The sequence below is a fragment of the Aricia agestis genome, chromosome 7 (genome assembly GCF_905147365.1).
Source record: "Aricia agestis chromosome 7, ilAriAges1.1, whole genome shotgun sequence".
In the NCBI taxonomy this organism is placed as follows: Eukaryota; Metazoa; Arthropoda; class Insecta; order Lepidoptera; family Lycaenidae; genus Aricia; species Aricia agestis.
Window position 1 is genome coordinate 15073332 of NC_056412.1, and position 53771 is coordinate 15127102.

Here is a 53771-nt window from a genome sequence, read left to right on the forward strand (position 1 = left end):
TAAACAGAACTCTTCTCGAACATCGAGCCTACAATGATACCTACCAAACCCACAAACTCGAAATATCATGTACATCTTATCTTTATGAAAGACATTGTGTTCCTATCAGAATTTCTCAACAGCTGATGGACAAATGGATTCCGTAGTCAGGAATACCTCACAATACTTCGTCGGCAGCTGAAATATTTGTTAGAATCTGTGGAATCCGAGCTTTGGTGCTCTCTTTTATCGAACATACTTTAGGATCCACTTCTCGTAATTCAAATATGTGTTCGAGCCTTTATATTCATACTTCATAAAATTAATTAGTAAACAGATGTTGTCTTAGAACCACAGAACAATCATGGGAACCAAACATCTTCCTACTTTCTTTTCCACGATCAACTATGTCAGTGCTAAATTCCTACTAAAATCGCTCTAATGGTTTCGGAGCCTATTCGACGCAAAAAATCCATTTCTCTTTATTAAAGTGTAGAAGTAAAGTTTTCCCAACTTAGTTAAACACCAATTGAGCTGAATAGCTTTCCTGCTGCAATGTGTAGAGCTGTTCAAAACACTTATAAGGCTTTAAAGCGTGCATTAAGTAGCTACGAGCACCAAAGAGGAAATTATAATATTAGAAGTTAAAAAGTAACTCATAAAATTTGGTTACCTGAAAAACATGAAAAATAGAATTGCTCTCTTACTTGATAAAACACATTATTTTCGTAGGATAAAATGTATATTATGTACCATCGAGGAAATTGATTCCTAGGCAGTTGACAGACCAACGTCATTTGGTCGAATCATGTCAATCAGATCTGTCAGCTGGGTTTGACGTAACGCGACCAAACTACGTGGGTCCCCCATCTGCCTAGGAATCAACTTCTCTGATAGTACTATACTATCCATATTTTAGTATGGATACATATCCATACTAATAGTTATAAATGTGAAAGTGTGTCTGTCTGCCTGTTACCTCTTCACTCCGAAACATCTGAACTGATTTTTCTGAAAGATATGGAGATACTACAAATCCCGGAAAAGGATATATGCTATTTATCTTGGAAAAATGTACAGTTCCTGCGCACTATACTAATTCGATGCAACACTGTTGTGCAACACAAAACTACGACAACAGCGACTTTTGCATTTTGTATCGTCAAGTCGCTGATTGTCTCGATTCTGTTCGCTGTGAACTGACCTTTAATGTTGTGAAATTAAACATTTACATTAGCGGACCCCCGACACACCTTGACAACAATTATGGACTAAAATATTACTTTACACTTAGGAATTATATTTTATACCTACAGTGAGTAAATATTATTTCATCACTTTTTTTGGCTTGGCTGAGTTTAAAAAAAAAAATTTGATTTCATGCTTTTTAAACTTGTGTTGGTTATAATAGTGCAGAATAATTCCTATCAACTAGATCATAATATCCCCACGAATACAATCTATGAATGTCCTTTTCGATCAAAGAATTCTATTTTCGATGACGGCCTATCGCGAACCAGATAAACTGTGATTTTCCTACATTGAGCAGGCCAATGATGATGAGCTATATAGCTAAGAACACTCTCCATCATGTCAGCCTTAAAACAATAAAAACTAGATCAAAATCGGTCCACCCGTTTGGATGCTACGATGCCATGGACAGGCACACACACAGACAGACAAACAGACAGACAGACTGACACTTCAAACTTATAACACCCCTCTTTTTTGTCGGGGGTTAAAAAATAGAAAATGAAGGGTAACAATCGAATCGTTACTAAAGTTTTGCAAACGCTCTTCACTCGAGTGAGCAATATTAAACGCGTAATCAAATTAGGCTTAGACATTTTCAATATCGAGGACTGAATTTTCCAACTTGTGTTGAACAAATTTAATTTCGATGCTTGGCTCGGAACCAAGTTTTCTTCACTTGAACAAGCACAATCTTGCAAACTATTTTGGAAAAGCAAATACTCTGAATAGGATGCCCGACTCTATTAAATGTTACGATAATATTTCCATTATATGACTATCGATATTATTATAATATGATTGGTTTGAATTAAACGTTGTCTCCCTTACAGACAAAAATAGTAAGATAGAAGTTCTATATATTAAATGTATACAATATAGATACTCAGATGAAAATAGTTAGGGATTTGTACAATTTCCTTGTCTTTCGAGCGTCCTTTTCAAATTAACAGACAAGAACAAAACATTGTACAATGTATTTATTATTAAGGGATCAAAAGTAAAGACTTTTACAATATGTTTTATACAATTTTATAAAAATGGTTCGATATAATTAATTTGTCTACACGAAGTGCTACGAATTTCGTAGCTTGCTACGAGATTTCCACAATGTATATTACTTTATTAATTTGTTTTCACTCGAATAAAATTCGATTCATCACTGGTTTATGAAGTTTTTTTCAAGAGCTTATCTCATGCCTCTTGGTTAATGATCAAACATCTAACCAAGCAACAATTACACTGTTAAATTCCTGTTAAAAACCTTGTAAACCATGAAACATAAGGGTGTAAAACTAAACTAGAAACTACTGCTACCACAACTCTAACAAGAGTAACTTGTTTGTTTTCGTAAACGACGAACCACAATCTTGGTTGCTGCAAGAAACGCATGAAGCATCTGCAGTGGCTCGTCTTAATTTAAAGCAGCTGATTTAAATTTTATGCTCGCCTTAGGTCTTAATGAAGCGGATTCAGGGCGCTACATCTCTTGCAATTTGCTCACGAGTTCGCTAACGAACTGTACGAGATTTCAATATAGAAGCAGTTTAGATTCATTCTAAATTTAAAGTGGAATAAATATTTTTATTAAGAAGTAATATTTATAAATAATTCTATCTGGGTGCACGGGAGTGCCCCCGCCAAGATGAGCCAAGCGAAGCGCGCAAGGGCACTACCTACCTTTTCTCGAAACGTTTCGTCGTATTTTTGCACCTTACATTTATTTTAAAATAATTATTACTAATAGAGTAAGTCAAAAATTGCATCGTGAACATTAATCTAAAATGAAGACATATATATTTTATAACTTATTTCAGTTATCTAGCATATTTTTATAAATTACTAGCTGTCCCGGCAAACGTTGTTTTTCCATATAAAATATTTCGCCCATAATATTATTTTATTCAAATGACTAAATAAGTATGGCACCATTTCAACGTCCATCGCTATCCCGTCGCACAAACAATGGTCGCCGTCAGTCTCAAGTTGTAATAATTTACTATTATTTATTCAACAAATGCACTTATCAATATAAAATGTAGCCAGTAGCCGATTCTCAGACCCACTGAATATGCATATAAAATTTGGTAAATATCAGTAAAGCCGTTTCGGAGGAGAACGGTAACTAATATTGTGACACGAGAATTATAAGAGATGTCATTTTCATTTTCTAGAGTTCCATACCCAAAGGGTAAAAACGGGATCCTATTACTAATACTGCGATGTCTGTCCGTCTGTCCTTCTGTCTGTCCGTCTTCAGGCTGGATCTCAAAAACCGGTATAGCCGCTCCTGAAATTTTCACAGATTATGTGAAATACATAATTTGTGAAAATTTCAGGAGCCATTTGTTGCCGCTATAACAACAAATATGAATATTTAGGGGGCTCCTATAGAACAAACGCGATTTTTTGGCCCTCTTTGCTATCAATAATGGCAATAGGTAGGCACTTGAAATTGTCACAAAATCCTTAATTATAATATATTTACTTTAATCATTAATTAGTAAAATTAAAATAAAGTAAACATTTCAGGGGAGCTCTCATACAAAAAACACAATTTTTGGCCATTTTTGCTCTATAACGAAAAGGCATCCTTAGTGCGCGAGTCCGATTCGTACTTGGCCGATTTTTTCCCTAGTAATTTGAACAAAGCTTCTAACTTACCTATTTCATCAACTATCTGATATATTATTTGATTATTCCAATATCAAATATCAAGTTCATAATATCAAATAGTTTTATTCATAATGTTCATACAAATTGTGTTGGAATTCTATTAACAACTCAGACGTAAATAAAAGGATACGAAATAAAATTGTTTAATAAATTATTGTTGAGAGGAAAGACAGTTTAAGAAGCCGGAGTTATTAAAAAATAACTTATTTGTATATACGAACAGTTTCCGATAGAGTTAACCACATTTAACCGGAAAGGACATAATATTATACTTTTTATGCCGAGAAATGTACGGTTCCCGAGTGATAAACTAATTTTGGCGCAACGGAGTTGTGGGCATCATCTAGTCATCATCTTAAAAGTTAAGTCTTTTGCGTGTTTTTATATTTATAAAAGAAAATAACGAGCCAAAGGAAAAGTTATAGTATTAATGTCGAGGAGATCAATTTTCTTTGAGAAGTAATTTCAAGTTGAAATTATTGGACGGTGTGACCGAGTTTTGGAACGAATAACTTCGCTGCGTTGATAATATTGGACTCATATTGCTCACGAGTCTCGTTCGGTTGAGCTCCCCGAACATTGTGACGGGGCGAAGCGGGGCGGGCCGCATTTTCCTTACAGATTTTATGACCCTTCGCATACCAGCAGGCTTAGCGTGGCCACCATAGAAAGGTTTATTCTTTTTACAGTAAGGTAGACAAAGAAATGGAATAACAAAGGAAATATGTCAGTTTGTCAGCCAAATCTGTCAGCGTTTCTATTCTTTCGCATTTCTACTGTTATGCCATGCTAAGCCTGCTATGCCATGAGGGTTGTTAATGAGGTTGTTAAGTTCGCGACATATGACAGACAGACATGTCAATGTAATAATAATAAAAGATGGTGACAACGCAGCACGTCATTTAATAGCTATGTATGTTCCGAAATATAAACCAGTAAATATTCTTGCCCTTTTAGTTATTATTAATTTTACTAATTTTCCAACACTGCACTCGACAAAAAGGAAAAATAATGTTGATTGTTCCGATAACCGCCATGACGATCAAGACTCGGAACGCACAGATAAGGCTAAGTCTAATTTGTTTGTCCGAAACTTTTTTACTCATTTTTCTTTCTCCGAATTTTTCTTTCTAGCACCATAGAGTTTTGTTCATTAAAAAAGTTCGAAAACAAATCTGCTGTTTAATTACACAGATAATTGCCAGGGAAGAGAAATGCGAAAAATTCCGAGATTAACAAAATTTTTTGTCGTTATCGTGTTCTTTATTCGAATTCCAGATTCTTGTAATGAAACGAGTTTTGACATATTTTCTCCCGTGTTTAGGGCTCTTTGTTCATTATTACAAGACGTTTACAATTACTTATGATCCTTCACTCGACAGACTCTCGACTTTTAAGAGAAGGGCATAATTATTCCATCGCTATATTTTATGTAATTTTCGATATTGCACTGTTTGCGAAATCATATTAAAATTAAAAAGGTTTAAGTATGGGTTATTTCACATTGGAACATCGCAAAGCAATAAGATACTTACGTCTGGCTGCCAGTTTCAAATTAGTTTGGAACTGGCAGTCCGACACCCGCTAGCGGCAAGTCTTTCAATTCATGTGTATCGTCTCGTGTTACGGTAAAAGCTTAATTTGATGGGACGTTTAAAATGCAACTCATAACATCGACGTCTCAGGTTATAATACACTAAAATAAATAGCTGTCCCGGCAAATGTTGTTTTGCCATAAAATGATTTTCCCTGTTTTCTTGCTTTTCTTTTGAAGATTTTTCTGTATATTTTTTTCTATAGATCTCTGCACGGAGCCCGAGATCTTTCCAACGAATGCAAAACCGTGGAAATCGGTTCGTGCGTTCTGGAGTTATAGCGTCAGGAAGGAAAATCCGACTTATTTTTATATGTTAGAGTTCGTACCTAGGTCAGGAAAATAAGAAATATCTCATATGATCTGAGGCTTTCTTATTTGCTGCCCATGGTGCGTATATTAGTTTCTCCTCGACGGAGGCGGAAAACGGCAACATCGGTAAGCGCAGCGGGACGAAAGTTGACGTTTTCCGCCCGGAGGTGAGAAAAAGTAATATACCTATTTAATACGATTGTTACTAACATTGGTCTAAATGACATTTGTTACCATTAGTTGTTACGTTAGTAAAATTAGTAGTTACAGTTGATATAATATATAATTATGTAATGCGTTACCAATCCGACCGATAAGTAACCAGAAAAATATACCAGATAAAATATTTCCGAGGAAGAAAAAGTACATAAATAACATTTATTCACAACTGGGATAAAGAAAACAGAAAAATTACAAGTTTCTCGCATGTTGAAATGTACCCTAATTCTATTATTATAGTATACAACTGTTATGTAATGCAGCTTCATTCCTTATTTAAATCAGCCTGTACTGTCTATTTAACTTTAAAAAACAGGCCAATTGACTTAATCGAAAAAGGCACGATGCGGGCTGCAGCACAGTTTTGTAGAATTGAGGTATTACTTTTTCTTGAAGCTAAAGAGAAATAACACTTGGTTTCTTATTCAAAGTCACGTCTTTCTTCATTACTGTGAAATGGTCAGCGGGTAACGATAAAGAATAAAATGCCATTTCTGCGCTACTGCTAACAGAATTACATTTTTACTTTGATCAGAGCCATATTGCATTGCGTCGTTGCAGCTTAAACGCTGCATAGTTTTGCACGTATTTTATTTCTAGATGACTCCTACAAATTCGTTATGCCAAATTTCTTTAATCGCGTGGTAGCAGTACATTTTTTCAGGATAAAGTGTATCCTATGCCCTTTTCCGGGACTCAAAGAATTTTCTGACAAAATTTCAGAGTCAACATACAGATAGGTACGCTTTCGCATTTATAATGTAATTAAGTATAGTTTTCACAGAGCCAGTACTGGCTGCCAATAAGACTGGCAGCCATGTATTGGCTTGGTATATGCCGCGTGTGAACAGTTTTTCAAGCCAGGCCAAACTGTTCACACGCGGCATATACCGAGCCAATACTGGCTGCCAGTCTTATTGGCAGCCAGTACTGCCTCTGTGAAAACTATACTTTATGGATATTCTGGTCTTGTAACTAGTAACATCGGTTATGAGTTGTGACGTTTCAGCGGACACACGGAGAAAAAACAAAGTGGGAAAGACAGATGCGATACCGTTGTACACAGCCAATGGTTTGAAAAATTTTAACACCAACATGAAATGTTTGTTATATCGTCGTCACAGCGTCGACGCAACGCAGATGCGGAATACAATACGTTACTCCGCTTCGACGAAATCACGTAGCCTACCTTTCAGTTTCTTACATTAAAGTTTCATTAGTCTGGTTTTGACTCTGTTGCAAAAAGTTTTAGTAGTTAATAATAAATATAGTTAATAATAAATAAATAGATAAAATATGTTTATTTCAGGCTTCAACCCATAAAAATATTATATGTGTAAGTAACAATCCATGACTTAACCTATGTTAGTATTGTTAGTATTTAAGAGTAGAACAATATAATGTTTATTTTAGGCCCAGTGCTACCTCCAGCTAGTGCCTTTAAATAGGGCAATCTGGTTTACTTGCAATCATTTTTAGGATGCTGTTCCGAGAGTTGCGAATACGTTGCAGGAGAGAGACGGCTTTTTTGCGCATGATAGCGTGAAAGCCATCAGTACGGGCCTCGGCAAACATCCCTGATCCCACCCCACGGCAGTCGCAACAGCATCCCAAAAGCGTTGTTATACTGCACGTTGTCTATACGTGGGAGAGCCATGCTGCGGCACGAATGGGCCGGCTCGACCGGAGAAATACCACGTTCTCAAAGAAAACCGGCGTGAAACAGCGCTTGCGCTGTGTTTCGCCGAGTGAGTGAGTTTACCGGAGGCCCAATCCCCTACCCTATTCCCTTCCCTACCCTCCCCTATTACCCTATTCCCTCTTAAAAGGCCGGCAACGCACTTGCAGCTCTTCTGATGCTGCGAGTGTCCATGGGCGACGGAAGTTGCTTTCCATCAGGTGACCCGTTTGCTCGTTTGCCCTCTTATTACATTTAAAAAAAAACGCGCAGAACGTCGCGTTGTAGGCTCGAGTCGTGTATGACACCCACAGTACAGGCCGCTCGTATAAAAAGACTGACAGAACACCATGGAGCGAGCAAACCTGCGGGCGAGCATGTTACTTCTCACTGCTAACTGTCTGCGCTCCTGCGATTAAAACTATAGTCTATCCGACTACCTCTAGACAACGCCCGTAACTCCTTTGCGCTAAAATTAGTAGATACACTCTCGCATTTATAATATTATTATTAGTATGGATTTGTTTGGTCTTTAGATGTATAATTTTATGTTCGTTACATTAATTTGTTTCAAATCTCCAGTTTATCAAAACGAAATAACAAACATACAATTTTTATATTTGTTTAATGTAAAATGTGTGTGTTTTCTTGATGCACATAAAATATGTCGAGCAAGCCAACAACTACGTTTTAACGTTTTGAACGTTCTGAACTTTGCCCGTACAAAATACTTGAGAGATTATTCAAATTGTAAGGTATTTGCTCCTATAATACTTCACGAACAAGATATGTTTATACCTATACTTTATTTAAAAACAATTCTACGCGTAAATATCAAAAGAATTAGTACTTAGGTAAGTTTCTTGACCTTTAGAAGCGATTATGGAGGTATAGAGGTTATATAATATTCGTCCATGATTATCCATCATAACAGACGGCAATTGACAGCTTCGTAATCATTGTAATGATCAGTACTCAGTATCGGTATTACTCGTTAGTTTTACTCCAAATCGAGTAAAAATTATCGTGTGTGCCGCAAAACTCATAACTCGAAGGCTCGCATTAGCATTCAGCATAAGACATTAGACAACTGACACGCTCAGTCTGGCATCAGTTCAGTTCATCAATCTGAGACTGATTTGGCATAAAAGTACATAATAAAAATATCAGTCCGTCAAACCATCATCATTCTCCCGTCATTCTGACCAAACTTATGGACTGAACTGCTATACTGACCGTGTAACCGTTGCCTGACAATCATGGTAATTCATCCAGACCCAAGGTTAAGATAGACCTTAAATATTATATCAGGTATTCCCAGCTATCACGCAACAACCAATAAAGACTTAATATGTAATTTTTAGCACATAACCACTTTGTAGTCTGGCTGTTTTTTATAGAGTCAATTTTTTTAACTGTATATAATACTCCCCACACCGGTTTCGGTGACGGTGGCCGGTTTCATTGAAACCAGGCCAGGTACGCAGGAGTAATTTTATAGTGCCCAAGTGTGTGCGCAGTACACAAGAGCACTCTCTATTCCTTTTTACTCTCATAACCCAGTGGGACGGAAGACCGACACGACTGGCGAGAGATCAGGCGCAGGACCGACTTTTTACATGCCCATCCGACGCATGGATCATCTTACTTGTCAGACAATCAGGTGATCAGCCTGCATTGTCCTAACCAAACTTGGAAATAACATGTTTCCAACGCGGGATTCGAACCCACGACCACCGGAGTCGAGAGCGACGCTCTAACCACTAGACCACGGAGGCTTTTTTTTTAACTGTATAATATACTTGTAGAATGTCAAATTTTAGCATCTATTTTTGTATATTATATTTTTTCTCACTCAGTTTTCATTTCTCGAATCTATCTTAAAAATCTAACATAATAATTCATTATCATTAAATACCATGTTCGTAGCATTAGTCTCTATAATGATAATTTCGCCAACAGTAACAAAGCATTTCGTTTCCCGCAGAAAGTTTTACAAACGCTGGAGTTCAGAGCATTGATATTCCATTATTTGGGGACATCGCAATTACACACGGCGTATGAAAATTTCTTATACAGGGTGCAATTTAACCTTCCTGCCAAATTTGGATATATTGATCCTAGATAAAAATAAAAATACACGTATTTCTTCTTTTATAATCACTCAGTACTAAAATTTTGAGAAATAGCCTCCGAAAGTTATCCTACCATACACCACAAAATATGGACACATGCGCGGCCCGGCCCCGCCCCACCCTTCCATTGACATTCTTGCAGTGACGGATTAAGACTACTTGATGCCCTAAGTAATCCATGCCTGTGGGCCCTCCTATCCGTATCTCAACTAGAATCGGTTTTTGAACCTTTACTCTTCTGGTGCCTCCTCAGACGTGATGCCCTAGGCAATTGCTTAATTTGATTAAGGGCTAATCCGTCACTGCATTCTTGTTATTATCATAAGTTGCAAATTTTCCCTTCATACTTTGACGGACTTAGGACCGTCAAATGTAAAGGACGTAGACAGGTATGTTTAGAATAAAATTAATTGATACACATCAAAAGAATGGAAAATTACTTTTTAATTACGAAAAATAAGCACTTTAGATAATACCTAAATCTTAACCACATCCTTTGACCTAAGCCCCAAAAAAAATTTGGGAGGTAGGTTCAATTGCACCCTGTATTATGCTGCGTAAGATTTATAAGCTGATGCTGATTTTATGTAATAGACTTTAATATAACGCATTAAGAATCAAGATGGTAAGTTATCTTAACTTAAAAGTTACATCGTATTCGGCTTAGTAACTTAACCTAAAAAACTTTGAAATAACAACGATCTTTTACTTACGCGGTCACCTTATAATTGTTCGGGTCCAACTCAGGAGTTTTAGAAATCAAAGACTCTGCTTCACTGGCTATCTTGCATCTTGGTCTTAAGATTAGGTGGAATGAGCAGCTAAAACTCTGAAAAGGTTTGAAGTGTCCATCAGCGTTGTGGTCTGAACTGTAAAGTTTATATCTTGGGACTTTTCCTCCGATTAGGCGAAATTAATATTTCCATGTTATAATAAAACGGTAAACCTACCACCACCTTTTAGCCATCCAAGCTACTACATTCGATTAGTGCGGTATCCTTTATTTATTTTTATTTTATTTATTTATTTATTTATAACGTCATAAGGACGTTCTTATATGAGACCCAATTCTCAGGATGTGAACTTTTTTCCTCGTAAAATTATTTCATGAACTATTCATGTCTACTGGCTACTTCGAATGATCCTTAAAACTCATATTCTGGGGCACCAATAGAACAATTATTACCAATCGAATTTTGTAACCATTTTGAAATTTATGCCCAACGCAAAATAATGTTAAGTCGTCGTGAAAGTCGTAAATTTTTCCACTTTTAAATCGTTAATTTTAATGAATGTTATTTTTTCACCCTAAAAAAATTTTGTTGCGGCCCGCGACACCAAGACCAAAACATGTTTGTAGCCCGTATGAAAAAAAGGTTGAGGACCACTAGTCTAATTCAACGAAATTATAAATAGTTTCTTTTAAACACATTAACTTATACATATCGCAAAACATACACAATGTACGCAAGCGGACATATTGAATTTTTGTTCATCATATTTTATTTATTTGACAACTACCTTTGCTACATATCCATCACTAGGAAGGAGTTATGAATGCTGTCTTATTCTAATATCTCTATATCTTAAATGATCTAAAGAACAAGTCAGCATTCATAACTCAATATGTATTTTTATTTGGGATGATATACAAAATATGCCTAGCAGAGTCCATTTATATGGTATGTCAATTATGGTCCACAATGATAAATTCGTTTGAGTTGAGAATGTTGAGTTGATAGTGCCATCAATCAGCTCTCGTGACGGCTCCCAACAACTGACCGATATTAGCCCGGCTCTACCACGAAGATTAAACGACAGTTAGATCAGGGTTAATCAGTACCCAGTATTTTAATGCAACATTAGATGCCGTGTGAGTGAGTATTACTAAAATACTCAATTTTGTACAAAATTGAAATTCCACGAATATTTCAGGACTAAAATAAGCCTAATCGGTTTAGCCAATCTCGAGTTAAAGAGAGGCAAAATTAAAATAATTTTATATTTACATAGGTGCTAAAACTTATATGAAATTATATGCCTCGTTATTTTAATAACATTATAATGTTAATAGTGTAAAAGTATAATATATGTAATGGATTCGGTACATTTGTTCATGAAGCGTGTTATACTACGTGTTAGAAGAACTATCAAAATATTTCTTCTTCTTCTTCTTTAGAAATGACCTCTTATAAGGAATAACCAGTGTCAGTACTAATTTGATGAGGTATAAAGACTCTGTTGCCAGTGGTAATAACTTTGCTCTAGAGTTGGCCTTTGTGAAAATATAAGTGTGAAAAAAATCCAAATAAAAAAAAGAATCGTATGGAGCGGGTTCAAGTTTAAACTCGATAAAGGATTCCCTCCCTTGAGTCTGACACTTCATGGTAAAGGCCCTTCCCGTAAGTGTATGATTGATGTACCAGGTATTTCCATTAACACACAATATAAACAGTTAAGACAACTCAACGTCCACGTTACATTTGAATTAAATAGTCCTCTAAACTGTTTTTTTTTTTTTATGAAATAAGGGGGCAAACGAGCAAACGGGTCACCTGATGGAAAGCAACTTCCGTCGCCCATGGACACTCGCAGCATCAGAAGAGCTGCAAGTGCGTTGCCGGCCTTTTAAGAGGGAATAGGGTAATAGGGGAGGGTAGGGAAGGGAAGGGAATAGTTGAGGGTAGGGAAGGGAATAGGGTAGGGGTAAGGGGATTGGGCCTCCGGTGAAATACTTTATGCGCAGTAAATAAAGATCATATATAGTTTTAAGGGGCTCATTTAATGCATTTCCTGGTTACGTTGCCACGTGCACAGATTCATAGCACATAAACAATCATTATTTTTCTACTTTCAACATGGATAGGAATAATGTGATGAATTGATAAAGAATGTATGAATATCCATACCGATATTAGAACAGAGAAAGTCTGTCTGTCTGTTCGTCTTTACGCCGAAACCGCTGAACTGATTTGGCTGAAATTTGGTAAGGGGATATATTTGAATCTCGGGAAAGGACAAAGTATACTTTTCAAGCCGGAAAAATGTACGGTTCCCTGGCGATAAACGAATTTTGGCGCGACATAATTGCGGGCGTCATTTTGTAAAATATCTATTTTAAATCTATTCTGAATTTCCTGACGTTTTGCAATCACTTTTAATATGGTGAAAATGTTCACGTATTTATGAAATTTCAAAAAAAATAGATTGGTACATCGACACGAGATCCCCTTTGTCGAGGGCCTGTGATACGGGGGATATTAATATACGTAGGCCTTGATCGTTTAATCTCATCGATTAGACTTTATTGGGAAAATATATTAAAGAAATATCCTACATCGCAGCGCCTCGCTCTGGTGTATTATCAGGGAAGTACCATCGAGGAAATTCATTCCTAGATAGCAGACGGACCTACGTCATGTGGTCGGCTTATGTCAATTCAATGTTAGCTGTGATCGGTTAAATAGGTCGGATGGGTTTGACTTAACGCGACCAAATTACTTAGGCTAAGGTCCGCCATCTGCCTAGAAATCAACTTTTCTGATAGTAAATTGGCTGGATTATGAAAAGCCCATTTGAAACATCCTGGCAAACATTTATTTACATGACCCGACCAATTAGTAATGCATGTCTGAGAACTAGAGCAAGAGGTAATAGACAGGCAGACAGACAGACAGACCGACAGATAGACAGATAGACAGACACACTTTCACATTTATAATATTAGTATGGATTTACTTCTATGCCAATCGATTATGATGACGTATGACCAAAAATTGCAGAAGTCCCACAAATATCAATGAGGCCTCGATAATCCAATCTTTTGTCCCATTGTGAGGGTACAATACAATTTATAGTTTGTGTCAGGGGAAGTCAGCCAATCGTGAGCTGATACACGGATTTGCGGCTTCCAATTGCTAAGCGACAAAGAACGGACCTGATAAGGTTTGACCTTCAGAGGCTTACAATACCATTCCAGATTTGATACCGATATGTCATCATCAGTAGCCTCGCTGAAAATTGAGAAAAGTTTGGTATGAAATCTTTTAATTAAATTTACTTTGTGATCCATCATACACAGCCGAACATATGACCTCCTTCTTTTTGAAAATCGGTTACTAAAAACCCACAAAGAGCTACTACAACTTCGGTAGCAGTATTTTAAGCGTTATTTATTATGTGGGAAAGTGATTTAACAAACAAGCACAACATTATATAAATAACTTAAACGTTTATACACACACAGTAGAACTTTTTATTACTAAGGGAGGTTATATTTTTTACTTCATGTATGTACGGTTTGTACATACCTAACTTAATACGTTGACGCGCCGTGTCGTCATTGTGGTGTCAAATTATTTTATTATATTCCAGTTTAGCAGTGCACTTAGCAACGCGTACTTGTTAACACGCAAACATTTGTGAACTTACATAATAAAGGTGCTCAAACAACATACTCTTTTCGAACTCTACAAAACTTCCCCTTGGACCCCTACAATGTACAAAAGTAGGAAAGTATAATTTACATAACTCATTAGGTATCAGTGTGGGCGATACTCCGACTAAATGTCACCCGAACGAGTTTACAAACGTGATTTATTAGCGTTATTTTTGTGATGTCAAAAGCTATTACACTCTGCGAATCCAATAAAGCGTTTGTAGGCTGCGAGTAAAATGTAAGGTGCTGGCCCTCCGTGTTTCTCTTACAAATTGATTTTTGATCGAGTTTATTGAGAAACAAGGCTTCGTGTCGATTCGGATCTCTTCGTAGAAATACAAATATGTTGATTCAGAACGTGTGTGTATTACGATTCTCATTAAATAATAATAATAATTGGTACTCCTGTAGAAGTAAAACGAAAGAGCCGACCAGGTATTCGTCAAAAATTAGAAGCGAGTATTTTAATATTCGTGATGGCTCTATTGTAGTTTTTATGACAACATATTATTGTATCTGTACTACATGACATCTGGCTAGAAAATAAGATATCAACTTTACTTTCGTGAAACGTTGAATTTCGTAATACCTAATCTTACTGGAGTGTTGCCTAATCTTGTCCAGAGCACGTGTTTTTCGTTGTCGCTCCCTTTCAAAAATCGTAAAAAGTATAAAATCCTTAACCGATTTTCAGAAGTAAGGTGAAGTAACCAATCGACCGTCTTGCTGCCGTCCACATGCGATATTTTTTTTTTAAATTAAATAAGGGGGCAAACGAGCAAACGGGTCACCTGATGGTAAGCAACTACCGTCGCCCATGGACACTCGCAACATCAGAAGAGCTGCAGGTGCGTTGCCGGCCTTTTAAGAGGGTATACGCTCTTTTCTTGAAGGTTTGTATCATATCATATTTTATCTATAACGATTAGTTAACATTTCAAACGTAAAAGGTGATTTAAATGGTTCATTTATAAATTTATCGCAGATTTATAAATAAACCATTCATAATTCTCACATAATCAAACAGCGCGAGCAGCGTCAAGTCAATGTAAATCACATTGACTTGACTTCTTGTGTAGTAAATGAATGGGTCTATTAAAAATGTATCGCATCGCCCAATACCGTCCCAAATTGATCAGATCCTTATTTTTATGGAACCTAATATATTATGTTCCTTAACTTTATTAAGACACGAGCTTTTGCCCGCGGCTTCGCTCGCGTTAAGAAGTATTATTATAAACAAAATTTTATCCCCTATTTTAACCCCTTGGAGGTGGAATTCATCAAAATCCTTCCTTAGCGGATGCCTACGTTATAATATCTACCTGCATGCCAAATTTCAGCCCGATCGGTCCGGTGGTTTGGGCTGTGCGTTGATAGATCACCATGTCAGTCAGTCACCTTTGAGTTTTATATATATATATTTTATAAGTATAGATATAGATTTTTCAACTTTCCTACGATTCAAGTACTGAAAGCTAGATATAAATTGAGGACAATTAATGGAGAGTTCACTTGAAGATTTTTCTCCATTAACGGCGAAGCGACAGATTTTCTCAAGTGGTCACTTCGAACCTCTTGCAACGGTCAATATTTGCCGAGAGTGGGCACTAGTATTCTCGCTTCGCTTTAAGCTGAAAAAGAAATAAGATATTCTTGTACTTCGCCGCTAAAAAAGAAATGAGATATGCGTCTGGTAATGACGTTTCTTCGCTAATGGATTTTAATGCAAAGATTTTGAGTACCGTAGTCCGCCATTATGTATTTTGCGACTGGATTTTGTAACTAAATATCTTACCAAACTGAACATTCTGTTTTTAATTAGTTAATAAAATGGAAAAAAGGAATTTTGTCATACTCCTTTTTAGACTTAAATAATAGAAAAAAACGTACAAAACATTCAATAATTTATTTAAGTTTTTAAAGTACATTGACACAACGTATCTTTCTATACAAGCAAATTATATGTCACAAAATGCTCTGTACATACAACTTTAATACAAAATAAATTAACGAATTCATCTGTAAACATTCTGGTATATGATATATTTTATGTACATTTTATATACACTTCTTTTTTTTTCATATACATCACAATATATCTATGATAATATGAAGATTCTGAATCATAATATTCTCTGTCACACCCTTCTATTATTTTCTTCTCTATCACACTAACATTAACACACACCGGGGCTATTCGATAGTTTGATCTAAATAATTTTATAGTAATCAACGAAACGGGACTTGGAGAGTTAGAAGACAGCTTACATTTTCAAACTTCAGTAAGTACTTACCGCTTTATGTTCGATCCTGATCGTTATATCTATCAAACAGCAAAATTCTTACATGTAAGGCTTCGTCCATATTTGTATCATTTGCGCGATCAGATCTCCGTCGCGTATCATCGAAGCGTATCAAAATGATACGCGTATCATGATACGCCCCGATCGCTATTAACCGCGTATCTGATACGTGTCGTATCATATACACGCGTGATCGGCAGAATGATCTAATAGCCGTCCACACTATGATACGCATACTTGATACGGCGCGATGATCGCGACGGAGATCTGATCGGAGATCTGATCGCGCAAATGATACAAATGTGGACGCACCTTTATGTGAAACGAACGTCAATTAACTGGCTTTTGAAATTCAATAAAAACTGATGAGAACGCATTTGACGCTGGTATAGAAAACTGACTGGACCGAACAAGGAAGGACATTGCATGTTGCAAAGAACTGAGCTTTACAACGTAGATAAATTTTTTCATAGATCGCAAGTACGCAAGTAAGATTCACTATAAGGGCTCCGGACTCCCACACATAACTGAGAATTAGCATCGCATCGCAGATATCTACTAAAATGACATTGCAAAACTCATACTAAAATGACATTTCGTTGCGATGCGATGCGAATTCGCAGTTTTGCGTGGGAGCCCAAAATAAACGAACTCTTAAGACATAGAGGCAAAATTCACTACAGAAAAGTTCTTAGTACGTCATAGGGAATGGAGGCTCGCGTCGGTGTCGCTTTCAGCGCCGCCCAGCAGCAGGCTCGTCTCGCAAGGTAGCTTGGGGCCTCCAGGTTCCTTTTCCATTAGTCACAGCTCGATAGCAGCTGAGCCCTTCCATGTGACACCCGCCCGGAGTAGGTGGTAGAGCCGCAGCACGCAGTATATACATAAACACTGTAAAAAAAATCAAAATTAAATACAATTATGTACACAACTAATAATATGCTGCAACAGTATAAAGAAAACAGGTTATATCGTTATATATAAAATTCTCGTGTCACAGTGTTAGGCCGCGTACTCCTCCGAAACGGCTTTACTGATTTTAACCAAATTTTTATATGCATATTCAGTGGGTCTGAGAATCGGCTACTGTGTACTTTTATATTGATAAGTGCATTTGTTGAATAAATAATAGTAAATTATTACAACTCGAGACTGACGGCCACCATTGTTTGTGCGACGGGATAGCGATGGACGTTGCCATGGTGACATACTTATTTAGTCACTTCAATAAAATAATACGGGCGAAATAATTTATAATATCAAATATGGCAAAGAAACGTTTGCCGGGACAGCTAGTCGTTATCTAACAACATGGTACATTAAACTTGTGTCATGGCAATAGACAACGGTGCACACTGAACTATTTTATTATATGCAACTACATATTGTTGTAGAGAATAGAGATACATCAGAAATAATAATATATTATTCGGATCTTTGCATCTTAGCGAGGCGTTAGAGTTTAGGTGCATATTTTTATTTTAGACATCTATTTTGCTGTACGAAACGAAAAGAATAAATATGCATTAATTTCATGAACTATGCAAAAAATTTCTTATAATTTGGGAATTTTGCCCGTCTTTGCCTGTAATTAATGATGCTGACGAGGCAAAACGATTTGCCTTAAAGCATTTCGTTTTTTAAATATATAAGTATCGAGATAATCTTTATGAATTGTTTACAAAATTAAAAGTACTTACAATTATAATAAGCTTTGTCCGCACTGTGCCTTTTTCTGTTCGTCAAGGGCATGCGTTATAGCGCAGTCAACAGCGAACGTGAGGCATGCCCCCGACGCATTCAAAACTTCAAAAATGACAATATTGGCGTTGCGTTCCTTGACGCATTCAATTGTTGAATGCGCCAATACGAAAGTTGATGACGAAAATTGAAGATGAAAGTGCACAGTGTGGACATAGCTATTTATAAATACTCACATTCATAATTATCCTTGGTATTAAAAATGATATTTCCGCTTTGCACATCGCGTCAAATTCCTGAAAATAAAAAAATAGGTTAAAATTTAAGTTTAAGAAACCAATTAAAGGGAGAGATTTCTAATAGATAAATGCTCTCAAGTTTTCTACGTCCGTTTGAATCTGTTTTAATTTAAATATAAACAAACATTAATACTACCAAAATAACGTGTCATCACATTTCTTTATTTTAATGCGTGATATTTGCTGCTGCTTTTCGAAAAGTCAAAATATGAGTATTTTCGAACAGTTACAATGACTGAAACTTTTCATTATTATAATAATTTAACAACGCCTCCGTGGTCTAGTGGTATAGAGCGCGGCTCTTGACTCGGAGGTCGTGGGTTCGATTCCCGCGTTGGAAACATGTTATTTCCAAGTTTAGTTAGGACAATGCAGGCTGATCACCTGATTGTCTGACAAGTAAGATGATCCATGCGTCGGATGGGCATGTAAAAAGTCGGTCCTGCGCCTGATCTCTCGCCAGTCGTGTCGGTCGTCCGTCCCACTGGGTTATGAGAGTAAAGGAATAGAGAGTGCTCTTGTGTACTGCGCACATACTTGGGCACTATAAAATTACTCCTGCGTAGCTGGCCTGGTTTCAATGAAACCGGCCACCGTCACCGAAACCGGTGTGGGAGCTATTATTATTATTATTATTAATTTAACAAGAAGAAGTTAGTTTTTTGTAGTTCTCAGACGCAAAGTAACGACAAAATGATATTTCGTGTCGCAGACAACACAGGCTGTTCACAGCTGTGTCACATAGTTATCCACAAACAAAAAGCGGTCCGTTACTAAGTTTTAAGACTCAAGAAACTTCCAACTATGTTAATATTGGGGCAAAATAATAAGTGAGTTGTATGTTGTGACGGTAGACAAATGTTTCTGTGAACTTCTTTTCGAGTTGGGCCAAACTAACTAGACAGACATTCCGAGCAGCTGCGCACGCTTAAATAATTTCGCGGGTCTATTCGACGTCAGTGGCAAATTACATAACAATCGATCCATATATTTCGTAAGATTAGTGCGTTCAATACAGACAAACAAACTCATATATTATTACTATCAGTTTAGAGTTTGCTTAGTTTTAATAAGTTAGAAGTATACATAAGTTATAAGTATACAGGCTACACTTCTAACTGCTCAACACTACAAGTATCACAATCATTTATGATTGACAATAATAAACTGTGGCTAATCCACCATATTCTTAATCGTGTAATATTCCATTCTGCTTTTTTTAAAATGGTTAACAAATGTGTAACCCAATATACAATATACTCAATTATACTATATCAACCCAATATACTATATCATAATATTATTAGGACAACCGACTTTAAGAGTTTGGACGAATGAACACGCGTTTGACTTTAGTTTAACATTTTAATATCATATTTTTATAATTTAATAGGCGCAGACTGAACTAAACAATGCAAGCTGCATCAATGTGACACGGTTTACATGAAATAGTGGAATCGATATTCCTTTACAACAAATAATATAAAACTAATCTTCTCATCTTAGTATGTGTTAGAAAGGAATTGGATCATCACAACTTCTTATTTGGGTTGGCATTGATGTAGTTATCCCATTAAGTCCTCAGGTAATAAAGATATTCCGTTACTCTCATAACCCAGTGGGACGGACGACCGACACGACTGGCGAGAAATTAGACCCAGGATCGACTTTTTACATGTCCGTTTGACAAATGATTTTTTTTATTATCAGATAATCAGGTAATCAGCCTACATTGTCCTAGGAAAACTTGGAAATAACATATTTCCAACGAGGGAATCGAACCCACGACCTCCGTGTCGCGAGCCACGCTCTAAACCACTGGACCACGGAATCGTCCAGTGGGACGCTATATCTGTATTATGTGCATATGCATATTATATTATGTTAGATAGGTCGCTAATGAGATATCATCAGTGATATTATGTTTACTATCCGCATCAATTGCTACGATTAACAAAATCAATATTCAAACAATTATCATTATAAACCGCATTACTAGCATGATCCAACATAAATACTTTTAAGATAAGAATTAGCCTCTATTATAGACACAATAGAGGCTAATGCTTATAAAACTAATTACAGCGCAAAAAATTGGGGAGTAGAGAGTAGAGACTACTCCCCAACTACTATTATTAGTTTTTCCGGAATCGTACATGTCGTCAAAATTTAATTCAATATAAATTTGGTATCAGAACTTAATTTATCTTCTTTCTGAAAACTGTCCAGTGTTATTTACATTGTAAATTTTATTTTTTCAAAAGGCAATTTTTTCACTTTTTTACTCAAAAGTGGCCCCGTGCGAGTTTCTTACGCCGGTTTTTCTCGCCGGGCTACTTCCCGAACCGGGTGGCAGGCAACATGTAGTTTAACGTTTTGAAAAGATTTGATTCAAATTTATTCAGAAATAAAACAATTTTTATTTATTTATTTATTTATTTATTTATTTATTTAGTGGTTTAAGGGTGAAGCGCTAAGAGACAGACAAACTTACACAATACACATTTTCGCTTTATCAGAATATAATATGGACGATAGGGCATAACGGTACGGTAGAACTTAGCTTATCTAACGTTTAAAATCTTTGGCTACGTCATAAAACCTTATGGGTCGATGGTAATTTACGATTATGATATTGTGCGGTAAAAATAGTTATATCGAGGACAAAGGGAGTATCAAGGGCGGGCGGGATCGATATTGGCAATGACACTCACCTGGTTACACGTAATGAGGTACGGTTAAGGCCTCGCTATGGTAAAAACCACGAGATAAGTCACGATGTTTCGTACTGAATGAATATGAAGTTTTGTTCTTCACGATATTTTATCTTGAATGAATATGAAGAATCTTCGTGATTGGTCTTTGGACCATAGAATTTTTTAAATAGATCAGAAATTTTTAGCTACAATTTTGATATATTTTTTAATAATAAATCAATGAATATTTTATATCAAACTTAAAAACTTGTGATTTAAAGCTGTGTAGGCTGACTCTTATACAGGACGACCGTGGCTCAAAAATGATTGTTCCAGTAACATAAAACGGGAGAGTGCTTATGCAAATTTCTAAGTGCCCCCCCCCCCCCTTGTGTAAGTAATTAATATTAATGAAAATGCCTGTCCGGCCGCAGAATACTAAACAGATGATAAAAAATTTGTCAAAATAATGTTTTATTCCACAGTCTCTTATTAATTTTATGACATTTTTACTTTTTATTCCAAATTTTTTTTTATCTAAAGTGACAAAGGCCTTCCTAACTTTTTGAGAGTTAGGCCTTCTAGCGATTGATTAAATAGCCCCCTCTAAATAACTTTAGCCTAGCAATAGTACTGTACTAAGCTGTTACTGTTAGGCCTCAGTGACAAATTACAAGATCGCGGCGTCTGTTCTGCATCCTTGTAGAGCTGCAGCTGATTTGCGCGTTAGCTACGAACACCTATTTAAAGTGTTAATTCAGACCACAACGTGACGAGGCGAGGCGAGACGCGGCGCGGAATTTTGTATGGATTTGACAGATTTCAATTGCGCGAGGCGATATGTCAATCTGTCAATGCAGTACAAATTTAGAAATGCGTCTACGCGCCGCGTTGCGGTCTGAATCAACCCGTAAAATCATCGAGCGTAGTCGGTGCTCTTCCGTTCCCCTCACACGTACGGGAACATTCGCGGCGCGGTACGAGGTACGCCGCAAGAACCACTACCACACCTACAACCGCCGTGGACGCTCATAGTTTCAAATTGTATAATCTCAAGTTTGAATATTGTAAAACTGGAATATAGTTATCAAAAATGTACAATTTTTAATTCATCTCTTATGTTCGACCGAACACAGCTTACCTTATTGGCATGGTCCCTAAGCGTGTTGACTAGACCCAGAGCGCCAAGAAGTGACACAATACAAGATGGCGGCTATTCTGCAGCTCTTTAGGGTTGTAACTATTCCTGGCATCTCACCTTATTGACGTGATCCCTCAGTATGTTGGAGTAAACCATGGCCATCGCCTCCAGCGCCATGCACGTCATGCAACCCACCACCTAGAGCGCCACATTACAAGATGGCAGCTATTCTGCAGCCTTGTAGAGCTGTAGCTATCATCTCACCTTATTGACGTAACCCAGAGCGCCAAGAAGTGACACATTACAAGATGGCGGCCAATCTGCAGCCTTGTAGGGTTGTAACTATTCCTGGCATCTCACCTTATTGACGTGATCCCTCAGTATGTTGGAGTAAACCATGGCCATCGCCTCCAGCGCCATGCACGTCATGCAACCCACCACCTAGAGCGCCACATTACAAGATGGCAGCTATTCTGCAGCCTTGTAGAGCTGTAGCTATCATCTCACCTTATTGACGTAACCCAGAGCGCCAAGAAGTGACACATTACAAGATGGCGGCCAATCTGCAGCCTTGTAGGGTTGTAACTATTCCTGGCATCTCACCTAATTGACGTGGTCCTTAGCGTGTTGGAGTAGACTTAAGTGAAACGCATGACACCACTCAGAGCGCCAACAAGGACGGCGGCTATTCTGTAGTTATGTAGAGCTGTAGCTATTTCTGGCATCTCACCTTATTGACGTGATCCCTCAGTATGTTTGAGTATACCATGGCCATCGCCTCCAGCGCCATGCACGTCATACAGCCCACTACCCACGGTACCAGAAACGCCACATTCTCCTGCAATAACACTGTATTAAATGGGTGTTGGGTACAAAACTATGTTATACATTCCTTTTTCCTTTATATACCTTTCTTCTCAGCTACGAATGAATACCATACAAAAGTAACCGAGTAAAGAAATGTTTCCACAAATTGCAAAACCTACGTGTACTTTACGTGGAACTTTCATCATTTCAGTTGGCTGTCAAACTTGGATAAGTCATACAATTTTGTTTGCTGCTTGCTTTGGTTTTATGACAAGAATTGATTGATCCAGATTTGACTGCTCCAATGTATGAGGCTTATTGTTCTATACTGATTTTATATTTAGATGCTTTACACCAATATTACATCGCCTATATAATATTCGTTTTTGTGATAGTACATCGCATCTGCATAGTGCATAGTGACCTGGATAATGGAAGAGAAACTTCAAGAAAGTCTTAAAAACTCTTGAATTTTTCCTGTGCAGTTCCAAAGAAACGGTATTTGTTTCCATCAGCTAATCCACTTGCTTCTGGTGCAATGTGTTAACTCAATTTCAATATAGAACAACAAATATTACTGAGCTGAAGTATACAAGGTACTCAGTCAAATTGCATGTGATCGTTTCGACGGCAAAGTTAGATATTTTCGATATAGCTAAGGGACCTATCGGACATTCAGGCGTTCAAGCGATCAGTTTTGGGTTCTTAGAGCCTGTTTCACCACTTTCTGATAAAGTCTAAAGATCTATTAACAACTTTTTTGACAGATTCTCCATACTTGATTTGTCAAGTTAATTGGTGCATAGCCTTATCAGGAAGTGGTCAAACAGGCCCTTAGTGTTGTATTACGTTATATAGAGATACTCACACAGGGGGATTCCTCCTGTTTGACAGACCGCTCGAACGCAGAACGCTTGAACGCATGACCGCTTTCTGTCTGATAGGTCCCTATGTGACGCAACGCTTGCAGTGCCAATGCCAAATTAAATCAAGCCCCAAACATTTTTGATATCATTTATTTTGTTTTTGAAATAATCGAATGCTTTTTGACTAAGTATTTATAAAACAAAAAGTAACTTATGTATAATGAAATCTAATTTAGAGTTTTTTTTATTTGATGTTTAATGTTTATCTATACATTTTGTATCTTTATATAAACTCTAACTAAAAATGAAACAATAACATCAACACTAAACGCTAATTCATTAGTAACTCATTCATAATACTTTTGATTTATAAACATTTAATTATAACTCTATTAAGCGGCAATCAAATTAAGTGGTCCTTAAAAACTTTCTATTACAGTGAAGAAGTTAATATTATTTTACTGGCGCAACAGAAGGCTGTATAAAGAGGAAATTAAATAAAGATGCAGGGGCGTAGCTACCGCCGTATCTGTATCTCTTATAAGGGGTCCCACGGGATATGGGAGCCTGTAAGGAAATATTATAGCATAAGCAAAAATTAACACAAACTTTCCAAATATTTTGTTTCGACAAATGACAAAATAAAAAAACAATTTATTTTGCTTCCCGCTTAAAGCGTGAGTTAAAAAGTTGGCAACGCGCCCGATGTAATTTCTTGTTTGACGACAAATCCTTCCTAGGGGGCTCCATACAAATTTTTGTACGGGGCCCCACTAAGGCACGCTACGCATCTGTAAAGGAGGCTCCATAAAACCGACATTATCACCTCGCAGCGTGTGGTCACTTTACTGCCGCTGTATTGCCTTCTTATAGACTTAGTTATTTAGGTATTAAGCCAAAGGAAAAATATTAAATTTGCTCATAGTAGCTGGTATTCTGGAATTTGTTTATAATATATATTGTACTATAGGTTCATAAAAAAAATTTTCGTATCACATTTTTTATTTTTTACTATTCTTTTATATTATTGCGAGTAGATTTTATTTTATTATCCGTGATATTACATAGGTACTTTTTTTCTTCTTACATCTACTGCTGATGAGATAAACTCATCAAGATGTGCCATTTGCTACCATAGCGAGAAATTGTTGATTCGAGTTATTTTAAAAATTGGAACAGATAATCTACTCATATTTAATTTTCTTACAATATATTGACGCAAGTAAAGCGTAGCGGTCTACGAATGAGATACGGCGTAGACTATAATGTCGTAGCACGTTCGTAGCGGTCTACGCTTCATGAACTATCCCTCTGGATAGGCGCTTAGGGTCGTCTTAGGGCGCTTTTCATTCGAAAAATTATCATTAAAATAAACTGGCTTTAAAAAATTCAAAAAATAATTATTGGATATTATAAAAAACTCACTTTATATATTCCATAGAAGAGGAAGATGCTGAGTACAATCATGAACATTTGCGTCCCTATTATAGCGAAGTATGCTATCTGTACACCTGGAACAAAAGAGCTAATTAATATTGTAACGACCCTATCTGTACACCTGGAACAAAATACCAAATTAATATTTGTAATATAATTAATAAAGCTGTGCAAGAGAGGTTAAAGACCTGAGAGCACTTCATAAAATGATAGTGCAAAATTTAGGGTTATGGCGAGGTTTTGCGATGCACTTTACGATGAGCAATTCAAAAGTTGCAACAGGCAACAAAACGAAAATAACGTAGGTCCTCGATCTGCCTATGAATGTATTTCTTAGATGGTATAAATTAACTTTATAAATGGCTTTCTAAATTGTCCACATTGTGCCTGTTTTTTGTTCATTAAGGCGTTATAGCGCAGTCAACAGCGAACGTGAGGCATCCCCGCGACGTATGTCCTCTCACCGTATCCAAAACTTTCGCTTTGTTCTTTAATGACAATGTTGGCGTTGCGTTCGTTGACGCATTTAATTATTGAATACGCCAATACAACAGTTTTTTTTATTATAATGCTCTTGTCCCTGATTTTTATTCGAGGGATTTATGTTCTGAATACAATTTATACTGTCCTATGTCTACACACTTATCTCCTATTTCTATTTTCTGTTCTGTTAATACTATTTACTCCTTTTATTATTTTAACACAATATAGCAAAATTTTTTCCCTGTCTCATCTTTTACAATTTCCTTTATGCTATCAACATTAATTTCTAGTCCTATTTTCATCTCCAGATCATATTTTGGCCTCGAGTATATTGGGCATTCTGTTAGAAGATGTGGCACATCTTCTATTTTACTAGGGTCACACCTGCACGATGGGCTCTCTTTGCATCTGAAGCGGTACAGATACCCGCAACAGTTACCACCCAATACAACAGTTGAACGAAAGAAGATGACTAAAATTGAAGACGCAAGTGCACAGTGTAGACCATAGACTTAATATATACTTTGGTGTAGACATAGCTATTGCGATTTGCCATGTATTTTTCAATAATATATTATTATTATTATTATTTTTCAATAATTCAAAACTGTCAGTCCGTCACCGAACTACAAGTCTGACAATTCAATGTGTACTTCTTTTGTAATAAATAAAGTTCCGTTGGTCATGTTGGTATGTGTCCTTATGAAACGTTTTAAGAAACTCTAAATCCAGTGTCGCCGTGATGGGTATCCGGACATTAGTCGGCGACAGATTTCATTAGTTACAATTAAGCACTTTGTAACACTGTGATCCCGAAACTTATTAAGGATCAGGGTTGCCAACCGTTAAAGATAGTCCCGAATATTTCTATTATTGTAATCCTTACGTTAGGATTAATTTAAACAGCAATACGACGCATTTCTAAATTGACAGATTTGTTGATATGTTGATTGAATTGATCCTTACTTACGTTAAAAATTCGAAGATGTATCTGTCGGTTACCTCTTCAAACCCAAACCGCTGAATTGACTTTTGATGAATTTTGGTATGGAATTATAAATGTACCCTGATAGATGTGAAAAGGTAAAGGATAGTTTTTATTCCGGAAAAAGTACGGTACTCGCGTGATAAACTAGTATTTGCGACAAACAGTTTTAAATAAGTTTATAGAGGTGAAACATTTTATACAGAAATATCGGCAACCCTGTTAAAGCACTGTCTACTGAAACGAATGTGTCGCGTAAAGACGTCATTTACTTCCACAATTGTGTCATTTATTTGCCCTTATTTTATACAGCGCGTGATTTAAACGGTAACACACTCCCTTAGAAATAAACCCTCGCCTCTAAAGACTCTATAAAAGAAATTCCGATAAAAGTATTCGTAAATACAAAAGCTCTCCACTTAATGGTTTTGCAATAATCTTGGGTGTAACAAACAGTAGCTGTTTGGCTTTTACTTTTTAGCGTTCCCTATTTCAGTCTCAAAACCGTAATTGTTTCGGCTTCGTATTATTATTGACATACTCTAGGTACATACATAAAATAAGAAATAAAAAAAGTTTTCTAGCAGTGATAGAGTGCAGGGCTAAAACGGCCACTTTGGAGAATCATAATTATTATGAATCATAATATTATGATTCATTTTTTTTAAATCGCAAAATGGTCACTGCGTGCAATTCACATGTCTAGTAATTCGCACAATTCATACTAATTTCACATTCGTCATATAATAGACATATTTATTATTAAATACATATCCATGGACCATGACCCAGGAACTTTGAAAACTTTTTGTTACGTCGGCGGGATTCGAACCCGACACCTACTTGTACTACCAACAGCCCAACTGAGCCATAGAGATCGTCTACTTAGGTACGTCTACATAGGTAAACTAAAAAAAACACGTGTACAAGCAGTATTGTACACGTGTTTTTAATAATCGTACCAGACCATAATTATTATTCTGTAATTAATTAATGAATTAATTATCTGCCTTACAAATTTTGATATATTTATCTTAAACTTATCAGTATGTTTCAATATTAAATGAGTTTGGAGAAATTACGAATAATTTAAAAACAGATAAACTGAAGTAAATATTTGTTAACATAATTATAACTTATCATTTAATAAAATCTTCGGTAATCTTAATTGGAATGTCGAGATTTGGAGTTTATTACAATTTTCCTAAAGATAAGACACGTTTACAAATTACATTTCATTTAAGACTACAAGAGACATGATTAATATACTAATAATTATGTACATGATATTATATAAATCATGTTGTTTGGATTTTTTCGTTGCGCTGAAATTCTTTTATTGTGCGGGAACCATACATTTTACCAAATTAAAAACTTGTACTATGTCCTTCCCATGGACTCAAAGTATGACGTGAATACCAAAGTTGAACAAAATGTGTTCTGCAGTTTTAACGCAAATTATCACACGGACATTAATCACGTGGAAATGTTTCGTTTTTCACAAAAAAAACTACCCTACGTCCTTTTTGTAATACCAAATATTATAAGACAAACAGAAACGCTTTCGCATTTTGAATATTATAAACCCATAGTAGCACTACTTATAAAAAAATGACAGTGTGTAATGCGTCGAGTTAGCGACCGGTCGTGCACCTCCGCGTTACACACGCAGCAAAAGTAATATTTTTGCGAATCGCGCGGCACATTGCCGCTGCACGTGACCATGGCGCTCGTGGCCGACGAGTTTCTGGCGTTTATCCAGCACGCCATCGACACTATGGACGAGGTCAGCATCATGCAGATCTGCAAGTCCTCCTTCTCCAGCGAGGAGATTTGCAAGGGCAAGCAGCTGCTATACGAGACGCTCGGACAGAGCGCGAATATGCCGTCGCGACGAAGAGACGGAACGGAAAGGAGCGTGCAGGACATCATCTCCCTGCTGAAGCAGACGGATCCTGATGAGGTGCCGGCTTTTGTGGCAAAGGAGCTCCACAAGCTGCCACCCGTCACATTGGACCACGTCGACGTCGTCAGCCTACTGAAGGACATCAGGTTCCTGAAGGAGGAGCTGGCCGGAGTTCGAGGTAGATTGCAGGCATCAGAGTCTACGATCAGTGACTTACGTATTGAATTATCGCAATTAAAAAGTGGTAATTCAATATGTAGGTCACCTGATGCTGATGCCGCATTCGTCACTACTCGTCGTGGCGCGCAAGCGAGCACGTTTAGCCCGTCAGCATTATCATCGGACGGGTCAACGTACACCGCCGCTGCCGCCCCCGCCCCCGCTCCCCTCCCGGTTGCGCCGACCCCGAGTCCTCAGGCGACTCAGAAAAACTTTGCGACTGTTGCTGGTCGCCCCGCACCTCCCCCGCGGGCGAAAACTAATGGGGCGAATGAGAGCCGCAAGGCTTCGAAGAGTCGCGAGACTGAGAGCCGCAAGGCTACGAAGAGCCGCAAGGTGGAATCTTCTCGGCTTGGCAAGGACGAAGGCAGGAGGTGCGATGAGGAGGGCTTCATACTGGTGGAGAGGAGGAAGAAGCCCGCCGCCCGCAACCATCGCGGCACCGCACCATATGTACCTGAGCTGCGTCTGCGGAGCGAGGTCCCCGCGACGCCCTTGTACATATCCCGCCTGCACTGGTCCATGGAGGTCCAGGATGTCGTGGACTACATCCAGAAGAAGACGACACTGCGCCTGAGGGTCGAGCGTCTGCAGTCTCGCCACAAGGTTAACTTTAGCTCCTTTGTGGTGAGAGTACCGACGAATCTTCTGTCGACTTTCGAGGCGCCGGAGTTCTGGCCGATGGATGTAGTCTATCGGAGGTTCCGGGGGAGACTCCGGAACGAAGCGAGTCACGTCGCCGGCAAAATGTGACAGTGTTAGTTTTTAAGTATATATAAAATATGTATGTTAGTTTTAAGGTATTTATTATATAATTATATGTATGTTAGATTTAAGGTATTTGTTATATGGGCCTCTGATGCCTGAATTAAATGATTTGATTTGATTTGAAACCGAAGCAGGACCTTTAGATAAGACGTTTTCTACATCACTTTTTTATAGAATCGCTCAACAAAATGTATAATAGATTAATATCTATTCCATACATTTTGTTTAGCGAAGTTGAAGTTCGACTTGTCTAATAATTAGACAAGTCGAACTTCAACTTCATTATACTATGCCGTCAATTCCATACATTTTGTTCAGCGATTCTATTAAGAAGCAACAAGGAAAAGTCTTGGTTTAAGGGCCAGGTTTTTATTGAGCGAAGTGGAACTAAGGACTTCACCTCGTTGTGTCAGTCCGTACTCCGGCCGTGCCGACTCAAGGAGTTTCTCAGCTCTTTCTACATTTCAAACATACCAAATTTCAATAAAAATCAATTCTGCGGTTTTAGCGCAAATCGTCAAAGCTTATTTCGTAGGAATCTATATCTATATATATTATAAAACAAAGTCGCTTTTTCCCCCATGTCCCTTTATTCCCTTTAATATTTAAAACTACGCAACGGATTTTGATGCGGTTTTCTTTAATAGATAGAGTGATTCAAGTTAATTTTAAAAAACACATTAATTAAATAGTGGAGAAATACTGTAATGTTGGGGTTTCTAATGTGATGTCGTAAATAATTAAATTTTTGCCGCTTACATTGCAAACGCAGGCTGAACCCTACGAGATTTATCAAAATAATGTACCAAGTATTGTACACATTGAAAAGGTCTACAGAAAACTCCGCGATGTATATGTCTGTCTCTTATGGATATCCCACAATAACATTTTTTTTGTCATTTATAAGAGCTTTATAAGAGCTTAGTTTTATAAGAGTACATTATAGTACTGCTTATAAAACTAAGCAGGTTTTTATTGAACGGAGTGAACCACAAACTAAGTTCCTTGAGTCAGTCCGTACGTGCCGGCTCGAGGAGATTCCCAGCTCTTTCTACATTTCAAACACTTAATTGCAGGTGTCTTTCACTTCATCTTTCAACAATCTTTATTTCGCTTGAACATTTCTTTAAGAAAACTTAACCTTTTTTCAAATGGAATCAATGCAGCCTAATGTTAGAAATGCAAAAGTGTCTGTCTTTCTGTCTGTTCCCTCTTTAAACTTAAACCACTAAACCGATTTTGCTGAAATTATTTGAGTCCCGGAGATGAACTCCTATAGGATAGTTTTTATCCCGAAAATGGTATAACGAGCGTCATCTATTGTTGTATAAATTCGTCTCTTAGGCCGTAGCCAAAGTCCCTTTCGTTAAAAACGATTACGAAATTCGTTATCAAAATGTATGGGATTTGACATTAGTCTTCAAAAGCGAAATTTCATTTAGCGATCACTTACGTCAAACCGCATACATTTTGATAACGAATTTCGTCATCGTTTTTAACGAAAGATACTTTGTCTAAGGGGGCTGAAATGGCTGTACAAATTAACTACCACTTTCTAAAATATCAGTTAAACCGAAAAAACGTTATATCGAGACACTTTTTGAACGAAACAGACAAGGATTAAAAATTATTAAACACCATCCATAGGTCGCTGGTTCAAATCCGGCTCGAAGGACCATTTGTTTGTGTTATTACTTTAAACTTGTGGACTGTATTAGATGTTAGATGTAAACTATAAGATAAAGATAAGGTTAATTACGTTTATAAAAGAATAGATGATGTTGCGTCCATTGCAAAGGCACGAATAATATAAAGTGAAGTTGACATTTCAATCTTGACAGATGACGTCTTGGATACTTGCGTTGGCCCATTAAAAAAGTTATAACCGTCTATGATTACTCTAAATCGCGGAATCGCGTATAAGTGGTATAACTATAATTTCTATATTCACAGACTAATTTAATTATAATAAAAGATTCTGACCAAAGTTTATAAATCTTGAATGCTAAAAAAACAGGGTTCAAAAGATTTTATGCTAAATGAGTATATCAAATTTGTAAGCTAATAAACAGCCAATATAGCACTTATCAGCAATAAATTATTATCTAGAGTCTTCATGAAACTGAAGTATAAGAGTAATATATCGTCGTTTGCGGGACCATAACTCAAACTAATTTATATAAATGGGATTCCACGATAAGTGACTTATGAGACAAAAAAGTTTTTACGTGAAATTAGAGAATTGTGTGCACCGTGCAGTCGTGTAAACCGTACAATTTAACTCGATGAGTCCTATGTCTTCCACATGATACAGTTTGAGTCTATGTCTTAAATTAAAATTAGTCGAACTATATCGAGGTATATTAAATGCGTGTAAAGAATAAAATATTTCTCCTTATTAAAACTAATCTCTAATAAATAACTCTAAAGGAATCTATTTAATTGGAGTTGGGCAAAGAGTAAACAAAAAGTAAGTTTTACTTTAAGGGAGAGCCATGCTTCGGCACGAATGGGCCGGCTCACAGAACACCGGCGTGAAACAGCGCTTGCACTGTGTTTCGCCGAGTGAGTGAGTTTACCGGAGGCCCAATTCCTTCCCTACCCTCCCCTACCCTATTCCCTCTTAAAAAGCCGGCAACGCACATGCAGCTCTTCTGATGCTGCAAGTGTCCATGGACGGAAGTTGCTTTCCATCAGGTGACCCGTTTGCTCGTCTGCCCCCTTACTTCATAAAAAAATCCTTGTATTTTAAAGAAATGCCTCATATTTTAAATAGGACAATGTTGAAAGGAATAGAGTTACAAATAATACTTTTACAATGTTCCCTACTATACACTAGGCACTGCAATACGAATCAATGCGTCCAATCCTTTGAGTCAATTTATAAACTAGCATTCTAGTACTGCAGTTTGTTTCGAGGACCCTCCGTCGAATGGAAGACTCGAACAGTCCTCGAATAAAACGTTTGCAGAGATTTCTTTAATATTTGGTAAATAATATAAAATTCCTTTAAAAAACTAATAAAAATACTAACAAATTATTACCCTTATTAAAATGATATACACATAAATTATATTATATTTTTGCTGCTTTCATTCGAAAACTACTTTAGCCAGCGATAAGCAAACTTTGGCACCTTCACATTTATTTTATTAAGTCAGTAATATCCGAGCCAAGAATTAAAGTTTATAACGAACATGCCAAACTCGAACACGTGACGTGACGCGAATGTGCTTCCTACGAGAGATACTTAATATAGCTTTAAAGTTATATACCGGTTTTTGAGGTTCAGCTATTACGTAAAATTTTGCAGGTAGCATAGAATGATAAACGTCCAGGCATTTATGGGCATTTATCTATCTCAAATTAAGGTGTGTATGTTCATTGTGAAATTCATTGTGAAGCCAGCCCAACGCTTAAAGATAAGCCTATTTTTTTTCTTTTTTACAGAAAAATTCCTGATACAGGGGCGCTTACCCATAATACTTACAGAAAAATTTGCTCATTGAGCACTGTGAACTGTTTATATATTATAATGGACATATACACACCCTATACTATTATCACTTTGTTTTGTTACATCCTGAATACTGGTTTTGGAGGTTTAGCTATTATGTAAGATTTTGTTGGTAGCATAGTCCATAAACTTCCAGGAATATATTTGGACGTTTGTCCATCTATATAAATGGGAAATTACCCAAGAATTGAAGGCATTTCGAAGCATTCCAGTCAACCCATCTCTAGTTGCAAGCGAAAACTGGTACGCCAGAATTGCATGGTATTCCGATTGATACTAAAAGTAGCTCGTACTTGCTCGTGATACGCATTGCGCAAATAACAAGAAAAATACGTTTCTGTCGTACAAAATTACAGACATTAATAAAGGTCAAATTTGTTATAATATATTATATTCCTCATATTTCTGAAATATATAAATTGAATTCGGCTTAGGCTAGAAACGCTACCTACAGACTTTTATTTTATTTGAAAGACACCAACAGCGCTGCATAATAATTAATAAGTGGCATGAACATCCTCAAAAAAGTCGGAAGAATATTCAACGTGACATTTAAGAGGATACACCAGGGGCTAGAGAAATGAATAAAAAGTACGTGTAATATCTATAGCTGTCTCCCTTACCACAAGCCTATACCGCAGAATGCGATAGAGACAACTGCAGAAAATCCAGAAAATCAACGATTCGTTGTCCCCTGATTCCTTCTCCAAAACTTAACCGATTTAAGTACTTTTTTCACTAAAGATTAAAGAATGGCTTGAGCTGTGTTCCTATGTTTTGCTTTTTTTGTATAATCTAGCCAAATCTGTTTTCTGGACGTTTGAACACAGCTGAAAATCTGGCCATTTTTTTTGGGTTTTTGAACGTTCATATCTTATTTAATAATTAAATTATGAAAAAAATGAAAACATAGGGACATTGTATTAGTGGCCGTAGATATTCAGGAAAAATATAACTCTACTAACAGTATCCAGGGAGGAAACAGGGGACAACGTTTGTATGGAAAAAAGGGCGGTGTGGACTCCTCTTAAGTTGTTGTTTTCCCGCATCAGAACGATTTACCTATAGTAGTACATCGAATCATGCATGTTATTTTTTGAAAATATAAAATATTTTGTATGACATACTATGGCAACTTTATGCCTATAGGCGCGAGCGGCTTTGACCCTGCTGATATTTATTTATAACGAGCTTTTGCCCGCGGCTTCGCTCGCGTTAAGAAGTATTATTATAATATACAAACTTTCATCCCCTATTTTAACCCCTTGGGGTTGGAATTTATTAAAATCCTTTCTTGACAGATGCCTACGTCATAATATCTACCTGCGTGCCAATTTCAGCCCGATCCGTCCAGTGGTTTGGGCTGTGCGTTGATAGATCACCATGTCAGTCAGTCACCTTTGAGTATTATATATATATATATATATATATATATATATATATATATATATATATATATATATATATATATATATATATATATATATATATATATATATATATATATATATATATAGATTTGAATAAAAAAAAACTGCACAAATCTGTTGTACTATTAAGATCATCATTTTACTGCGGGAAAACAGCCATTAAAATTTCAAGCAGTATACCATAGCTATTGTTTAATCCATGTAAAAAATTGTACCTAAGCTGTTACGTAATACACAATTTGCTTATGAGCTGTGCTCTGACCCAATTTTCGTCGACGGCTGTAGTGCCATCAAAGGCTTGTCTTGTGGAGAGCAATTTGCCCACTTTTAGCTCACAGAAAAGACAGTTGACAAAAAAGCTACAGCTACAGGCTACAGCTACACAACAGAGTACAGCGAACCGATTCTGCTAACCTAACCCAACATCAATACAGGGCTTGTATCATAAAACTGTTTTGAGACTCAAATAATCGGACGAGAATGCCGCCTCCTACTCTAACAAACGTGAAATGACGTTGTTAGAGCAGAACGCATTCTTGTCCGATTGTTTGAGTCTCAAAACAGTTTCGTAGTAGGCCTACAGCTTCTACTTGAAGTTTCAAAGCAGCCTCTGTGCATCATTATATCAGAATAGTATTCTCACGAAATGTTTTCAACTAACGTAAAATGCCGTTTATTTGTTTTTTCAACATCAGTCTTTTGACGCATTTTGACACAGACGAGATTAGATGAGAGCGCCACGCGACACTGCAACGCGACGCGACACTTCACGTAAGGCTTCGTCCACATATTTGTATCATTTGCGCGATCAGATCTCCGATCAGATCTCCGTCGCGTATCATCGAAGCGTATCAAAATGATACGCGTATCATGATACGCCCCGATCGCTATTAACCGCGTATGATACGTGTCGTATCATATACGTGCATGATCGGCAGAATGATCTAATAGGCGTCCACACTATGATACGCATACTTGATACGGTGCGATGATCGCGACGGAGATCTGATCGGAGATCTGATCGCGCAAATGATACAAATGTGGACGCACCTTAACTCGTTCGCCAGCTTCACCTCAGTTCCATGGAACCGAATCGCGACGCGACGCTGCTGCATTTTGTCGCGTTAGTGCAGTTTCGAATTCAGGTTGATGTTTAATAGGATTAAAACTGCAGAAAGTATAATGTTGGATAAAAATAGAAAAATCAGGGTTTTTGCTCTTTGTACCCGATAAAGGAAAATGAAAGATTTATAAAATACATTTTTACGCTAAGCTTTTTTAATTTGGGAATTTAACACCTCTGCTTGAAATATAACTGTGGTTGACACAAAACATAGTCTTTGATCATTCAAGCCATCATATTACAAAGGCAAACGAAAAAGAAACATTTATTTTGTGGTTAAGAATTTTATGAAATCTTTGTATGTACTTGTGTGTAAATAAATCAGCCAAGTGGCAACACTTACTCCGCGTTCCACTTGACGCTAAAAAGGATCAAAACGCTCAAAATGCCTCCTATTTTGAGCGTTTTGATCATTTTTAACGTCAAGTGGAATGCGGGGTTAGTATAGGGTTCAGTAGGCTTTTTAATTAATTTAATCCTTCAATCGTGGATTCTTAGAAATCTATTGTTATTCTATTGTGCCTCGCTCACCGGTGAGCTTATGATTGCTTGATGGGTTAAAATCATAATATGATTAACGTATTTTAAATTAAAAAAGTATTTTTTAAACGTCTTCAGTTTTTTCAATGCATGAAATATCAACGCAGACCGCTACGCGTTATTTAATAATGCTTCCTAGTATTTCATACATCTCGGGCCATCAGCACGGTCACATCAGCGGTTGGCGACTAAAATCATCCTTACACTTTCACATTTACTTTTACAATGTTGAAGAAGAATTATAGACCAGCGGGGTTAAAATGGTCACATTTAGCAATTTCTCTCAATCAATTCAGCAAATGAATTGTCAAAACTGTCACACTGACAAAGGTCAAATTAGTACGAATTACTAGACATGAATTGCAAGCAGACTTGCATTTTGCGATTTTTAAAAAATGAAAAGTATTATGATTCATAATATGATTCTCCAAAGCGACCATTTTAGCTCCGCAGATGACACCTGTAACTCCATTGCGCCAATATTTATTTTTACTAGAAAACCTACACTTTTCCGGGGAAAAAAGCATCCTATATCCTTATCCGGGACCCCAAAGTATCTCCATACCAAATTTCACCAAAATCGGTGCAATCATTTGGACGTAAAGAGGTAACGGACAGACAGATACATTATCGCATTTACAATATTAGTATGGAAATTCAAACCTAAAAATGAATCCTACAAGAATGCTCCTCCCTTCCAATTCTAATCCAATTATTCAGTTTGATGTATTGAACACGCTTAGTATTGTTCTGACTCATCAATCTTTTACGGCATACATTAATCCTAATCACTTAGAATTTGCCTCTCAGCTATGTAACACGAAATACTTGACTAACGGCAGTTACATTTCATGATTACTGTAGTTATTTAATGAAGCTTTGACAGAAAATGTATTATATTAAGGGGTTTAATTAAAAACTTTTACAAATTAACTCCTTGTAGTGATTATATTCATAGTCATCAATCTTCTTTTTTTAACCCCCGATCAAAAAGAGGGGTGTTATTGTGTAGTTATAATGAAGAATAAGGGTTTCTGCTTAAATACACTTATCGAACAAACTACTGGATTATTTTTTTTGTAATTTTGCACAGATATAAACCACGGGGAAGGACATAATGCTACATTCCTGTAAAACGTACCGTTGCCGAGAAATTCCTTATTAACGCGGGATTATTAACGTGTAGAATGTCTTTCCGTAAATTAAATCCAAAAAATTATTACGCTAGTGCGAAATTAATTTTACTAAGGACGAGGCCAAGGTAAATTATAAGGCACAGAATAAACCTCGCCCCAAACTACTACCAGACTTCATTTACTCCAAACGCGCTGTAAATATTAATATTAAGGCCCCAAATAAATGTTTGTTTTACGCCCTTTACGAGTTACATAATAATATGTAAAACAGTGTTTTAAAAATTAATTATCCTGCAGGGTTTTTTGGGTAAATTAGTATTTTATACGCATACTCGATATACAGAGATTTATTTATTTATTTATGTAACATGGAAAACTTACAGCCAAGTAATGTCGGTGGCAGTTTTATGAATAATTATCAGAAAGCCAATTACATGTTTTCACCTCTAAATGACAGATAAAATTAAATACATGAAAACCAAAAACCAAAACGAGATGTACCATATTCCCTCCGTCTATATAAAATTAAATAAAAAATGAAGTTTGCATATTTTGTAGTAACATGTTAGGACGAGACATGCACACAAAAACGAGACGAAAAGACTCGCTGTGACGATGCAAAAAATACAACATTGAAATATCAAGCGGCGTCATTCTACTTAGGTTAGTTCCATAAAGATAATATATTCCGCTAGGTATATTAACTTTATGGTTAGTTCTCAATTTTGCTTTTAAATAGCTTCTAGTTTCTGTGTATCAGAACACACTCAACAACAAGAGCCGGAAAGTCAGAACCCTTTCCGACTCTTCATTTAAATAAGTAAAACTAGATGACACCCGTATCTCCGTTACCTATGTCCTTTCCCGGGACTCAAAGTATCTCCATACCAAATTTCAGCAAAATCGGTTCAGTGGTTTGAGCGTGAAGAAGTAAGAGACAGACAGACACGGTTTGGCATTTATAATATTAGTATGTATGTTATTAATGGTAATATGGCCAGCGTGATGGGGACATTCGAACATGGTGCGCTGCGGGGTGGTCTTTTTGATTAACGTTTTTGATTAACGTTTGATAACGATTCGATTAACGCCTCCGTGGCCCAGTGGTTCGGAGCTCGGCTCTTGACTCGGAGGTCGTGGGTTCGATTCCCGCGTTGGAAACATGTTTTTTCCAAGTTTGGTTAGGATAATGCAGGCTGATCACCTGATTGTCTGACAAGTAAGATGATCCATGCGTCGGATGGGCATGTAAAAAGTCGGTCCTGCGCCTGATCTCTCGCCAGTCGTGTCGGTCTGCCGTCCCACTGGGTTATGAGAGTAAAGGAATAGAGAGTGCTCTTGTGTACTGCGCACACATTACATTATTATTAGTTACCTGTATATAATATTATTGCTATCGTTAATTTTGTAGTTTGAACTATGTACTTAATTTAATTTATCAGTTATTTAATTTGTCAGTGTTTTTGTATCACATCTAAAGTGATAAATCATCATAGGACATTAATTAAATAATGTGTTATTAATAATATTGTAAATCTTACCATAATAAACATCGTCTAGCTCTTTAAATCTCTTCGCATTGACGCCGATCCTCCAGCTATACAGTAGTACTACTAGTATTGATATATTCTGTAACAAACAAACAAATAATTAATTAGACTATGGGCCAGTCCACAACATTGCGTTGCGGTGTCGCATCGTAAAAATCTACGACGCCACAGAACGCATCGCGTCGTGGAAATTTCCGATGCGACAGTGACTATTTCCATTGAAATTTTGCGCTCCGACATCGCATCTCATTTTTGTGCGATGTTGTTTTTGCGATGCGACGCAGCAACGCAGTGTTGTGGCCTGGCCCTATAGTTAAAGTTCTAGCTGGTTTTAAAGAGGAATCAGCATAATACAATCTGAGACTACAATAATTGATATTTTAATTGGCATTTCTTTATGCTATGCTGAACGTCAAGAGATTGCGCTGTAAAACCCTACTTTAATGAGTTCGCATAGAAATCCTACTTGCTTCCTACTTATTATTTTTTAGTATAGACGGCAAGAGAAAGTAAAGTTACAAATGCGGTATATATTAAAAGTAACATCTACTAAACATTGCTACGAAAGCGAAGCGATAAATGAGAAGTTAATATTGTTAAAAATATATATTTTTTAAATTTATTATCATGAGCAACTGCTCATGATAATAAATTTAAAACACTTTAGTCTACACGCATACGTCTAGTCGCACGGACACAAACGCCGTGCCGAAATCTGCCGACGACGTTAGACGAGTTTTCGGTTTTTTTCGTTAAGGAATTTATTTACACGGTCACCGAACTTAAAGCCCGCAATAAAAGCTAAAATAAAAGAGCAAAAGAACAAATTAAACAATCCTATAAGAGCTTTTACCAGTAGCTTACGAACTAAATTAGCATGTAAGCCTTGATTCTGTTATCCCCGATCTTCGTAAACTTTTATGCAACCTTTCTCTAAAGGGAGTAAGTTTTGAAGAATACTGAATAAGAAATTATAAAGGTAAGTGTACGATGTCCCGGATAAACTAGAAAAGTTTGAGTTACTTCGGATATATAGAGTTTCTTCTTGTTCTAACATAATATTATTTTGTTTTAACGTTCGGCTTATTATTATTATTTAAATAAAAGCTGTAAAGCTGTTAGTCTAAACAAATAAGAAAAAGTGGTAAAAGTATGATCTAGATTCCAAAATATTTTTTCATAAGTTTAAAGTTGGGTTTTGTTTACAAAACCAACTTGAAAATTAATTGATATTATTATTTACTTCATTGTGTCATTTTCACATCACATAATATAAAAATATAATATATTTAACCAATTTAAGTAATTCTCACTAATATTATAAATGCCTGTCTGTCTATCTCTCAGGTCTATCTATTACCTCTTCACGTCTAAACAGCTGAATCGATTTTGTTTAAATTTTGTGTGGATATACTTTGAGTCCCAGGAAAGGACATAGGATACTTTGTCCCGGAAAAATGCGCTATCGTACCTTTATAATTGTAAAAAATATAAGTAAAAGAAAGTTGGCGTGTCAAGACATTGATTGCAACGAAACTCCTTCATCAGAACGAAAGTAAATAATAATTCTTATTTGATACTTTCATGTTGAAAACCTTTGAAGGTTCGAGTGAGAGATTCCATCGCGGCAAACTTTTGGGTAAAAATAAACTCATCATATTTTGTTTTGCTTAACTTTACTGGTAGCAATGGGTTTAATATATCTTATATATAAAATTCTCGTGTCACAATGTTCGTTCCCGTACTCCTCCGAAACGGCTTGGCCGATTCTCATGAAATTTTGTGAGCATATTGAGTAGGTTTGAGAATCGGCCAACATCTAACTTTCATACGAAAAATTATTTAATTATGGCAAAACAACATTTGCCGGGACAGCTAGTATTACTATAGATTTACCGTGTTTGAGTCAATTAGATTTTTTCAAGAATCGAATTGACGATCTCTGTGGTTTTGTGTAGTGGCTCAAGCCGAGGGTTCAAATTCCGCCGACGGAACAAAAACGTTTTCAATGGTCAGATCATAAGTATTAAATAATATAAAATAATATATTAGATGACCTTCATATCAGTTTCCTCTCAATGTAAACCTTTCCTAGACTTCTACGAATATTTCAAGACTTTAGGGGATTTCACCAAAGAAACGGAATGCGTTCAGTGCATACTGAACCAGTTCTAAACGTATAAATGCGTTTGTAACACCGAATTGCATTCAACCAACATAAAATAAACGCATTCACTTTCACAGCAAATTTCTCAGCAAATCCGAGCTTTATCTTCTTAACGCCCAATGTTCGCGGTTTACTTAAGAGGATTCCACACCGCCATTTTTCCCATACAAACGCTGTCCCCTGTTTCCTCCCTGGATAATGCTAGTAGAGTTATAATTTTTTTCCTGAATATCTACGGCCACTAATACAATGTCCCTATGTTTTCCTTTTTTTCATAATTTAATTATTAAATAAGATATGAACGTTCAAAAACCCAAAAAAATGGCCAGATTTTCCACTGTGTTCAAACGTCCAGAAAACAGATTTGGATAGATTATACAAAAAAAGCAAAACATAGGAACACAGCTCAAGCCTTTTTTTAATCTTTAATGAAAAAAGTACTTAAATCGGTTAAGTTTTGGAGAAGGAATCAGGGGACAACGAATCGTTGATTTTCTGGATTTTCTGCAGTTGTCTCTATCGCGTTCTGCGGTATAGGCTTGAGGTAAGGGAGACAGCTATAGATATTACACGTACTTTTTTTTCATTTCTCTAGCTGCTGTGGTATCCTCTTAACAAAACCCGTTCAAGTCCTGTCGGTGTAGTATCATGGCGGATCGCAAATCATAGAGAGTCAAACGTGGGAGAACCATGCTTTGGCACGAATGGGCCGGCTCGACCGGAGAAATACCACGTTCTCACAGAAAACCGGCGTGAAACATCGCTTGCGCTATGTTTCGCCAAGTGAGTGAGTTTACCGGAGGCCCAATCCCCTACCTTATTCCCTTCCCTACCCTACGCTATTACCCTATTCGCTTTTAAAAGGCCGGCAACGCACCTGTAGCTCCTCTGACGCTGCGAGTGTCCATGGGCGAGGGAAGTTGCTTTCCATCAGGTGACCCGTTTGCTCGTTTGCCCCCTTATTTCATATAAAAAAATAGACGAAAAAAATATCAAAATGACAGTTTTGACAGAAGCGTTCGGTTAGTTTTTGTAAAGTTTCCTGCTATTCTGTTAATAAAATAACGTGAAATGGCTCCTAAATGATAAAAACATGTAAAATAATCCCGTGGCGTCACGTGAACTTAGATTTATTAATCGCGATTAAAAAAAGATTGTGAAATCCATTTGAAATAAAACGAGATTTACGTCGCCGCATGAACACGTTCAATGGGAACTCAGTTTTAGAAAACGAAGTTTTATGTGTGATATAGGTCCATATCTTTTTATTTTTTATTTATTTATTTTATTTGGTACACAAAACAGATATAGAATACAGCTAATATTAGTGCCATTAACAAACTCAAAACTTATCGACTAGACTATATTCCTAAATATGTGCACACAACATGATATTAAGCAGAAGTAACACTTAAAATACCTTTAAGTTTACGAAACACACACAATGAGAAAACATAATCGTCAATAAAGTATAAGTAGTGACAAGTTTATGTAACTTCCGGCTTAAAAATAATATTTTTTAAATCGGCTTGAAATTTTTTAATATTATTGTTAAATATATCTATATCCTTGTAATTATTCTTACATATTTCGTTATACTGGCGACAAATTAAAGTTATAGCATTATTCAAGGACACATTATTTTGTCCTAACTGCTTCCATTGAAAAGATTTTACCGTGCATATTTCGTGCTCTAGGTCTAATGTTAAAGTTGATTTGTGACAGGAGCGTAGGATGTGGTGTGAAGCATCCGTAGATTTTATATTGTTTTTTTTTTATTCCAGAAAAGCATGAATTTTCCGTACGAAGACGTTCTGATTTTTAGAAATCAGAATCTACATAATAACGAATGCTCTCATATATTTCTAGGAAGGAATAAATGAAAGCAATACATCAGTTACTATTCACAGCAGGAATGGAGCTGTCAGCTGAGTGATATAACAACTGTGGTAATCAATAATACACCAAGGCTGGTATAAATAGTCAGTACTCAAGATGCATCTCGGTCTCAAGACACGGTTCAGGCTCTGTGATTGGTTGACCGTCAAAATTTGGACCAATCACAGAGCCGAACCGCGTCTTGAGACCGGGTCGCATCTTAAGTACTGACTATTTATATCAGCCCAAGAATCGCAATCTGCTTTAAGTGCTTAAAAACTACGAGGTGTTCAGGACAGGTAAGTTTTATAGTATTGCGCAATATATAACGCCAATGAACTTATGTACGAAATACCTTTTAATCCTTAATCACTTCATAACTTTTTACTTCAAGTTAGTTAATATTATTTATTAGAAAATTATTTGACTTTAAATAGACAAGTCGTCTGTAGTAAAAATTAGGATATAATTTATAATATGAAAAATATGTTCACAAGTTTTTTTTCTTTATGAAATAAGGGGGCAGACGAGCAAACGGGTCACCTGATGGAAAGCAACTTCCGTCGCCCATGGACACTCGCAGCATCAGAGGAGCTGCAGGTGCGTTGCCAGCCTTTTAAGAGGGAATAGAGTAATAGGGTAGGGAAGGGAAGGGAATAGGGGAGGGTAGGGATGGGAAGGGAATAGGGTAGGGGATTGGGCCTCCGGTAAACTCACTCACTCGGCGAAACACAGCGCAAGCGCTTTTTCACGCCGGTTTTCTGTGAGAACGTGGTATTTCTCCGATCGAGCCGACCCATTCGCGCCGAAGCATGGCTCTCCCACGTTAAAACAAGTTTAATTATACTTTCACAACGTAAGCAGCTAAGCACTAAGCTGGTTCGATTTCCGAGCTTTTTTCAGCTAATATTATGTGTTCAGCAAAAATTAAGCGATTTCTTTTTGCTTGTTAGAACTCGCTTAATTTTGCTAAAATTTTCCTATAAAAATGTCTACCATATACGTACTACATTTTTTATCCACCATATATACTGTATAGGAAGGAAAGCAATTTACCTGGTTTTGGTTTTATTATAGCAGTCCCATATGCTGCATACTCTGTTTATTTGCTGTCAGAACATGTGTCTCAATATAAGAATCTGTGTAAACATTGCTCTACGTCGATATATTTGACTCGTAAATCATTCTGATATTTTCCTTATATTCTCATGCTAATAACTTTTTAAGAATAAAATTAGTCAGATGATTTTATTAAGTTTATTTGTCTTAAGTTTTTTTGTACATTTTTTATTATTTTATTCTGTTACTTTTTCGTGGCCATTTTTCGCGACAAATTCGTGAACAAAGCGAGATACTATAATAAATAGTATCTCGCTTTGTTCACGAATTTCTAAAATCTTGTCCATTTTGTGGCAAAAACTCCCAACTAGGCGAAAGTCATTATAAAAGCTATTGAGGTCTGTACACAAGACTCGAGGCAAAAACGTAGCGACAAAATTAAGATTTGTATCTAGAAAAAGACAATCCTAAATTTACTTCAAAAATAAAACAAGAGTTCTAACAATGTCCACAAAGAATTTGAGTTAGTGAAGAAAATGATTTTTGGAAAATAAATCCACAAATTGGTACCAAACGCGCCATCTTCAGATTTCGTTGCTTCTGACTACATCTAACGATGCCTTTGATAAATTTCTGCAAAATTAATTGCTCAAATATTTATTAAAAGTTTTGGCCTCAGTGAACAAAATTGTACTCAAAATAAATTCGTTTTTTGGGGTTGAAGATATTAAAGCTCCTGAACACTCTTTTGAACTTGTACTTGGCATACTCGTAATTGTTTCCAAACTTATGCAGCCACTCTATGTTTCACAATGAGGTAATAATACAATTATTTGCGAACATTTAGAAGGGGCATAATATTCTATGATTGCCCATAATTATGTATTTTATCAACAGTGTAATGATGGATCGCTAAGTACAAAACTTTATAAAGAGTACGCAGCAGTCCACGCTCCTCAAAATCTTTCGTTCAAATCTGTTACACAAGTTTTTTTTCGAAATGTAACATTGGTTGCAATCAACTAATAGATGAGGGCTGCCAGAGATCGGGACGGTTAGCGCTATATTCAGCAGTGGAGGTTGGTGATGATAAATGTTGGCTAACTGTAACTGTTAACTTACCAGAGTATATAGCGCGCTGGCGTAGGCGGCGTGTTTGACGTGCAGCGTGCGGCAGCACGACAGCGCCGTGTCCGGCTCGTGCGCCGACCACGCCTTCATCTGGAAATAATAATTGATTTTATAGATTCGAACTTGTGACTCTAAGCCCGGGCGCGCACTAGCGGCCAGGCCGCAGCGGCCAGGTCGCGGCGGCCATCGAAAGTATGGTGTGGCCACTGGTCGCGTTGCGGCTAGGTGCGCATGGTCTATGGCGGTTTCATACGAATTCCCGTATCTCGTATTGGCCGCGGCGGCCTGGCCGCTAGTGCGCGCCCGGGCTGAGGGCCTGTTTCACCACTTTCTGATAAAGTACCAAATAGGCTATTCACAACTTTTTTAACAAATTCTCCATACTTGATCTGTCAAGTTAATTGGTGGATAGCCTATCCGAAAGTGGTGAAACAGGCCTTTACTGCCGCACTCAGAGTGGAACATTAATAACCTACTTAAATGTAATTAATTCAAAATTTAACATAAGCCCCATACATTATCTGTCAAAGTCTTCATTAAATTGAAGGTTAATCAAAATTAAATGTCTCTGAGTAAGGCGGTAAGTCCCTAAACCACAACTATTTGTATCTCCTTGGTTATACAATGATTTTTATTATCATCACTCATTTTTATTATCAGGTGCCAACCTGGCTGGAAAATTCAGGACACGCATTTACGTGCATTATTATACAGTTAGTCACTCATTTGCTCGAAGGTATTTTTCGCAGGAAGTATCCCTAAAGTGACTAAAAATACGTACACTATGATAATAGTTTAGGGTGTGTATGCGTCCTCTATATAAAGATCATATTACTAACTAGTAATATAATCTTGGTGTCAGTATGGTTTTCATGGCAATTCCCATGAAATTAAATTGCGGAACAATATTATGCCCATTTGAATATACTTTCTTCAGAATATCTAGATACACACACTAGTTTCATACACTGATTTCGTATACTTTATATCTACGAAAATCCACATTTAATTACGTATACGTATTTTTATTGTATAGTGGCAATCTATGTATGCAGGCAGCTGTGCACCGCCATTAGTACGAGTATATTTAAAGCTTTGTCTCACCGAGATCACACCTACTCTATTATCTCCATTTCAATTCATTCCATCTAAAAAAAATACTTTAGTAGCATTATAATTCCTGATAAAGTGCCGAAAAGGCTATCCACAACTTATTTTACATATACTCTATCTGTCAAGTTAAGTGGTGGAGAGCCAATCCGGCACTTTTCAGGAAGTGGTGAAACAGGCCCTTAATCTTTAATACGACTGTCTAAATTGCACCAATTTTAGTCAGTGAAATAAAATAGTACAAAAATCATACCACACAAATATTGCATTAAAATAACTACATTAGCAGTGTATAATTTCCTTTTATATTTTCTATTAAGGCCGTATTCTATCATGAAAAGGTCAGTAGCATAAAAAGGTCATTAAATATTTATGTGTCTGTATGACCTTTGGAAACTATCCCTACCGCAATCTCTTCCATATTTAGTAGTCTATTGTAAAACAAAATCTTTTAGCTTGAGTGTTTGGAAGAGTAAAATTCTGGTTACTCGTCCTATAATGTAAGGTATGGTATCACTAAATGTGGATTTTATGGAAATACAGTCTAAAGTATACAGTGTGTAACAAAAATAAGTGATAATACTTTAGGGTGTGTACGTGTTCCTTGTAGAGAGTTAACTGTGAAAGTAGCAGCGCTGAAAGACGAAAAAATTTTTTCACTTTTTTGTATGGGCAAGGGCCCGAGCGTCACGAGTTTCCCCATACAAAAGTCAAAAAAATTTTTGGTCTTTCAGCCCTGCTACTTTCACAGTGAACTCTCTACAAGGAACACGTACACACCCTGAAGTATTATCACTTATTTTTATTACACCTGTATAAGCTTAGGTTAAATATAATCATTAACAAAGTGGAAGAAAAAAAAACACATTTTAAACCGGTGCCTCTACGCACCGCAAACTATTTTTTATTTCTACATTAACTTTTTTTACAGAAAATTCTGTTAAGGCCAAGAGTGAGTACTTTTAAATGCGTTAACAGGAAACTGTTTGCTTTTCTAAAAATAGAATTAAAATATGGATGCAAAAAAAGAGTTTTTAGTATTCAAAATGTGTAGAGGTAAATTTATTAATTAATAAATTAGCTACACTTAACATTTCTAATTCTACTACACTACTAAATAATACTGTTGTTATTAATTCGTACTTATAGCTAATACTTCATGTACATAATATATTCATAAAAGTTTAGATTTTCAACACAATACATGAAAAATTAGGCTAATTTAATAGAAAACTTATAAGAGATTTTTTTCAATTTTTTAGACGAATAAATATTAAGTAAAATTTCATATTTACGAAAAGTTTACATGTTGTGCAGAACTTTTTAAAACTTTTAAAAAATATAAGATTTCTATTCCTTTACCTTTGAGCGAATGTTTTATCACTATTTTCTTTCGAAGCACATTGCATTTCAGTTATTTACGCAAAATATTATGTTCGTGATACGCGCTCGATGGAAGCTCGGCGCGGCGTGCTTTCAACGCGACAGTCGGCCAATAACTGAGCTTTGCAACAGAAAGCTCCGATGCGAGCTTCACCGCGTATCAGGAAAAGTTTTTGAAACTTTTATGTAGCTTTCAGATTGCTTTCTAAGCGAATCGATTCTTTCGGCGGAGCTTTGTTCAGCCACACGATCGGGTTGAAATTATTTGCACGTTTACTGAAAATACACAATAAGTTGGACCATAATGGTTGAATACGGACGATAACAAACACGTACCTAGAGAGGTTTATTCATCTTGGTCATCGGTGGTGTCTTCGTCTCGGTTGCCTACGATCAATATCATTGTGCAAAGTGCATATCGTATCCATATTTTTATTTTATTTTTATTTTATTTTAAGATACATGGAAAACTTACAGCTATTGTTACAATGAAATTAAATATTGATTATCTATCACCAAAATCGGACCATATAACATGACAAACCCTTAAGGGCCTGTTTCACCACTTCCTGATAAAGTTGAATAGGCTATTCACAACTTTTTTGACAGATTCTCCATACTTACGGCCGTTCCCAATATTTGATCTATCGCTGGTTTTGCCCTACTAGAGATAGGAATAGGCAATAGCTCACATTAGACATTAGAGACATATATTTTATGTCAATTCAATGTTAGCTGCGATCGGTTGTATGTCAAACCAGAGACAGATTGAATATTGGGAACGGCTGTTAATCTGTCAAGTTAATTGGTGGATAGGCTATTCGTCACTTATCAGGAAGTGGTGAAACAGGCCCTAAATCTATTTAATTTCAATACAAGCCATACTAATATTATAAATACGAAAGTGTGTCTGTCTGTATGTTACCTCTTCACGCCTAAAACGCTGAACACATTTTGGTTGGGTGTTGAGATACTTGAGTCCCGAGAAAGGACATAGGATACTTTTTATCCTTAAAAATGTTTTCTCGCGAGAAACGAATTTTGGCGCAACGGAGTTGCGGGCGTCGTCTATAGACCTTGATATACAAATCCATCGCTCTCCATCATCAGCATAAAAATGATCTTACGTATTTAGTATCAGGCTTCTCAAAACACAATATTAATTTCAACCTAATTATTTAAAATTAATCACCAAAGAGTAAAGGGCTGTACATATTTAATAACACCTCTTAATGAGTTTGATAATTAAAGCTTGTACACATTTATAATTTTAATTTATATTGCTAAAGTTTTTACTTGGCTTAGGCTCGATTTACATGTCTCCGCCCGAACGCGCGCGTAGGCGGCCAATCCGCGCGTTCATTTTATGTTGGCACTACATATAGGCGAATCTCTCTTGTCACAATATTTAAGGCCGCGTACTCCTCCGAAACGGCTTTACTGATTTTAACCAAATTTTATATGCATATTCAATGGGTCTGAGTATTGGCTACTGGGTACTTTTTATATTGATAAGTACATTTTTTGAATAAATAATAGTAAATTATTACAACTCGAGACTGACGGCGACCATTGTTTGTACGACAGGATAGCGATGGACGTTGCCATGGTGACATACTTATTTAGTTACTTCAATAAAATAATATGGGCGAAATACTTTATATGGCAAAGAAACGTTTGCCGGGACAGCTAGTAATGTTATATTATAGCCATCTGGTTGAATCTTCAATTCGATTGATTGACACATTCATTGAATGACACCATTTAATTTAAGGACTCGGCCGAACGTTGATTGAACAATCGTCACTCAACGTCCAACTAGCGACTTGTAACATAGTCCTTTGAAGTGAGCGGACATGAAATCAGTCAGATAATTGAGTGTATTTTATTTTTTCTCATTACGGCACTAGTAGTCACCAAAATTAATATGGCGTCAAACAGCTCGCACAGTTGTTTTTTTTTCGTTTAAACTTAAAGTGCGTTATTCGTATATAAATTAATATTACGACAGCGTGGATTTACCTATTACTATACCGCCAACGGCTACTAAAAATATAATATTATAATATTATCCCATTTACTTCTTCACGACTTCACTAAAATATGACATTTAGTCAAGACGTGAAATGGTACAGTCAACGTCTTGACGAGCTATCCTTTAGTCATTCAATTAAATGGTAGTATTCAACGAACGTGCTAGTCATTCAATCAAATTATTGCAGATTGAACCAGATGACTGCAACATATAGATAAGATTGTGCATAATTTAAGAGCGGCGGATTGACCGCTTGACTTTTGTTATCAATGTTCTGTTATCAAACTAAAGTTGATTAATATATTATTATGAAATTAATACTTTAAATAATAATAGTGTATATTATTTATTTTACGTATAAAAATAAAAGCTCCCTCAAGTTTTTTATACTGCATTGTTTTGTGACTTCAAGTTATCCGATTGATGCATGTTATGCATAATTATTATGCATAACATGCATCAATCGGATAAAATTATTATGCATAACATGCATCAATCGGATTGAATCTGACACGATCGAGTTTGTCGCGAAATCCCCTCTTCCCCTCCCTAACTAAAAAGCAAATCAAAAGACACAAGTGTTGAAAGTTCATGTCAAAAAATGATAGTTTCAGAAATGAATGAGTTCGATCCAAATCGTTTCCTATTAGAATATCCATACGGGCGATTCCATTATCGCGGTTGCAACATTTTGACGCATTTAAAGCGTCCTACTGACAAAATAAAACATACTTATTAATAAATTATCTTTTGAAGAGATACATTTTAACTAGTTAAATCATGATTTGCAAATGAGAACTATAATTAAATGTAAGAAAAGCCACAAAACATGTTTGAAGTACTATCGCGGGTGCAACCAAATTGGCCCTCTATTAAGAACTCGGACGAGTTCATTTGAGAATATTGTTAATTGTGGAACTTTTAGTAATTTATTAACCCATATTTCAAAAGTGTATAAGACAAGGAAATGATTTAACTAGATACAATTAATTTAAGTAATTAGTACTAGGAATTATTAACAATTTTACGATCGCGGGTGCAACATTAGAATATCGCGGGTGCAACAAGTCTAAAGAAATTGAATTTACTCATAAGTCTGCGACTAATTTCTACATTTACATAATATGATTCGTAAATTTTAATAATACTATTTACAATTTTATTATTTTTTAAGTATCAGTTATTTATCGATCTGAGAAAAAAATCGTCTAAATCACTAAAAACAATTAAATAATGTAACTTAAGCAAACCTTTTTCGATGTATTGTTATAAAACCGAGCTACAGCAAACCTTTAATTCAAAATTAATATTTATAATTTAAAAGAATACGGGAGAATTATATGTATTTTTTTTTCAAAGAAAAATATTTAATATTTATGATATTATTTGTAGCATTTCTTCTAAAATATTTAAAAATAAAAGAAGATTAATCATCATTTTGAGACATTTGTTAAGTTATACACGAAATATTTCAAAAAATATAAAACACGATGTAACTCAATAGAGTTACATCGTGTTTTATATTTTTTGAAATATTTCTCTTTATTTACTCATTTGAAAATGTGAATACACATTTTCTTTATAAATCTTGTAATTACATGAAATTTATTAATAATAACAAATAAAATCTAACGTTATTATTTACCTTAATGATATGAAATAAGTCGAAAATCACTAGAATAGTCAAAAAATAATTTGTTGCATTTCCAATTGTACGGCTCGATCGCGGGTGCAACCACTTTTAAGGTTTCTGTTTTTTTTATATAAAATAATAAAAAGTTTGTTCCAATGATTAATTCCAATTTCCCTCTCATTTCTCCGTACTTTTGCAAAGTTTTAAATTATTAGCAATATATTTTAGCGAGAAAACTAAACTATTGTACCTTTTTTATCGCGGGTGCAACAATGGCATTTTTTTAATAATGTTTGAAAACTATTTCAAAATGTTTGCTTTTTGTTGCGCCACAATAGAAACTTATGTTATACAGTCAATATTATATTGTAATGAAATTATCATGTGTGGCATAAGCAGTTTTTCTCGCGCCGTTAGATGATTTCATTTCAAAATGCTCTAAATCATGCAAATTAAACTTTTTACTGATAAAAGTTCTTTTGCTAGTAAATATACATCTTTCTATTTATAATTCTATAAAAAAAGTAACAAATGCTTCACTTTAATAACCCTCCTGGCAGTCGGGTAAAAATTCGTGTTGAGGGTCGTCTCTAGCGGAATCGCCCATACTTATATTACTTGTACTATTATGTATTCTGTGCTTATATTACAAATGCAAATGTTTCCTCTTTACGCATTAACCGCTGAACCGATTTTGATGAAATTTGGTATAAATTCTATAAAAGTAACTTTGAGTCCCGGGAAAAGACATACGACACTTTTTATCCCGAAAAACTGTATTAATGTTGCTACAAGTTAAGTTAATTCATTGTAAAATCAACTATCATTGTACCACAACTTTACCACACCTTCAAATTGATAATATTATAATGCTTGTTTTTACACCCTTAAATAGTATATATTTTTTGTTGCTGACCGTACCATACGAAGTACTTTATACACTAGCTCAATATTATTATAGTACGATATAATATTATAGCCTCTTCGGCCTTAATATTAGCTATTGTGGCGCGAATCCGTATGAATGGCACGTGATTTCATTGCAGTATTCCGAATAAAACCATCTTTTCTGGCGTAACTTGTATGTGAAAAATCACGGTGTGAATTTTTCATCGACATATTTTTAAATCTGATAATGGAATTTTTAGTGATTCGCAGTTCCCAAATCTATAATATTATATTTATTATATAATTTAAATGAATCCATATTTTGCGTGGTCACGACATCGCGTAAACGGCTGAACCGATTTTGCTGAAATTTGGTATAGAGATAGATACTTTGAGTCCCGAAAAAGAACAGGATACATTTTTTCCCGGAAAAATGTACGGTTACTGCACAATACACTTTTATGATTTGCACGTAAACTATTCAATCGATTTTGATGAATTTTGGTATGGAGAAACTTTGAGTCTCGGGAAAGGACAAGAGATACTTTTTATCCCGGAAAATGTACGTTTCCCACATAATAAACTTTTATGATTTTTGCCTAAACTATTTAATCTATTTTGATGAAATTTGGCATGGAGATACTAATCTACTTTTTTCTTATTTATACCAATTCGAATTAAATAATCATCGTTAAGACAGGACAACGTCTGTCGGGTCAGCTAGTTCAATTGTAAAAATGTTTTTAATTGTTACTTTGATGATCATGAACTTAATTGCTGAAGGTCACAATTTTGAGGTATGCACTTTATAAAACACGATTTAAAAAGTTTTAATGTCAATTCGACGTTTTTATTTTTTAAACTGAGTTTCAGCATACGTCAAAATTGTGACCATAATGGCTGGTTTACACGTATTAAATAGATAAGTAGTAACTAAATTCTAATTGTCATCTAGTTTAGTACTTACAAAATTTTAACTTGCTACTAAATGTTGTGTTTACATGCGATTAACAACTTAAAATTAAGTTAAAATTTAGTTAACTACTTGTCAACTTAATACGTGTAAACCAGCCATAAGACATGAAGGCCATTTTCATTAAAGTTATATCACCGTTATTTTGGATTTTAGCTATGTCGACAATGGACCATGGAGTCTTTAATACTGAGTATTGTGCATTAAATAAGCGCGAACGTGTTGTGAATTTAGGGCGCCATCTAGTGAGCATTAGCCGTAATGTTTGTAAGGGTCTCGCCGCGTGCCGACGCATACTAAACGGGAATGAACGATATTGCTCTAT

General features: G+C 36.2%; 1 protein-coding gene across 1 annotated transcript; it reads right to left on the reverse strand.

Moving 5' to 3' along the window:
* Positions 1-6549: 6549 nt before the first annotated feature.
* Positions 6550-48061, reverse strand: LOC121728943. Its single transcript, XM_042117284.1, has 9 exons — positions 47897-48061; positions 45416-45514; positions 39181-39268; positions 25521-25606; positions 23153-23260; positions 18523-18582; positions 16632-17476; positions 12766-12774; positions 6550-6556 (listed from the first exon to the last, which is right to left on the reverse strand). The coding sequence occupies exons 2-7, from the start codon at positions 45512-45514 to the stop codon at positions 17390-17392; spliced, it is 528 nt and encodes a 175-aa protein (XP_041973218.1). The 5' UTR covers positions 47897-48061; the 3' UTR covers positions 6550-6556; positions 12766-12774; positions 16632-17389.
* Between the last annotated feature and the right edge of the window lie 5710 nt (positions 48062-53771).

What these genes read in the sequence shown, in the direction of transcription:
- LOC121728943 (XM_042117284.1), bottom strand. Translation starts at nt 45,514, where the DNA reads ATGAAGGCGTGGTCGGCGCACGAGCCGGACACGGCGCTGTCGTGCTGC. An exon ending in GCTAGACGATGTTTATTATG is followed by an intron (nt 25,607 to 39,180) that starts GTAAGATTTACA and finishes CTTTTGTTCCAG; the next exon opens with GTGTACAGATAGCATACTTC. An exon ending in TACCAAGGATAATTATGAAT is followed by an intron (nt 17,477 to 18,522) that starts GTGAGTATTTAT and finishes TTTTTTTTACAG; the next exon opens with TGTTTATGTATATACTGCGT.